Below are 72,089 nucleotides of genomic sequence, written 5' to 3'. Positions count from 1 at the left end.
CACTGGGCTGGAACAGCAGATTTCAGCTGCTTATATGAACAAATTCTTTATTTTTTCTTTTAGCGTGAAAGTATTACATATTCTTTCACTTGTATGTACAGAGAGGTTTTCCTGAATATTTATTTTAAGGGTTAAATCACTTTTGCTTGTGTTTATTACTGCTTGAAGTTGAGCCTTTTTGAGTATTTACAAGAAAACAAACTGTACTCTCCCAAGGAAAATATTGCCATCATTTGTAGACCATGTAACCTTCAAGTATGTGCTATATTTTTGTCCCTGTATCTAATCAAATCAGGAACTGTACTTTTTTGAAGAGTTTGCTTTTGAAACTTGAAGTCTTGGAAAACAGTGTGATGCAATTACTGCTGTTCTAGCCCCCAAAGAGTTTCTGTTCAAAATCTTAATCAATAAAGATGGAAGGGAGAACTTGGAATGTTAAACTGCAGCCTTGAGAACTTTACTTTAGTCACAGCACAACAATTAAAACTCATTTCACTATGTGTTGTCTTCACATGTCTTGTAATATATTGTGTTTTAATTAGCAAAACATATTTCTTAGTCTATGAAAGGGTAGGAGTTTTAGTTACATTGTTTAAAAAAAAAAAGTTTACTGGGGAAAGTGCATTTTCAGCCAAACAGCTTTAGACTAGAGAGTGAAGTTTGTTGAAAAAAGGATAGGAAGTTGCTATATTATAAACAAAAAGCATGTGGAAGTGCACTTAAAATGAAGTTTTATTATTAATTGCCTATTACGTTGACATTTTAAATAGACAATCCAAAGTCTTCCCTACATGTTATGTCATCATCCTTATTTAATGAACTGTTGTTCCTTTATCAAGGCACATGATCAGTGTTGCAACATAATCAAAAGGGATGGCTACTGTACGTTATCTTTTTCATCTGACAATAGACAACAATTGAAAATGATTAAAACAAACTTTTAAGGCTTACTTTATATTGTTTATTCCCAACTATTAAATATACTGTTAGAAAGGAAAAATATTAAGGTTACTTTCATCTGCTACATAAAATATACAATAGGTTTTGAATTTAAATCTACAAATCATATCAGAAGTAAATCCTTTACCTTTCGTAGTCTGTATATGTAATGTTAACTTCTCCTGTTGCAATATAAAATAAAGGGATTATGCATTTTTAACTAAGAGGACATAATTGGCATATCTCGTTTTACTGCAAGCAACAGCTGATGTGCAGAGCTGAGCTTGTGCCTTGACAATTGCTATAACTGACTACTACAGATCAAATCCATTTGATGATTTGTGTGAAATTGGCATTAAAAGGCAGAGTTTTGAAATCATTGGAGGGAGAAAAGATGTCTTTTCAGGATTATTTTAATAAATTCTTTCTAGTAATAGAAACAGACAAATGTTATGTAACTATAATGCTGAATAAAACAGTGACGTTTTTCACCATGGTTCAGTGAAAAAGAAGACAGTGATTTCCTTACTTTCATAAGTTAACATGGGACATCATTAAACTATTTATTTTGAAACCTTTAAAGTATATTATATGCTGAGGATGAGACAAACATTAAGCTCTCCAGAAATGACATAACGCAGCGTTGCCAACCCTAAGTGTTCAAAAATCATGAGTCAGGCCCCAAACCATCAAGATTGCCTTAAAAATTGAGATTTTTTTTAAAATGAGACTTGAAAAAATTGATTCTTTTTATCTGGTTTTGAGCCTTTAGGGTGTACTTAGAATACAGTTTCAAGGTTTTCTCCACCACCATGTGGGCTAGAAACTGTTTTTGTTTAAATGAAAGCTGAGATTCTCACCTAATCACATCTGCAGGAGCCAGGGCTTTAAGAAAAAACATCAACTATTGCAAATCTCTCACTACAACACTGCCTTACTGAGTTATTTGGGCACCTTGCCATCTTCCTGTGCTTTAGATGGTGAGCATAGATGCTGTTCATTATTGCCTTGCGGCAGTCCGTAAGTATGAAAAGTTCTTGATACCACATGTTTATTCTAGAGCTGTTCAAACCATATGTGGTTTGCCCAGGAAATGTTCTGACTGATATTTATGTCAAGTTCTCTCGGTGTAAGATTTGTGGTGATGGTTATTTTTATATAGCTCCAAAAGTGCTAGGCATTTCAGTCAGGTAAAAATACATGGTTCTTGCTCTGGATTGATTACATTCTAAATGGATGAGAGCTTTATACAACAGAAGAAAAAGTAACATTAAAATAATGTATAATTGTACTAGCTTTCAAAAAGCATGAATTGCTTTTGAGAGGGCATTACCAGATACATAAGAACTTTGTAGAATTACTAGACTTCTCATTTAAAGATACCATGTTAAAGATATAACCTATACTAGATCCTTAGGCCTGAGTTTTATCTCCTTAGCACAGCACTGATGGAATTCTGTAGACATAAAGGCTTTTTCAGCCTTGAGGGGTAGAAGTAGCAGTAGTAAGCCAGAACCCTTACTGGCAGCTGTCCACTGTAAATACTGCCCTAAAATGTTCCAGTCAGTTTCATTTACTGACCCTATCAAGAAGAAAGCATTTCCCTCAAAGGACTGGCTTTTCTGTCTTCAGCTATTCAGGATTCCAGGAACACTGACTGAATATCCTTCACCATTACTTAACTCCCAGGCTGGTCTGGTACAGTCGAAGCCCTACAAAATTTAGCTTGGGAACTTGGGTACACCTGTGCAGCATTTTGATGCCTGTTCCTAGGCATTTTGGCACACACCACTTCCCCCTCCCCCGGGTGAAGGTGCGGGGGGAGGACGTTTTGGAATCTCTTCTTTTTTTGCCAGCACTTTGGTGTTTTTACTAGGTTCACAGAGCTCTACCATTGCCGTTGTCCTCGGCACACTGACACCATAATATCATAGGCACCTGAACACCTTACAGTGAGACACCTATCCTGGTTCAGTGCCTTGTTTGGTGCTCATCAATTATTTGGTTCAACATCCAGCACTTCCCTCAGTGCCCAGGTATCTATGGTCTGTTTATTTCAGGCATGGCATTGAGGGAGGAAAGAAGGTTGCTCAGGTGCTTCAAACATTTGCCAAGTGGGCACCCTAACTGTGACGGGTTTTTACCAGCACACACACAGGTAGGGACACACCCAGCTGCAGTTACATGCGGATGCTGTGATCAGCTGTGGATGGGAAGGCTTCACCTAAGGCACTTCCCAGCTGCTCAGGTACACACACCTTTCTGGGTTTATATTGTGCTGCACAGCATAAGCTCATGAAGTTCACCCCCCTCCCTCAATGTGGAGAGAAAATATACAACAGCTTTCTGCCCTGAGTTATGACTCCCACACACTTTTTTTGAACAAAGCAAAAACAAGTTTATTAACTACAAAAGATCGATTTTAAGGGATTATAGGGGATAGCAAACAGATCAGAGCAGATTACCTAGCAAATAAAGAAAGAACACAAACTAAGCTTAATATACTAAAGAGGTTGGATATGAATAGCAAATTCTCACCCTAAATTATTATAAAGCAGGCTCCAGGCTCTTAAGGGGCAAGCTGCGCAGGCTTGCAGCTTAGAAACCCCAGTTCCATTCACAGGCTAAAAATCCCTTTAGCCTGGATCCAGCACTTCTCTTCCCCACCCCCCAGTTCAATCTTTGTTCCTCAGGTGTTTCCAGGAGTCTTCTTGGGTGGGGAGTCAGTGAAGAACCATGAGGAGGTCATTCCCCTGCCTTATATAGCTTTTGTATATGACAGGAACCCTTTGTCTCAAAGCTTGGTTCCCACACCAGTCAATGGAAAAACACTGGTATTCCAAGATGGAGTCCAGCACCAGGTGACCTGGTCACATGTCCCTGTAGTGTTACAGCAGACATGAGTCGGAGCCTGTTTGTAGCATCCTCAAGAAGGCCCCCAGGTGGGAAATAAACTGCTTCTATGGGCTATTGTTCTCCCTAATGGTTCATTAATTTGAATGGGACTTTCCTAGCCAGCCATCTAGACTGTGAGACTTTTGTCTAGTGGGTGTTCCCCATATGTAAACACAGTTGTAACAGATACACAGTCAATATTCACAACTTCAGATACAAAAATGATACATGCATACAAATAGGATAATCATATTCATTAAATCATACCCTTTCCAATGACACCTCACATGGCGTGTATTGCATAAAATACATTGATTATGTCTTCATATAATAAAATCTCTGAAGAATATGGGGGCAGTGTCACACTGACCTCTACCTCATCACATACACAGAAGGCAGGCACCAAGAGGGCTGGCAGCTCCCTGAGGTACTCCTGACTCAAAGCAGCTTGTATTGAGGTTTCCTGACTGCTTCAAAGCAGTGAATACAAAGGAGGAGAGATATGATATCCGTTCCCAGTATCACTCTATAGTAAGTGACATGCAGTCATTCTTAGTCCTCTGCAACGATGCCATGAAGCCCTTAGTGTCAACTTTGAGTCACTCGTCTTCCATGAGGTCAGCAGGGCTATGATCTCAGTGCAGCAAGTTTACACATTCTGAGTCAGCGCTTCCAACACAAGAAAAGCTTTGGCTTCACCACCAGTGTCTCTAGTACTCAGGCCTCTGACACCGCTAATGTTGGTACTTGCAAATATAGAGTATTTGGGGATTCCATAGCTTCGCCAGCTTGCCATTACCAGTGCCCTGCCTGCTGGAGGCAGACCTGGGGGACCTTTTAAAAACGGCAGTGGCAGCTGGTCTCCTCAAACACAGCTCCTGAGTATTCTTCAAGGTGGACAGCAGGGTACAAGATCAAAAGGTTGCCCCACTCATGAAAATGCTCCCATGTTTCTCAGTAACAAACAGATGCTGCAGGCAATTCACTCCCTTCTGGCACAGAAAGTCATCAAGCCTGTCTTACCAGACAAGATGAAGTCTCATTCCAGAAATGAATGAATATCTAATCAAAGAAAAGCTCAAGATAGTCACACTGAGCCATCATGCTGCTTGCTTGCTTGCTTGCGTTATTTATTTAAAGAGGAAGGCCATATGTATCCCTAGGTGGACACCTTCATGCACCTGGGGGTGCTCCTCAAATACTGGAAGATTTGCTGTACTGGTTTCATATGTTACATTTGAGGATACCATTGGTGCCAAATGTTTTCACTAAATGGCTGAAGAGGTAGTTGTGTCCTACATGCACAGCCTGGCAGTATATGTGTTCCCCTACTTGTAACATTGGCTGATTGCACCACTCTGAAATGTGTCAAAAGCTCAGTCCCTGTTGTGGGATGTTGAAGCTGGAATATGGAAGTCACTAAGGTTCATGATAAATTACCCAGAGATCCGATTTGTACCTAGCAGACAATTGGAATACAGATAGGTTAAAAGTTTCAGAAGTGCCTAAGACTTGGTCTACAGTTCACTTAGGCACTTCCGAAAATTTTACCGTTAGACATTACTCAGCTCAGACTTCTTTGCCTTGGACAGGATCCACAATATCACCATTCTGTCAGAAAGGGGTAAACCATATGCTACAAAGATGTTTTGGACTATGCTACAAATGTTGGGTCTCGTAGCCTAGCAGTGAGCCCTCTTCACATGAAACAATCTCATTGGACTTCATGGCACCAATGGCAACAAGCATCATAGACTCCCACATCATATCTGGGCAACAACTGAGCTCTGGACTTCTCTGCCCTGCTGACATTCCAGGGACAAACTCCAGTCTAAACACTATCTGGTCAAATACTAGTGACCATAGACCCACCTAGCATTGAATGGAAAGACCACACAGGGATTCAAAGTTCCATGGGAGTGGTCTCTCCAAGAGCAGCAACTGTGCAGATGTTTTGCAAATAAGGATGGATCTGTATGTTCTAATAACCTTTAGAGACCAGGTATCCCAAAAAGGGTGTCCTGATTGGCATGGTGAATCAGGCCACCGTGTTCTACATTAACAAGGAATGAGGCACAAGTCACACCGCCGTTGGCAGGAAAGCCTTACAGATGAGGGGGCTGACTTCTGTCTCAAGATATTCCTACATGCTATGTACCTAGCACGGAAGAAGAATGTTGCTGCAGGTAGGCAATCAGTTTGATAGAGCCCCCTGAGTGAGGAAGCAACAAACCAGCTCTTCCTCCAGGAGAGGGGGGATATACTGATCCGGGAGACTTCATTTGCTGTTAAAAGGTTTTGGAAGTTCTCTTAAAAACCCAACTTTTTTCCAGTTGATACATTTGACAGGCATTGCTGTTACCTAAAGAACCACATGAGATGATTTAGAGGATCTGTCTGTGCAATTTATGAATTCTGTTTGATAGTTATGAAGTAGCTCTGTCATGGAATACCTCTAGGTCTATGTCAACACCAGGGCTTACAAGCCTGAAAGCACACCGTTACTAAATCAGGGACAACACCTGATGATTAAAGACTATCAGTACCTGAATAGGTCTTATGTGCAGAAAACAAGAGTAACTGCATCCTAAGGGAATCCAGATCTCTCCACCTTCCCTCTGCTGGGGGCTGGTGATGGGTAGAAGACTGGAAAATTCCCAAAGAGACAGACAAGACAAAGCAGGGGTGTAAAAAGAAAACACATGAGGAGAAAGAACAGAGGAAGTGTGGGAGGAGCTGGGAAGGAGATGGATACCCAAGGTCACAGAAGGCATGCTGAGGAAAGAAAGCTCCATGTTTCAGAACACAAACCATGCACTGGAGCAGGACTCTGGATGGGCCAACTGACTCTGACCACAGCCCAAGGAATACTCTGGAGTGCTGAGGAAATGGAAGCAGGGAAATGAGTGTAGGGTTTATTATTTTTGTATAGATCTATGTATTTCTCATGCTTTTGAAGAGCTATGCTGTGTTTGTCTCCTGTGCAAAGTCTGTATGTGTTACATGCTATGCCTACCACGTGGCCCCTTGAAGAGGTAAACCAGAAGGCCCACACATTTGGGTAGAGTTCTGAGTCATAAGAAATGTTGTCAGATCTGTAGTACACATGTTTAGTTTACAGAAGGAGAATTTTTTTGCAAGTAGATTCCTAGTCAATCAGTAAAAGTACTTCTTGACTACAGAGATGTTATGAACTGCTTTAAAAATACCACGCCAACATCCTATTGTGGCTCACAACACCATTGCAGTATATCTCCGGCCCCAAGCTTGCATCTCATAAATGCAAAGTTCTATAGTTCCTGAGACTGCATTATAGAAGAAAGCTCTGCTTCTAAATCTTAGAGAACAGACCAATTTGTGGCTGATAGGAACCATGACGGAAGGGCCAACAGGTGTGTCATTTCCAGGTTTACAGTAACCGGGATCCATTACATTTGGTTGGCTGGTTGTAGCTTTGATTTCACATGAAGGGTTATCATAGGCCGGGTCTACACTACAAAGTTAGGTTGACATATGCCGCGTTAGGCTGAGTTAATAATGTGTGTGTCTACACTACTGAGTGCCTTCTGCCGCCCTAAAGGGCTTGTAAAGTCAACTTCTGTACTCCACCTCCACAAGAAGCATAGCGCTTCAGTTGACATCTACATATCGACATGGGGATAGTGTAGACACTGCACTATGTAATTCGAATGAATTGGCCTCCAGGACTCCCACAGTGCTCCGCTGTGACCACTCTGGAGAGCACTTTCAACTCCACTGCATTTCAGCCAGGTACACAAGAAACACCCGCCTCCCCTCCCCCCCACGTTAAAGCCCTGGGAACTTTGGATTTTCATTTCTTGTTTGATCGACATGGAGAGCTCGTCAGCACAGCTGACAATGGATGCTCAAGGTCGCAAACAGGTTCCAGCATGGAGCACAGAGGAGGTAGTGGATCTTATTGCTGTGTGGGGAGAAGAGTCTGTGCAGGCAGAGCTCCGAACCAGCAGAAGAAACACTAACATCTATGCCAAAATCGCACAAGGCATGGAGGAGAAGGACTACACCAGGGACACAGCAGTGCTGCGTGAAAATAAAGGAGCTTCGACAAGCGTACCAGAAGACAAGGGAGGTGAACAGTCACTCTGGTTCAGAGCCACAGACATGCCACTTCTCTGAGGAGCTGCATGCGATTCTAGGGGGCGACCCTACCATTACCCCAAAATGCTGCATGGAGACCTCCCAGGAGCCCCGGGCGACCTCAGGCAACAACGAGGAAGACGTTGACAAGGAAGAGGAGGAGGAGGAGAATGTGAGGCAGGCAAGTGGAGGATCCATTCTCCCTGACAGCCAAGAATTTTTTTTAACTCTGGAGCCCATCCCTTCACAGGATCAATTGTCGGTGGAGCATGATGCTGGGGAAGGCACCTCTGGTGAGTACACACAGGGGTTATATGCTATTATTTTTAATTTAGAATCTGAATAAAAAAATTGAGATAGACATTATCCGCAGCCACTCCAGAGCATGCTCTCTGAAAAAGACTGTTTATGTGACAGGGGGTGGCCCGGGAATCCTCCCTTGATATCTCTAGGAAGCTTTCATGCAGGTACTCTGCAATCCCTTGCAGAAGGTTTCTGGGAAGGGCTGCCTTATTTCATCCACCACGGTAGGACACTTTCCCGCGCCGCTCCAGTATGAACTCTTCTGGCATCATTGCGGCACACAGCATTGCAGCATAAGGACCAGTTCTGTACCCAGATGCTTGCGGCATCTGCTCCCTTCCCGCCTCTGTTACCCTCGGGAGAGTGATATCGCATATGGTCACCTAGGGGACAAGGAGGAAGTTTTCAGTGGTAGCCTTTAAACTGCAAACAATTCAACAAGTAATCCGCCCCGTTTGGTGAAATCTGGGTCACACAACCACAGTTTCCTGAGCGTGCCCTGGTTGTGGTTGGAAGGGATTGCCATGTATTGCAACCAGCATTTAAAAAGAGGGGCGACACTTCCTGTTTGTCTCCCTTCCACCCCAAACTGGTGCCGTTTTTGTAACAATCAAACTGTTTGCTGGGCTTAGCACCATCCCGGTTGCTATGGAACAGGGGGCTGTGCTGAGGTTACAACCATTGATCCCAAAGATGTCTTCACAAAAGCTGCAGCACAAGACCTCTCGCCCATGCCTCGTGGCTTTACTCACAATGGCTGGAGCAGCAAACTGACTCTTGCAATAGCCAGCACTTCTGCTTATGTTGTGGCTTGCAGGGAAGTGCATTGAGGGGTATTGCTTTTATAAAAAGAATTAACCTTGCACCAAAAACAATGTATGCACTGTCAATGCTACCCTTGTGTTTTGTATTCTTTGCAGCTGAAACCTTGTCCGTAGGCACATCCTCCACAGTGGGACAGAGACTTTCCCAGATTAGAAGGGGAAGACATGTTCAATGAGTTAATGCGGCCGCCGAGAGTGACAAGATGGAGCTCAGCGCATGGAGGACTGCACTGTCCGACAGCCTGCACAATGACCACAAGGACAGGAGAGCATGAGGGAACATGAGCGTGACACGCAGGGCAAGATGGTGTGGATTATGAGGGAGCCAACAGACATGTTGAGGCATCTGGTTGAGTTTCAAGAAAGGCAGCTGGACACTAGAGTCCCGCTGCAGTCTATGCTGAACCTGCTGCCATCGTCATCAAGTTCCACATCCTCCTCTCCCAGACGTCCTAGGATGCGGGAGGGGAGGGAAGTCCAGTATCCCTTGCACTCAACTCCAGGGGAGGGTACAAGGACCAGAAGGTGTCTGTTCCCACATCTTTGATTGTTATTGCAATGCAATTGTAAGGAAGCTGTCCTTGTTTCTCTCTCTCCCACGCCCAGTGTTATCAGCCCTTTTGCCCCAGGTTATCTTACTTTTCTTTGCTGTCTCTGTGTTTATGTGCAAAATAATAACGGATTGAGGAGAAAAGGCTCTTTATTCATTCAGTGCACTGTGGTTAGTGGGGGTGTAGTTTATAGGGGAGTATGTGCAATGAAGGGGACAGCAAGGTAAGGAACAACACACATAAGTGTCATATTACTGTGGGTCATTGATTAAACTAGTTTTCAAAGCCTCACGGAGACGCAAAGCCCCTCAATATGCTCTTCTTATTGCCCTGGTGGCTGGCTGCTCAAAATTGGCTGCCAGGCAATCCGCCACCACCACCCCACCCCGCTGGAAACTTTTCTCCCTTTGTTTCACAGATATTCTGGAGCACACAGCAACAACAATGGGGAAATTGCTTTCACTGAGGTCTAACTTAGTAACAGCGCCAGTGACCTTTTAAACATCCAAAGGCACATTCCCCCACCATTCTGCACTTGCTCAGCCTATGGTTGAACCGCTTCTTACTGCTGTCGAGGCTGCCTGTGTACAGCTTCATGAGCCATGGAAGCAAGGAGTAGACTGGGTCTCCCAAGATCACAATTGGCATTTCAACATCACCAACGGTTGTTTTGCAGTCGGGAAAGAAAGTTCATGCTTGCAGCTTTCTGAACAGACCCGAGTTCCTAAAGATGCGCACGTCATGCACCTTTCCCGACCGTCCCACGTTGATGTCGGTGAAATGCCCCTGTGATCCACCAGCACTTGCAACACCATTGAGAAGTATCCCTTTTGATTTTATGTGCTCTTTGGCAAGGTGGTCTGGTGCCAAGATAGGAATATGCATTCCGTCTATCATCCCACTGAAGTTAGGGAACCCCATCGCAGCAAAAACCATCCATTATGTCCTGCATGTTTCTCAGAGTCACTACCCTTCTTAGCAGAAGTCTATTGATTGTCCTGGCAACTTGGATCACTGCAGACCCCACGGTAGATTTACCCACTCTGAATTGATTCCTCACTGACCGGTAGCAGTCTGGAGTTGCAAGCTTCCACAGAGCTATCGCCAGTCACTTCTCAACTGTCAGAGTAGCTCTCATTTTAGTATCGCTGCGTTTCAGGGCTGGGGAAAGCTCTTTGCACAGTTCCATGAAAGTGGCCTTGTGCATTCAAAAGTTCTGCAGCCACTGCTCGTCATCCCATAGCTGCATAATGATGGGGTCCCACCAGTCAGTGCTTGTTTCCCTGGACCAGAAGGTGATGCGTGACTGTTGCCAGTAGCGGCAATTCTGCGGCGGGTCCTTCACTCGCTCCGGGACCCGCCGCCAAAGTGCCCCGAAGACCGGGAGGGTGGAAGGACCCCCCGCCGCAGAATTGCTGACGACGACCGGGAGCGCGGAAGGACCCCCGCCTAGGGCGCCAAAAACCATGGCGCCGCTCCTGCTTGCGTGGCATCATATTGTTCCGCGGGGCAGCATCTGCTTCGACTGAGCAAATACTGCAGGATAAGTCATGTGTGATATGAGCCTTGAGTGAGTCTAAGTTGCTGACATCTCTTTTTTTGAGCCACTTGATACCTGTGAGCTCAAGTTTGTTATCATTATCCTGGTGGCAGTGAATTCATCTTGTACAATGAGTGAGCTTCAGACTCCTCTGATTGAGCCATACGTCTTCAAAGATAAGTTAGTGCTACAAACACATCCTAAATTCCAGCCACAGGAGGTGAAAGTTTCATCTTGATCTCACCAATATGCACTTTCACAGGGGCCCTTCCCAGTGAAACCCTTCTCCACAAACTCGATATGAGAAAGTTAGCTTGAAGGTTTTAAAAAATCCACCCACATTCTTGTTTTATTTGGTACTTTACACACTCTGTCATCTTCACATAGTGTCCAAATGGCTGGCTGAATGGCTCACCAATACTGTTGGCCAGCCTGAGACTTATTTTAGGATCAAAGGGACCTCCTGGCACTTTGAGTTCAGTCCTTTGCTATAGCAGGCAACTCTCTCCTAATCCTGTTCATATACATGTACATAATGCAATAAATGTACTTGGGTACAGGCAACGTCTATTATGTGACTGGCAAGTCTGTGAGCAGGTAGCCTTCAGTCTGCAGCTGTACAGGGAATTAACAAAGCACACACTGAGCATCCCTGCACCATTGCTGTAGTTTAGATTTGACCTCCAGCAAGGAAGCCAGATTTGGCCTATCGTTGTTTATGTCTATTTCCAAGCCTAAGGCCACCAAACTCATTTGACTCTGCAAGTTTTATTTTAAGATTTTGCTATTTTGAGGATGCCATTTTGTCATATATATTTTAATATGTTGCTGCTTCACGTTGTTCTGTCACATGTTACTGGTTTCTTTTTCTTTGTGTGATGCCCCAGGAAATGTTGCATTCTTTACATGAGAATCCCTTGGGAGGTAGTTTTAGAGACATTATTTAACTGATATTCATAAATCATAATGATTTTCTACTCACTTTCACTTCTCTCTACAGACTGATGAGAAATTCTGTACAGTTCAATTTTTTTATAACACCCCCTGAATCATTAACTTTTCCCATCAGGCATTATCCTTGTTTCTGTTGTCTTAGAGAACACTGCCCATGATCCAGATACATTAACATTGTTTCCGCTTATTGCTTTTGCCTTTAAAGATGCGTGAGCATGCTGCGTTTCTCTCTCTGCCTTCATTTCCTCTCCTCCAGCTCATCCCTTGGTCCACTCAAATCTGGCTTCCACCTTCGCAGATCCCTTGAAAGCACCTTTAATTAAGGCATTAATTCCCTGGGTGTACGTACGTATGTGTGTACACACACACACACACACACCCCTCCACCCCTGTGTACCTGCCTTCTACTGGGATTTGGAGAGAGTGACAAAACTGACTTGATGAACTAAAGGGTAAAAAATTGATGAAATGAGGAGTCTAGAACTGATACACTGGAAGGAAGTTGAGAACTGAAGGAGGGAGGGAACAAACCTGAAACTGAGGGCATTGGGCACAAATGATGACTTGAGGAGGAGAGAACTGATAAACTTATGAGCAAGAGCAGGTGGACTAGAGGCTAATAGACTGGGTGACACCAGAGAATGAACTTTTTTTGGAAAAGTGGGAGGACAAGCAAACAAAAGAATGGATTCTGCCAGGCAAAAAAGTGGAGACGAAAAAGGAGGGGAAATAGATTGGGGTGAGATGGTGGATAGAGCAGACAGCAGCTTTGGGGTCAGTAAATGGACTGTATGATTAGACAGAGAAGGGAGAGACTGGGGCGGGGGGGGTGAAGGAAGGAGGGTGAGATTTTGAGTTGGGAAGGAGAGAAAGTGAGAGGAGAGAGTTGGAAGGCAAGCTTGAGACCACAGAGGAAGAGAAAACAAGGGGAAGGGTTAGAAGAGTGGTTTTATATAGATAGCTAGATGTGTCTAGGAAATAAACAAGGGCAGTTGGAGCCTTTCTTTGGTGTGCAATATTTGCTGGTAATTTACTAGAACATAATTTGCCACTCTGTCTTTTTGGTAAAAGAGTCAAGGCAGCTTGCTTTTATAGGTGTCCACTGCTTATTTCGAAATACTTTAACACAGACTTTATGGTTTAAAGGACCAGGCAGTGCACAATTGGGGGGCTCCAGAAAAATGGGTGCCTTGTGTCCCGACCCCCTCCCCAGCAGGGTGGCAGGGGAAGCCGCAGCACCCGGACCCCAGCTGTGGCCCCGGGACTGGAGGAGCTCTCGCTCCCTGCCATGGCCTCAGGGCTGGGGGAGCTCTCACTCTCCACCACTGCCCTGGGGCTGTGGCAGGTTGAGGGGCACAAAGCTTCTCTGGTCTGGGGGGGCCATAGTCGGGGGGCAGAAAAGGAGAAAACCGGTTGCAGGGCCACAGGGGGGGGCAGAACGGGGATGAGTCCACAGGCGGAAGGGATGGGGGGGTCCCCTCACTTGCTCTGGCCAGGGACCCACAAAACCTTAATCCACCTCTGGAACCAGGCTAACGGAGATGTAGGTCGAAGGCAAGAATTATTGCTACATTTTAAAAAGTGGAAAACTATAAAATGGCATTAGAAAATGCTGCATTGTAACTGATCAGGAGTCCTTATTTGAGGAAGCACATGGATGGTTTTGTGAACCAGTTTAGTAAATGCAAATGAAACCACCTTTGAATGTTGGACCAATATATCACGATACTGGATCAGAATGCAGGATTTCCTCTTTTACAATAGCTGTCGTTGACTGAAGAAGGAGGGATGTTTGGGTGGAGCATGGAGCCTAATGAAATTGTCCGGACACACATTGTGTACAGTAATACTTCTAGTATCAGAGGGGTAGCCGTGTTAGTCTGAGTCTGTAAAAAGCAACAGAGAGTCCTGTGGCACCTTTAAGACTAACAGAAGTATTGGGAGCATAAGCTTTCATGGGTAAGAACCTCACTTCTTCAGATGCAAGTAATACTTCTAGAAAAGTTGTCCATTAATGTTGCACAGTGTAACAGCGCCAGTGAAGCTATGAAGAACACTTCGTGGATTAGAAGGCTTATGATTGAGAACTACTGTCTGATATATCTTTCATGCTTTTATCAGAGGCCCTCTTGTGTGCCTCTGTATTGTGCCAATCAACATTTCTTTACAGTCAAAATCTAGTAGTGCTACATTCTTCTTGAGTGCAGTATTTTTCCCCATGCTCCTTTACACCTTTCCTGTTTCCAAACCGGATACCATTACAATGTAACATACACACAAAAATAACGGATATAAAAGGAAGTTATTACATAGATATTCATACTATAATCTTGGAGAGGTGCAGTTCTTTGCATTACTCAAGTCAGACCTCCTGGAAAGGCTGAATGATTCAGTGATGTCAACACTCTCATCAAGAACAGATCTTTTACATATCAAAGGAAGTGATCTAATGTGATACAATTGAGGTATTTTCATAATTCCTAAAATAATTGACTAACCTTAGTATTTTACAATTAAATTTGGAAATTCAAAATTGAAATCAACTTCCTTACCCAAATTTTGGCTTTCCTTTATTAGGTGTGAGCACTAGTTCATTACTGTAGGGTTACTTTTAGTCAGTGGGCTACTAGTTTTGATATTTAATAAGTAAGAGCATTGAAGCTTAATAAACACATAAGAAGAATCATGTGACATTTTAAAAGTAGATACATCACCCAAAAAAGTAGGTCACGTTTTGGACTTACCAGCTCAACAAGATCCTGTTGAAACAAAAGCCAAAGACTTCTGTGCGATCGTGTGATAAGGATTGTTGTTTGGCCAGTTTCTCTCAAATTGGTTCTCTTTGGTGAGTATCTCATTGTAGTATTCCCAAATCAAAAGCTCTGCAGGGAAATCCTTTCTGATAAAATTCCTATCCAGCTTCTTGACAGTAATACTTCGATGGTTGGGTTCTGCACCAACCAGGGTCCATTTCCTCTGCTCCTGCTGCGTGTCCAGTAGTAAGCCCTGGTTGGCATGGTGCTTCCTCTCTAACTTGTCCAGCAGTCGTTCCGAATAATAATCTTTTAAAAGAGAGCCCTGCTGCTGACTCAGAGCTTTGAGTTTTTGAACAAAAAGTTTGACTTTGTCATTAAAACCAGCCTCTACACTGGCCATGACCTGTGCCTTGACAAAGGCGGGCATTTCCACTGGTGTTTCATGCAACCCTAAAAAAGGATTCCTGGACTCATAGACTTCAAGGTCAGAAGGGACCAATATGGTCATCCAGTCTGACCCCCCGACTGAGCTAGGTCTCAGTGCGTGGTTCCCTCTGCTACTGCCGCCACTGTTATATGGGTGTCTTAGGAACTCTCCTTTCAGTCTTCTGCCCTCTGTTCTTCCTTCGGGGGACACTGGCGCACTCAGCTCAGTGTTGTTGGCTTCTGGGTCCTGGTGCTGTGTGGTGATTAACACAGAAGACATGCCTAGTGTATAGTCACGTGCAAACTGCTTTCCGTCAGATTTCTCATCTTTAGTAGTGTGGGGTCGTGGGTGATCAAAATGGACTTGCTTGTCAGTTCCCCACCACTTTCTAGAGGCTGGGAAGCTTTTAGTACTTGTATTACACTCTTTTTCACAGTTCTTCTTTAGATCTCCCATGACTAGCTTTATTTCATTCTCTGAGACCCTTGGCCATTTGACGGATATATCCTTATTCTCTCCTTCCTCATCTTGATAGTCGCCACCACTTTTCTGCCCAGCAGATGAGATGGGAGCCCCTTGAGATTGGAGTCTACATGGAGCAGAAGTCACTCTGATGCGCTGTCCCTGCTGTAAAATGGCTCTCACGGCATTCTCACTATTGTCAGTCACGGTGGTGTGGAAAGTGGAAAATGCACTCTGGGTGAGCTGTTTGACGAGGGCCCGGTTGCCATGCAGCTTGGCATGAGCCAGTTCTGACCTCCTCAGCTTGGTGGTGAATCGATTGTACAAGATTTTCTGATCAAGCGTTAGGGAGTTTGCTGCCTGTCTTTTCATGGACTCCAGGATGCTGAGTTTCCTCTTTAATAGGGTCTCTTCTTTGCAGTTGAAAGACAAAGCTAAGTGGGACGTTGCTCCTTTGAACTGAATTTTCTCCCCCATTATGAAAGAGCAGTTTAAAACTGCTACTAGCAAGTGCCTCGGTTTTCCTGCTATCTTTCCTTTCCACACTCGCTCATGTTTAGTTTTCTGTACTCACTGCTGCTGGAGTTAAGTATTAGCATAAAGGCTTTTAAATCTGTCAGTCCTGAAATTCTACACCAGGGACCCTGAGTTTGTTGACATGACTTGGTCCATTATATGTTGTCAAGGAAAGATAGAAGCCTTTTATTCAAAGGGCGGAGAGAGGAGGGGTGTGCTGTACCTTTAAATGACAGGTTTAATGCTTTGGGTAGCCCCAGGAACAGGCCTACCTCCAGCTGAGTAAATGTATTTTGCAGCAGGGAGCCGCACAATGTCTACAAACAGTGCATTGGGAAACAAGCAGAAAGAAGAAGGTGAAAAGTAAATGCACCTTGTTGTCAGCAACCATCTTAATGGAAATCCTAGGGCACTTTATGTAGCAGTTTGTTTTCAAACTATTTAATCCTCACACATACACCCGGTCAGGCAACTAAACTAGTAGTAAGAGACAGGGTGCAGATTGTGAGGATTTTAAATATAGTCAAGAGACATTTTTAAGGGATGGTGTCCCTAGCCTCTGTTTGCCAGAAGCTGGGAATGGGCGACAGGGGGTGGATCACTTGATGATTACCTGTTCTGTTCATTCCCTCTGGGGCACCTGGCATTGGCCACTGTCGGAAGACAGGATACTGGGCTAGATGGACCTTTGATCTGACCCAGTATGGCCTTATTATTCTTATGTTCTACAGGCTCTTTTCCTTTATTTAGCTTGTGGGAGTGCCTAAGGGTGTTAACTGTAATTGAGGCCCCATTGTGCTAGGCACTGTCCAAATACCCCAAACCACATGGGCCCTGCTCTGTAAGAGCTTGCTTTGTATGGGCCCAAGCCTGCAAATAATTTGCACCTATGAGAGTCCCATTGAAGTTAATGAGATGACCATGGTGGTCCCTTCTGGCTCTAAAGTCTTTGAGTCTAAGACAATACTCATCTGTGTCATTATTCACATGCATACACGTTTCCAGACCTGGACCTTAATTTACGCTGGATTAAAAAACACTGAATACTAAAATGTTGAGAGCCTGGCTGTGAGTTTCCACATAATAAATGCATGATTTTGCAGCACACTCTCTCCTTATTCATCAGCCCTACTGTTTGCAGCCAGTGTCAGGGAAACCCCTCTGCATCTGTCTGAGTTAGGTTTTTTTCAGGCTTTTTCATGCAGCCTAATGCCTTGTTTCCACTTATCACTACCTAAAAGGGGCTTAATTGCTTCTTCCACTGGCTTTATAGATTCCAAGGCCAGAAGGAACCACTTTTGTAGCCTGACCTCCTATATAATACAGGCCATAGAATTATGTGGCTAGCACAGCCATTAGCTTTAACAAGGTCTGTGATTGCCAGTAGCTCAGAGACCTGCTTGGTGGCCACTATTAACGCATTCCAGCATTAAAAGGCTTTGTTTCACTATTCAGTTTCCTATCCACAGCCAATAAACGATCAGTTTAAACACAGTATAAACTACAGTATAAACACAGCCTAGCTGCTCGAACTGACTGGCGTGATCCTAACTACTGTGAGCGAAAACTGGGATTAGGCCTGATGATAAAAGAATGTGTGGCTGGACACTGTATCCACTGGCAAGGCTTTCTACAATCGTCCTGCTGCTGAAAAATAACGTCCGTGCACAAACTGCTTCCACCAGCCTCGGGGTGTGCATTAGGATGCAGCTACATACCCCCTTTGTCTCATTAAAGCTTGGCAGTTTGAGCAGAATGAGCCACTTTAACTTGCCGTCCCACATGGTTGGACAAGTTGCACCCTGGAGCCTTCTAGCAGATGCCTGTGTCTTCCCCCTTCTCCAGTCGTCCAATGGCCATTTATTTTGTCTTCTTCCCCAGGTGCTTTTCATTAGAAGCTTGGATTGTGAAATCAAGATGCTTGAAGTCATTAACTTAATACCATATGTCTTCTAGAAGAGATGTTCTCATTCAATCGGAAGTTCTGGGCTTGGTGCAGAAATTACTGGGTGAGGGTCTATGGCATGTGTTATGCAGGAGATCAGACTAGACTAGCCTTTCTGTCTATTAACTCCACCCTTTGCCATGTTCAAGGGAATTTCAGTCTGTTTAGCTGGTTAAAATATTAAAACTGAGAGCTACTGGTAGGAGCAAAGCATCTCATGCCGCAGGCGAGGCAGGAGCCCTGCGATTATTGATTGCTGCACTGGCAGTTACAAGAATCCATGTCTGGATTTGTGAACTGAGTACATTTGCTATAGATGCAAGTGCAAAGTCGTAACTACAGAACCAAACCAGATCATTTTTAGGTACTAGCCACACTTGTCCTTTAGGGCTCACACCTGCTCCCATCCCCTACCCCTACCCCCTTTATTTATTTACTTACCTAAGTCTCTCGCAGTTCTGCTTGTGTAAAGCAGAATGGAAGGGGAAGTGTTACAAGCACCCTCAATTATGGAGTCAGCCCGGGGGATTTTTCCCTCCATTCCAGCAATGCAGCACGATATTCCAGGACAGGCTAGCAAGAGAGACCTCAATGGACCCCCTCTCTCTTCTCAGTGAATTAAAACTGCTCACTGGCCTCAAGAAGGCTGGAATAGCTGAAATGTCTGTGGTTTAACTTACCATGGCAGAGCTAGGAGAAGGAGTCAGTTTTCCATTTAGTGAGTGATTCTTATTACTCACAGGCCTGGCCTGCACTTAGCTCAGGCGCTCAGGGACATGAAAAATTCACCTCCCTGAGTGCCACAGTTAAGCCAACCTAACCCCCAATGTAGATGTGGTTAGGTCGATGGAAAAATGCTTCTGTTACCCTAACCACCACTGCCTGGGGAGGTGGATTACCTACGGCAATGGAAAACCCTTCCATCAATGTTGGAAACATCCACGCTAGGACGCTACAGCGGGATCGCTACAGCACATAACTCTGTCACTGTAGCTGCCGTACTGTAAAGGTAGCCAAAGGCGTACATAAGTGTTCCTATGAATGCTGAGTTATACAGGCACTGACACCTTTAAAGGGCTAGAGTCCTTTTGTCTGTGTCAAGATGGAACCACTAAGAGCATAGGCAGCACAGTTGCATTAGGGATGATTTTGATCCGCTCAAGAAAAAAATACAAATTTCTGTCCCATTACTCAACTGAACATATTCGGGCGTGGAAGGGTTAGATTTTTCTCAGGAAATATCAGTTTGGGGACATATTAAAGTTTGATTTAAAGATAAATGTGAGGTCGTCAGTTTGTGTTTTAACTGCTATAAAGCTTTAACTTTTTGACTCTCAATGTCTCCTGTCATTAACTAACTATTGTCTGACCCCCGCCCCCCTATAGTTACCTACTACGGTGAACATTGAAATTGATAACAATAAAAATGAGCATTATCTGTCGAAATTCTAAAAAAAAATCAAACTCAATCGCTGCTAAGCCTAAACGCAGTGGGATGAGGCAGACCCCCCCAGCTGGGCCACTCCCAGAGCATGGCCGCCCATGGCAAACTGAATGTGATGGGGCTGACGCAGCCTGTTGTCACTCTGACCACGAACAATAAAATGATACAATTTTCCAAACGCTGCAACAGCCAGACAAGCTCAGAAAAAGCAGATAGACTTTCTTTTGGTGGGGGGTGGGAGGGAGGAAGGGAGGGAATGTTATATAAAGCAAAGGCATTGCTCCTCCTAGAATAATGAATGGCTGGTATTCACAAAACCTGACTTACAGCACACCTCCAAGGAAAAGAACTGGGCTGAAGGCATGTTGGGTGTTTTCTCCTTAAGGCTTGCTTTTGCTGCAACAAGTACACAACATATCAGGCAACTAACAAAAACTCACCCTCTTCACAACATGATGGTGTGCCCTAGCGCTTGTGAGCAATCCCATAAGTAAGTCCCTACCAAAATCATGGCCGTGAAAAATGTATCATGGACCATGAAATCAGACCTCTCCTGTAAAATCTAGCCATGGGAGGGGAGGGACAGGGCTGGGGGTGCCCCAGCTGTGGGCGCCTATCATTCCCCTGGCGCCAGCGTCTAGTTCCTTCCAGGCTGGGGAGGGTCAGGACTTACTCTTCCCCTGCACAATTGCTCTTGGGGGAGATCAGACCCACCTCCAGGTACCTACCCTGGCTGTAGGAATTGTCAGGGCTGGGCAGTAGCCCCAGAGCTTCCTGCAGCTGCGGGAAGTTTGCATAGGTGGAGGTGGGTCTGCTATCCGCCCGTGCTGCTGGGAGCGCCCCAGCTGGGGCTCCTGGCTGTTAGTCCTGGCTGGGCTGGGGAGGGACAGGACCTCCTCTTCCCCTGCACAGCTGTGCTTGAGGGAAGATCAGACCCACCTCTGGGTACCTACGCGCAGGTGGTTGCTGGAGGTAGAGTGCTGAAGTGAGGGCAGCAATCCCACAACCCCCCTACAACGGCTTTGCAATCCCTCCATGACCATCTTTTGGGTCAGAACCCTCTGGGTTACAACACTGAAATTTCAGATGTAAACATCTGAATACATGAAATGGACTAAGTTTCAAATCCTGCAGCTGTGAAATTGTCCAGACTGGACCTTGAATTGGGTAGGGCTCTACCCATAAGCATCCATCTGTCCACACACTGCTCCCTACTCTCTTGTTATTCCCCCTTATTAGGTCTAATTTATTTTGTAAGCCTCTCTAGGGTGCGCTCAGGTCTATCTCCGTCAGGTGCCGACAGAAATTGTGATACTGCCAGTGTGACTCATAGCAACGTGAACTAACATTTCTTCCTGACACGCGAGGCCAGCTCGGGAAGCCATTTGGGTAACACCAAAAGGAGGGAAAGAGAATGTTTTGTTGCTATGTAGCAGCACGGACAGCTGGCAGGGGAGGGGCAGTTCCTCTTCCATACAGTGCTCACCCCACAGTACTCAGTGAGGCGTGGTTCCCAAGCGAGCCTGGCACAGCGCTGCCTGCTGTTACTGAGGGAAACATAAAAACACAGCAACGTGCCTCCCGGGATGGTGCATGCAGCACAGCCACAAAGAGAGCGGGTTTGTAGTTAAGGCTGTAAAGGTTTGGGATGAACAGCACTATCACCCCGGGGCCTATTTGCTTAATCACAATTGTCTTTCATGTGGCTGGCTTAAAAGCAAGGGCTAGTGCTATGAAATGCCTGCGGTAGAAGCAGAAATCCGACTCCTTGCATCACTGGCCCCTCTGTAATAAAAAAGTATTTGCTTATTTTAATAGCTTGGTCATGTAGAAACACACTGAGGCCTTAACACAGCAGCAGCATAGGCATGAAGATGTAACACAACATTGGAGACAAAATGATTTAGTTGCAAGAGGGAAACTCTTAGCTGTGTGACAGCACAGATGGGCACCACAACGGCCTCAGAACAAGGCTGTTTTAAAGCAATCTGTTTCCTCTCTAATCTGGGCGTAAACCCGGGACCAAGGGCCTTACCAGCTAAAATGGCCCACAGGCTCTGTACCTTTTGATGAGTGCTGCTGTAAGTGGTGTTTGAGGGGGAGGGATGGGGTGGGGGTGGGGCTAGGGGGAGCTCACATATCATGAGATTATCAAAGAAGGGGGGGGGGGACGTTTCAACCTGCGACTAATTCAGTGTTGCGTAGCCATCCCATGCATCTTTGAGTTATACACACACACACACCCCACACACACACACACCTCCATTTATAGCTCACTACCGTTGTTCTGCACTTGGTAATTTATTGCTTTGGCTCATCAGGCACAAAGAAATTGCTCCCTGGTTGCCCCTGCCCAGTGTGCTAGAGCATTAACAGAACTAGCCCAGTCCACAGTCTGCCCGCTGTTTAGGTTGCCAACTTTCTACTTGCACAAAACCGAACATACTTGCCTTGCCCACTGCCCCGCCACTCCTATGAGGCCCTGCCCCTGCCCCTTCTCTGAGCCCCCGCCCCCCCGCTCACTCCATTCCCCCCCCTCTGTCGCTCGCTCTCCCCACCCTCACTCTCTCATTGTCAACGGGCTGGCTCAGGGGGGTTGGGGTGTGGGAGGGGGTGAGGGCTCCGGCTGGGGTGGGGGTGTGGGCTCTGCGGTGAGGCCAGAAATAAGAGTTTCAGGGTGCGGGAGGGGTTTCCAGGCTGGGGCAAGGGGGTTGAGGTGCAGGTGGGGGGTGGGGGGTTGAGGGCTCCGGCTGGGGTTGCGGGCTCTGGTGTGGGGCAGGGGATGAGGGATTTGGGAGGCGGGCTGGGGCTCAGGTGTTCAGAGTGTGGGAAGGGGCTCCGAGGTGTGTGTGAGGGCTCCGACTGGGGGGGGGGGGGCAGACTCTGGAGTAGGGCTGGAGATGAGGGGTTTGGGTGTAAGAGGGTGCTTCGGGCTGGGACTGAGGGGTTCAGAGGGCGGGAGGGAGAATCAGGGCTGGGTCAGGGGGTTGGGGCGTGGAGGGGTTCAGGGGTGCAGGATCTGGGTGGTGCTTACCTCAAGCAGCTCCTGGAAGCAGCAGCATGCCCCCCCCCCCACAGCTCTATGCGGAGGCGCAGCCAGGTGGCTCTGCACACTGTCCTGTCCACAGACACCACCCCCCCAAAGCTCTCATTGGCAGTGGTTCCCAGCCAATGGGTGCTGCGGAGCCAGCACTTGGGGCAGGGGCAGTGTGTGGAGCCGGCGGGAGGACATGCTACTGCTTCCGGGAGCCACACGGAGCCACGGAAGGCAGGGAGCCTGCCTTAGCCCCACTACACTGCTGACTGGACTTTTAATCTCCTGGTCAGCAGTGCTGACCGGAGCCACCAGGGTCCCTTTTTGACTGGGCATTCCGGACTAAAACCAGATGCCTGGCAACCCTACCTCTGTTATACCAGTTCGAGCCAGGACTCCTGTTAGGGTGGCTGCCTAGAGTTCCTAATTTTTAGGAGTGGCGCCTACAGATGTGCTGATTTCCTGGCCCCCCTCCAAAAGACAGCTTCAGGTGGAGAGTCTCTACCCTCTGCAGCTAGGAGTTGTTGGAAGGCATGTCCTGGTCATAGCCCTTGTCCAATATGCCACGAGCAATCTGCCTGTAGGTACTGATGTTCCTACAGCTGGTGCGGAGCTGGGACTGCCCAGCCTCCTCTCCCCACTGTGCCAGCAGATCCAGCAACTCTGGTGTGCTCCAAGCGGGAACGCGTTTGCTATGTGGGGCCGCCATGGTCAGCTGGGAAGAGGTGATGTGAGCTGTCCACGCCGAGCAAACAGAAAGTGGAATTTCAAAAATTCCCAGGCCTTTAAAGTGACATAACCAAGTACAATGTCTACACTGATACTTTGGTGATATAACTTTGCTGCAAAAAGCTCTACGCCTCTTGTCTTTTAGTTTTATTTTGTCAGTGGTAGAAAGACCATTGCAGTGTGTACAGCTCCACTGTTTTGGCAAGAAAAGCTGCCTTTTGTCAACATAACTCTGTAGTGTAGACACGACCATAGAGAACAGCCTGCTTTCTCTTGCTCTGGTTTTAGTTGCAATGTGGTAGAATTCTGGTGTCTAAGAAATAAAGTAGGTAACATTTGAACCTTCCAGAAAGAATATTTTATGTTTTTAATCTACCGTCTCTGTGCATATGCCATGAATGCAGCACACACTCTGCTAGAAGCCACTCTACCAGTATAGATCTGGTCCAGTCACACCTACTGTCCCATTAGTCAGGACAGCTTGGCAGCAGGGGGATAGGAAAGGGAATGAGTGCTTGGAAGGGCCTGGTGGTCATTTTTTACCATTAATAAAGGGTCACACGCTCTGTTGCTTTTGTAGGCCAATCTCATTGCACACACTGGGGGTCCTTGAATCTCTCTAGTGTTAGCCGACATTGTTGTTGTTTTGTTCTATAGACGATTGCAGACAGAGCTGGTTGAATTTGATGGATCTGCTAACCAGGTACTGGGGCAGGGGTGGGGGCTTCTGATTTTCCACCAACATCAATAGGGTTCTGCCCACTGATGTCTAGAACATTTCTTGGAATATTGGAATTGATCAGGGTGATGCTGTATGATGGAAATATGACCATTTATAGCATTAATATTTCCACTGTTAGACAATTGTAACAAAACGTGTACAAAGTATATCAGGTAAGGTGTCAATGGAAAAGTTATGATTTGCTAAAGATGATTATCCATGTATCACCACTGTACCTGAAGTTATGACTAGTGGCTATATATCTGTATCCCAAATGCATTTGTTCCTGGGAGTAACATGCACCTGGTAAAATCCACATTGAAGTCAGACAGCTTTGTGTTGATGGCCCCCCCACAAAGACAATTATCTCTCACGGTGGGCCATAGAAGAAACGTCCCGCCCAGCATGTCTTCCTGTGGACACTTTAGCCTCCAAGTGGCTAGTGGCTGCCACTGTTAGCCAGCAAGCAATGTAAGGGTATGTGGCCTGCTAATATGACACGCTCATGTGACCCTGGATTCCATCTTGTGCCTGTACTTTTCCATGAACTGTGCTGTGGGTTTGTTTGGGACAGTAAAATTCCATCCACATGGCACAGGATATAAAAGATCCTTGTATCATTTCTATGGTGCTTCTTTCCTGCTCTGATTCTCTGGACTATGGACTTACAACTCTAAGGGCTGGTCTACACTAGGGGGGGGATCGATCTAAGATACACAACTTCAGCTACGCTATTCGCGTAGCTGAAGTCAAAGTATCTTAGATTGAATTACCTGGGGTCCACATGGCGCGGGATCGACGGCCGCGGCTCCCCCGTCGACTGCGCTACTGCCGCTCGCTCTGGTGGAGTTCCAGAGTCGACGGTGAGCGCGTTCGGGGATCGATATATCGCGTCTTAACGAGACGCGATATATCTATCCCGGATAAATCGATTGCTACCCGCCGATATGGCGGGTAGTGAAGACGTACCCTAAGGAGCATTCTGAGGACCTTCCAATCTTTTGGCAGTTCCCAGAGACTTTACAAGCCAGCAGACTGTAACATCACTGCTACGAGCACTTTGCAATAATTGTATGTATATGCAAAAAGAACAGGAGTACTTGTGGCACCTTAGAGACTAACAAATGTATTTGAGCATAAGCTTTTGTGGGCTACAGCCCACTTCATCACATGCTGTAGCCCACGAAAGCTTATGCTCAAATACATTTGTTAGAAGAAGAGAGTTAAAAATGGTTAATATATCATATACATACAGGTTTCAGAGTAGCAGCCGTGTTAGTCTGTATCCGCAAAAAGAACAGGAGTACTTGTGGCACCTTAGAGACTTTTTTCTTATAAATAAACCTTTAGCTTTAGTTACTAAAGGATTGGCAGCAGTGTGACTATTGGGTAAGATCTGAGTTGACCTGGCTCTGTGGCTGATCTCTTGAGATCAGAAGAACCCTTTGTTTGATGACACTGGTTTTCAGTAACCACTCGTCATAAAGTCTAGTGCCTGGGGTGAAATAAGGGCTGGGATGCATAAGGAGACTGCATTTTTGACTTCTTGATAACCGGTGAGGTGAGACAGAAGTTTACGTTTGTTACTGGCTTGGTATAGTCTAATGATAGAATAACCACCAGTCTGGGGGTGTCTGCCCTATTTCTCAGCAGTTTGTCTGGCATCCTCTGCTGTGACCCACTGAGACATGATGACAATCAGATGCAGCTTTCAAAAGTTATCACCTTTCATCCAAACAGGGAAATGCCATGAAGTTGTATATTAATACACTTGGCCACTTGGCCAATTAAAGTGACTAATTTATCATTAAATGCTGGGATGTTGGAAATTAAACAACAGTAACAATAATAATACTTTGTACCCATAGGGGGTTTTTTTCTATTCAAAAGTGCTTTACAGACGTTATCTGAGCTTCACACCATTGGTCAGTAGTTAATAACTAGAGCTCATCATGAATTTTTTGTCGGAATGACTTTCCAATGAAAAACACCCTTTTTGTGAACATTTTCAGTGGGAAAATTTCAGTTTTGAAAAATAAAAAGGATTTTTCCATCCAGAAAAAAGCAAAGTGTCAGCTCCCCTGTTACCCATCTGGAAGGCTCGTCACTTTCATGTTCTCCCTGCAAGGACAGCGCTCTGGGGTGTCTTACCACACAGAGAAGGGTTGAAGAGGACCAGCTATATTGGCTATGCAGGCATGTTTGGGGTGCAGGGGGCAGGGCAGGTATGGCCTATGCTGTAAAAAAGTGTCTAGTTAAGGGAAGACAGCCATGTGCCACCACACTACAGTAGGGGCAAAACACTGCTAACTGCCCTGCTTCCTGACTATTAACCACTCGGTGTTTGCACACAAACCATATTTACAGGCAGCCATGCCACCAACTGGCTAATTTGACTAAAATTGGTAGTGCTGGCAGGGCCTAATGCTAGTAAAACATCAGGTGAAACTACAGCCAGGGTTGAGCTACAGTCTTTGTCTTATTAGCCATGAAAATGCCCTTAGGGCTGAATCCTATTACATACTAAATCAGGAGCATTTTGGGGTCCTGCTCCTGTTACTGGACTTACACAGGCTCACTAGTCTGCTCACATGCATCCAACTGCAGGACCGGGCCTTGGTGGTTACAACTTTTTTTTAAAAAAGGAGTGCAAACTAAAATTAGCACTGCATCAGTTTCATTGTGTTTTCCTATTGCTTTAAAGCCTTTCTAAAAGTGAAAGTTTGCTGGGTCTTATCCCATAATACAGACTTCATATATTTTTTTTAATTTAAAATGGCAACTGTATTAACAATAGGAAATATGCTGAGATGCATGAACATTACTCAGAATATTTTCACACACATACTGTATCCATACTACGGAGGAACACAGAGCTAGCTATGGATTTGCAATGAAAGACCACAAAGGATGCAATACCCATCACACCAAAAATTATGCATTTAAAAGTGCATGACATCAGTAGAGTATCAAACACAGTTCTTGTGGTTCCAAACAAGTAATAGACTATATCGGGGAGAGGAAGGGGGGAAGCAATAGCCAATTACCTGACAGATAAAGCTGTTCCGGTCTATCAGGTAAATAATAGGCATTCTTTTGAAAACAGTATACATGAATTATATAAATAATAAATACATACACTTTCCAAAACTGGACAAATCCATATTTACTCACTAGTCCAGAACAGAGGAAGGGTTTGGGTAAATAATTGAATATTTTCAAACTTCTGTGACTGACTTAAAACATACACAGACACTAAGGCCCAGATTCGCAAAGGCATTTAGGCACCTAATGCCCACTGATTTCAATGGACCTCAGTGATGCAAATGGGTGTTAGGCACCTTAATACCTTTGAGGATCTGGGCCTAAATACAAACGGCCCAGTGCATGAGCTGTTTAAACAAGCCGCCAAAAGCAGGGAAATCCGGCATTCAGACTGTCACCCTTCAGCCACACTCTTCTTCATCTTTCTCTTTTTGGAACAGAACAGCAGCTATTAGGGACATAGCGTCTGCCTTCATTTTGAATTGCTCAGCTTTGTTGTTGTTTGTGTCACAAGTTTGATAGCATCTGAAAACAGTATCTATATATTGATAAATGAATACCATGTGAACATCAAACTCAGTGCCGTCCTACTCGCTCCCCACCCCCCACCCCCGCCCACCCCCACTTGACTGTACAGGTTTCTTTATGGAGGATAGCTGTAGTCTGAAACCCACTGAACCCTATAACACATACTAGTGCGGTAACAGTTACATTACTATGAGCCACACCTTGTTTATTTCAAGGAACACACCTGTGGGAAAAGACTGGCTGACTCTAGGAAGTTTCACAGGCCCTTGTTTTTTCCCAGCCTTGCACTTAGTGTAGTCATTTACACGTGGACAAAGTAGGCGTAAAGCACTGTCAACTCCGAGCTGTAGCCTGTTACATCCACTTTGTCCACGTGTAAATGACTACACAGTGTAGTCGTTTACGCAGTGTGCCAGGCGCTGAAGAATCTGACTGTCTCTGTCTAGTTTGGTCTGGGCAAGCTCCACCCCAGTTCAGGGTCAGCTAAAGCAATTGTACTGTTGGCACAGGTCTGCTGGGAACGTTGACACCCCACATGGGCACTGAGAAGCTTAGATCACTCATCCTCAAGGGTAATGAAGTTGCTTCTAATTTGCAAAAAGATGTAGAGTTATAAAATGTGTTTCCAGAAATAAAGCAAGCCTCTTACGGCAGTAGAACCTCAACGTTATGTTTGGCCAGCTTCATTAAGGTGACACTGAATGAGTTCACGAGAGGCAATGTGTGTGATGTTTCTCCTAGAGCCCCATAAAATTCATGGGGCGAAAGAAAGGAAAGAGTAACAGCTTCTTAATATGATTTCAGAGGCCACATTTGTTCCACATTTGATTTTATCACCACGATGTATTAAAGAGTCAAACTTTTATGGGCCACATCTGTGCATGTCAGAGAGAGAAAGCATTAATGGAACAGTAACACAGAGATAGACAAGATTGAAGCTGAAAGCACTTTCATGCCACAGCTATTAAAATAAGTAGAGAATAATACAGGCTAAATGTAATGTCTCAACTGAAGAGCTGAGGAAGAGGAAGCCCTGAACAATTACGAGCATCAGATAGTGAATTTATGTTTCTGTTGCTGCAGTGGCAATGCTCAAGGTGCCCTGCTTATCTGTCAGGGAATCTGTTTTGCCTGGCAGAAGGGAAACTTTCCACTTCTCTGAATGATGATCATTACATGTTTCCTAGGGCAAGTCTACACTACAGCACTACATCGGTGCTGTAATTACTCCACCTCGGCGAGAAGCGTAAGCTACATTGGCGGGAGAGCATCTCACACCCCGAGCGATGTAGGTTAGATTGACTTAAGCGGTAGTGTAGACCTGCCTAGTCTCCCCTGAAACAACTTATGGAGAATGACAACACAGATAGGCATCTCACTGAGCACAGAATCTATCTTGTCAGCTGCTTTTATTTGAAATTTAATAGATCTGAGACATAATGGCAAAACCATAATGGGTCGTCTAATCAATGGGATTTAGAGCTGAGAGGAAGCTGGGGAGTAAATAAACTGCATGTTAATAAAATTGTCGATAGCACTAAAGATGAAATCCTGTGCTCGATAAAGAACTTTTGCCATTAACTTCAATGGGGAAAAGTTTTCACACTATATTTGGAGGGGCTGCAAATGCCAGTGAGAACAGAGAAATAGTACAGGAAAACGAGAGCTGTTCAGGACATGAGCAGAAAATACAAAAATGAGCCTAAAGGGAGAAAAGCAAACTAATGCATTTGGGGGGAATAATCCAAAACACACCCAATGGGAGAGACAGAAATCTGAGAAGTAGGAATGCTAAAAGAAGCGCCAGAGGAGGAACACTGTGTAGGGCGGTAGCCATGAGCTTGCAGTGTGATCTGTAGGGCCCTACTAAATTCATGGCTCATTTTGGTCAATTTCACGGTCACAGGATTTTTTAAATAGTCAATTTAACAGTTTCAGATATTTACATCTGAAAGTTCAGTGTTGTAACCATGGGGGTCCCGACCCAAAAGAGGGTCACAGGATTGCTACCCTTTACTTCTGCGCTCCAGAGCTGGGCAGCTGGAGAGCGGTGGCTGCTAGCTGGGCGCCCAGCTCTACAGCCAGTGCTGGTGCCAGCAGCAGAACAAAAGTGAGAGTCACAGGGTCTGGAGGGGCCATCACTTGGGGGGGGAAGGGGCAGCCTTACAGCTGGGCAACCGCCCAGCTCCGCATGGTTGGGGGGGGCACCATGGTCCTCCCACCCCAGCCATCCCAAGGCCCCTTTAGCCCCCAGTGCTGGGCCCTGAGCTGGGGAGGGGCAGGACAGGGCAGGGCAGTGGGTGCCCCAGCTGGGGGCTCGTACGTCGGGCTCCAGCTGCTAGTTCCAACAGGGCTGGGACTTCCTCTTCCTATGCAGGGACTGCTCCTAGAGCCGGGTTAGACCCACCTCCCCTGGCAGAGCTGGATTAAGGTTTCTTGGGGACCTGGACTAGAGCAAGTCAGGGCCCCTCCCCACCCCTTCTGCCTGTGACCCCACCCCCGTTCCGCCCCTTCCACCTGCGGTCCCACCCACAGCCCCACCCCTTTGTGCCCATTCCCTGGGGGTGCCCATTCCACCCAGGGTCCCCCCCCCATTCTGCCCTCCCCACAGCAGCCCTGCAACCTGTTTGCTCCTTTCTGCTCCCTGCCCCACTGTGGCTCCAAGACCGGAGAAGCTCTGTCCACGCCATGGCCCGGGGCTGCAGCAAGGAGTGAGAGCTCCTCCAGTCCCAGGGCTGCAGAGGGGTTTCTGGTGCTAGGGCTTTCCCCGCCACCCCCGTGCTTCTGTGGGGGACCAGGGTGGGGGTGCTGGGGCTCCTCCCACCCCACCCACCCGGCGCTTCTGCTGGAAAGCGGGGTCAGGCGCGGGGGCTTCACCTGCCACCCCACGGCTTCTGCCAGGGATGGGGTCGGGGGCCACTGGGCTCAGTTCCCTCTACGCTGTGTGTCTGGGATTAAGCACTGTACAGGCGCTTAGGGCTGCAGTGGGGAGAGATGGCCCCGACCCAGCCCCAGCCCAGTCCCGGACCTGCTGCAGCGGGGAAAGGCACTGCCCCCCTTTCACCTCCCAACCCAGGTGTTGCTGCAGGGAGAGAGAGCTGGGGGGGGGGAGTCCTCTGTCCCCACCATAGCCCAGGGAGCCCCACTGCACCCCCAAACCCCTCATCTCCAGCTCCACCCCTGAGCCTGCACCCCCAGCCAGAGCCCTCACCCCCCTGCACCCCAACCCTCTACCCCAGCCGAGCCTCCTCCCACACTCCGAATCCTTTGGCCCCACCCCCACCACATGAATTTTGTGCATCGATAAGGAGGTGATGTGTCACACATCACCTCCATGTTGGTGCTCAAAACAAAATTCATTCTGCACATGAGTGGGAAAAATTAGAGGGAACACAGTCATCGTGGGGGCTTCCACCATCCTGCAGCTTCTGCTGGGGATGGGATTGGGGACTGTTGGGGTGGAGGAGGCTTACCCCATCCTACAGTTTCTGACGGGATCGAGGGCCGCTGTGGGGGCCTTCCACCGCCCTGCCCGCCCCTGGCGCTGCTGCCACAGACTGGGGTTGGTGCATGAGGGCTTCCCCTGCTCGGCATCCAGGGCTCCGGGCTTCCAAAGCCTGGCCTCAGATTTTTTCTGGGGCCCCGCAGTTGTCCGGGGCCTGTCCCCAGCTGCAGGAAGCTCCATGGCTGCACTGCCTTCAGAGCTGGGCTTCCAGCCAGGAGCCACAGAGCTTCCTGCAGCCAGCGAATGTTCCTGGAGGTGGGTCTGATCTGGCCCCGAAAGCAGCCCCTGCAGGGGAAGAGGAAGTCCCATCCCTCCCCAGCCCCACTGGCATTAGCAGCTGGAGGTCAGCGCATGGTAGGAGCTCCCTATCACTACAATAGCCAGATTTCATGGTAGGGCCCTAGTGATGTGGCAGTAAAAATATAATTTTGCCTGCCAGTGTGATTGCACCTGGGATGCTGCATTCAATTCAGGGCAGAAATTTACCGGAAAGATAAGTGACAACCTGCAGCAAGTTCAGAGAAGAGCAACCAGAATGGTTAGGGGCCTGAAGGGGCTGTCTTGAGGAAAATTAAGAGTAAATTTTGTCTAGCTTAGCTCAGTAATGCTGACGTGGTGCCATGGTAACAGATATCTGAAAGCCGTAAATTCCAAGAAGGGAGAGGAATTCTTTAGGCTGACATGGGGGGGTTATAACAGGAGTAATAAAATAAAATGAAGAGAAGGAAACCTTAGGCTTAATATCAGGAAAGGCCTTCTAACAGGAGCCAGGATCTTCCTCCCCTGCAGAATTACTTGCAGATGGAGATCTGGGTGGAGGATCAGAGCAGAAAAATCTGCTCCCCTCTCACACAATTTCCCTCAAATGATTCAATAGGGGTTGCCCCCATGCATTACAGTCATCAGTTCTGCCCCAAAAGCCAGATGAAACCCTAGGGGATGGAGAACAGGCCTTCTATATAAAAGCAGAAGGCTTTGGGGATGTGTACTGTCTCTTCTCAGCTTTAATGGAGCCACGTTGCCAGGACTGACAATCCCTTAGGGGTTTCCTTCATGCAAGGATTATCCCAGCATGGAAAGGGCTAGGAAAGAGTTAATGCAGTCCAGTTAATATAACAGTTGCAGAGTGGAGAAACCATAGTAGAACTGCACTGAGAGCAAATTAAGCGCCATTGGTTGCTCTATAAGGACTTTCCAATGACCACAGCATAGCACAGTAGAAAGGTGTCATTTCGAGATCTGTGGCATTCAAGTACCTGGGTATTTCATATCATGTAACAGATTATATAGCCAAGACAGGCCTTTCCTATAGGTTCCTTAACATTGCTGTGAAAGAATATAGATTTTGGGTAGTCTGGATTTACTACATGTATTTAGTAGGTTACTAGGCTACCAAGGTAGAGGGTGTGGACATAGCATAGTTAATTATTAATACAGATCTGTCTCCTCTTTCTGGAAGAGTCCATTACGTTACACATGATTCCTTCAACAAGAGCATGGAAAGAGATAAACAACAATTAAATGTGTCAAGATCTATACATACCACATTAAAGATAATCTGAGCATGACTCATAAGAAACATGTCATCAGTACAAAAAAAGACCCAAATGACAATCCAAAATCTCCTCCTAAAAACAAGATAAAAATAACAATTTCCTATTTACAAGAAAATATTGCTTTAGTTAAAAACTCTAAAAACCATTCTCTTGGAGTCCATATAAAAATAACCGTGTGTGTGTGTGTGTGTGAGTGTTTTCACATATATAATATGTTTATATATATATATATATATTTATGGCTTTACATGCTGAAATATTCTAGATTGAATGAGGAAATATAAATGAACTATTAATTCTTTTTCTCCACTTCCTCAGTTTTTACAGACTCTTCCCCTCCATCAGATAAGAAGCCACTTCCATATTTCTTCATTTTGTTTTCCACTTTGGTGAGTCTCTGCTTTACTTTGAGTTGGGTTGAGTTGTATTCTGCCATGAGCCTAGCAAACCTAGTCTGTAGATTGTCCAGAGTGCTTTCAAGTCTTTCCACTTTTTCTTCCAAGTCTTTAGGGTCAGCTCCTGCTTTTGCCGCCTCTTCATCTATTAAATTGTCTTTCATCAGAATTTGCCGCCCTTTCTCTTCCAATGCCTTTTTGGCATCAGGATATTCAGTGAGGGCTTCCATCAAATCATCTTTGGATAAACAGAATAGATCGGAATAACCAATGCTCCTGATGTTGGCTGTCCGTCTGTTACCAGATTTGCTACCTTTGATGTTTAAGATGCTGATTTCTCCAAAGTAGCTGCCATCGCTTAGGACAACAAACTGTGTTATGCCATCATCTGCCACCACAGCCAACTTCCCCTCCTTAATGATGTACATTTCTCTCCCAATATCCCCCTTTTTGCAGATGTAATCTCCAGGACTAAAGACTGTAGGTCTCAGCTTCAGCACCAGCTCAATAAGAAGCCCAGCTTCACAATCCTGGAAAATACGCACTTTCTTTAGCGTGTCCAGATGGACATTGATAGCAATTTCAGCCTTAAGTTTGTCAGGCAGGTTTTTAAGAACTTCCTGCTCATCTACTGTTTTCTTGTTGGTCCAGAGGTAATCAAACCATTTAATGATCCTGGCCTCCAAATCCTTTGTCACCTTTCGGAAATGCATATACTGTTTTATGGAATCAATTTTGGCCTGGAAATCTGCCCTGGAGGCATTCATGTTGGAAATCATAGAGCCTACGTTACCGACAATGGTAGCGAAGATCAGCACACCCACCAAGAAGTCAATGACCACAAAGAGATACTCTTCATCTTTCACCGGAGGCGGAGTTTCTCCAATTGTCGTCAGTGTCAGTGTTGACCAATACAAACAGTAAATATACTTTCTGGACAGACGTCCATATTCTGGATGGGACACATTGGGATAGACCCAGGAGTCAGTTCCAAACCCAATAAGCTTTGAAATTGCAAAATATATACATGCATTCCAGTGGATGATGATAAGAATGTACAAGACAAGATTTCCAATCCGAAACATATTTGGATAGTTTGTCCTGGTTTCTGTGCGGTCAAAAAACTCAAATAGCCTGGCAAACCTCAGCAAGCGGTTAAACCGTAGTTCAGGGTAGTTCAACCCAAGTTTTAAATATGCCAGGTCTGTTGGTAAAAGAGAGAGCATATCCAATCTGAATTGTACGGTAGTAGTGTAATGTTGTCTTAGTTTCTTTTCATCTTGGACTAGTAAGCCTTGTTCAAGGAAGCCTTAAAAGAATAAAAAAATAACAGTTTTTTGTTAGAATACATTAGAAGATGGGCCACAAACCTATAATTAGTCAGAAAGAGGCTGCAGCTTATGCCTGAAGGATTCTTATTTGCTTGCAAATACTGAAGACATTATTGCATTTGAAACTTATCATAATATATATGGACATTAATGTACTTTCCATAGGTTTCTGGTATATTTCATAAAAAGATATTGTATAAGCTTTATATTTAGTAGTAGCAGTAGAATTACAATAGCACATACAGATCTCAACCAAGACTGGGGGTCCATTGTGATAAACATTCGCTATACACTAAGAGACAGCACATGCCCCAACAAGCTTACAGTATAAAGGCCCCAAACTCACAAAGACAATTATTTGGACCACTGAAACATGAAGTCCTAATGAAGTCAGTATAGCTCCATGTGGGTGTTGGTTCTATCTGTGCAGATCTCATTGCAGGATCAGGGTCCAAATAGATAAGCCACACCATGAATGGGAGCATTATTACACACACACCCCTCCCCCGACGTTAACAGAGATTAAGGGCCGGATTCTGATACTCTTCCTCATGCTGAGTAGCACTTTATTCCATGATTAGTCCCACTGAAGTCTATGGATTAAGATGCTCTTCAGTGTAAGGATAGCAAAATCAGTCTCTAAACGTATGTCTATACTACAATTAAACATCCACGGCTGGCCTATGCCAGCTGACTCGGACTTGCAGGGCTCATGCTAAGGTGCTGTTTAATTGCAGTGTAAACATTAGGGCTTGGGCTGGAGCCCAAGTTCTGGGACCCTCACCCCTCGCAGGACCCTATAGCCCATGATCCAGCCTGATCTTGAACATCTACACTGCAATTAAACAGCCCCACGAGGACAAGCCCCATGAGCCTGAGTCAGCTGGCATAGGCCAGCTGCGGGTTTTTAATAGCAGTGTGGACATACCCTAAGTGACCTGCTCCAGGTCACACAGCAAGTCTGTGGCAGAACTGGGAACTGCTCTCTAGAAAGTTGCAATCTAGTGCTAGCCTTAACCACAAGACCAATACTCCTCTCCCAATTTAAGTGAATAACTCGGGCTTAGTGATGCAGACAAATATGTGACACAATATGAAAAAATAATCTATATTTTAAATATATTTATAGTATTTAAATATACAATATGAAGTAGCTGATCAAATTCTGCTCCTTGGATACACAAAGGCCTCCCTTATTGACTTCAGCGGGAGCTTCCCACTTGTTTTCAATACTAAATGTACAAAGTTACATCAATACTAAGGTATGGCTGCATAGTTAAAAATCACAAAAAGCCAGACAAGCATTATGTTCCACCGGAAGCATTACTTCAGACATGTTAAAAGAACAGGAGTACTTGTGGCACCTTAGAAACTAACAAATTTATTAGAGCATAAGCTTTCTTGGGCTACAACCCACTTCTTCGGATGCATATGCTTATGCTCTAATAAATTTGTTAGTCTCTAAGGTGCCACAAGTACTCCTGTTCTTTTTGCAGATACAGACTAACACGGCTGCTACTCTGAATTCAGACATGTTGTACATCCAGTTTGTTTTATGGTATACAACATAAACAATAAGATTTAAGCTAAACATGTAAGCAGGAAAAGCAGAAACTAGACAATACTATGTATGTGTAACATGGCTGAGCTCACATTGCTCTGGTAAGCTTAGCTTTTGTATTTTCTGACTTCTTATGTTCTTAACTGTTCTAACTGAATGTGGCCTGAATGTAGTTTCTGCATTTAATTTTCACAGTTTTGTTTGAAGAGAAGAAAGAGAAAGACATTGCTCACATTTTAATCAACCTCAGTTAGTTTCTGAAGCTCACAATAATTCAGGTGAAGAGGCATAGTAGGGGGTTAACCCTGTTATTGTTGGGCAGTTTTCTGCATGGCTGGGTTACAGAGCAGCAGCCTGTCTCCTTTATGTTGTGATGGCTGTATCTTTGCAATAAGAAAGGATAGAAACTTAGGACCTGATCCTGCAAACACATGCTTCACTTTATTCCTGTGACTAATTCCACTGACTTCAGTGGAACTACTCACATGTGTAATTGTCTGTAGGATCAGGGCTTTAATGTTTTCAAATGAAATCTTAGAATAAGCAGCATATAGTAGAATGCAACAAATGTTCAGTGAGACGCTAACATAACAGGATAGATTTTTTTTTTAGCTATCCGTGATTTTCTTCTTGTACCGAAGATTAAGCTGGGGTGGTGTTTTTTCTTTTGGGGAGATGACTCTTTTTTGTTTGTGTTTCAGTGAGACATTTACAATCTCTCAAAAAATTATGAGTGAAAAAAAGCGCCAGTCATGGAAACTATTGGGTTGACATTTGGCCCATTAAAGTATTTGGGAGATAGTCTTGATGTTGGTAAAATAAAAAGCTTTATGTAACTTTTTAAATGAAATCTTAATTAAAAGCAATTAATTAATGCTCTAACCGGTCAGGGAAGAAGGTTTATTTATTTCCTAGACAGAGCACTGGTCTGGGATTCAGGAGACCTGGGTTTTATTCCTGGCTCTGCCACTGACCTGCTGGGTGACCTCAGGTAGGTCACTTTGTCTTTCATTGCCTCAGTTTCCCATCTGTAAAATGGAGATAAATGATACTGACCTTTGTAAGGTTCTTTGAGATCTACTGATGAAAAGCATTATATAAGAGCTAAGTATTATTATTACTCTCTGAACAACCAGTGCCAACTAGACTATTACAATGATGCATTGAGCATTTTCTACCAAAAATAAACACTCACTCATAGATACATAGAGTCTAAGGCCAGAAGGGACCATTGTGATCATTTAATCTGACCCCCTGTCTAACACAGGCCATAGAACTTCCTCACAATAATTCCCACAGCAGATCTTTTAGAAAAATAGCCAACCCTGATTTAAGAATAGTCAGTGATGGAGAATCCATCATGACACTTGGTAAATTTTTCCAATGATTAATTACTCTTACTGTTAAAAATTTACACCTTATTTCCAGTCTGAATTTGACTATCTCCAATATTCAGCCATTGGATTGTGTTATACCTTTCTCTGCTTGATTGAACAGCCCATTATTAAATATTTGGTCCCCAAGTAGATACTTATTGACTATAATCAAGTCGCCCCTTAACCATCTCTTTGTTAAGCTAAATAGACTGAGCTAAAGTATATCACTAGAAGGAGCCTTTCTAATCCTTCAGTCATCCTCATGGCTCTCCTCTGAACCTTCTCAAATTTACCAACATCCTTCTTCAACTGTGAGCACCAGAACTGGACACACTATTCCAGCAGCAGTCACACCAAAAGAGCCTGAGCTGTCAGCCGAAGATCTGCAGAGGGTGGCTGAAATCCCAGATTCCAAAAGGAAATAAAATCTTCAGAGCCGACTTTTTCTCTCTAGGGAGATACTTCACTATTCAGAATCATTTTGGTCCTGCGAGATGGCCACCAGAATTTCTAATATGCATCTTGATTTTGTGAAAAAAATTAGTTTTTAAAAATAAAAAATATGAATACATGATTTAAGGTGCCCACTAAAGAACATCCCATTACAATTGTTTAACACAGGTTTTTAATATTGTGTCTTTCATTATTTGGTTTTGTCCACACAATTCATTTACAGAATGGTGATATTGACATGGTGTGTAAGGGCCTGCTTTAAAGCTGATGGAAGTCAATGAAAAGAATGAGTTTTGGATGGGGCCCTAATAGAATCGACCCTATCATGGGACTTCTGGGTGTGTAAATGTGATTGAGATGTGGGTTTAAACAGTTATTATATCCCCCTTCCTCCAAATACCCAACCAGTCAATCAGAAGTCAGGCCCAGATCATCAAAGGTATGTAGGTGCCTAACTCCCAAACAATAGGAGGTAGGTGCCTAAATACCTTTGGTGATCTGGGCCTCAGTGTTTAGACACAATCAGTGGCCATGCTATACGGTACCTTAAGTTAATTCTCTTACTTTATTCATTTTCTTCATGCAAAACCTGTATTTTGCTGCTACTAATAAATATCTGACAAGACTGAACCCTTGTAATATTCCCCTTTATTGGCTTCTTGCTCTTGAGTCATCTTTTGATCAGATCGTTGATATATACACATGCTGATTTTTCTTTATACCAAAGATTACAGCAAAAGTTACATTTTAAGAAATGAGAAAATGTAAGTTTTGGGCCAGTAACCAACTTTGAAATCAGTGCGGTTGTGTACTGGGAAATGGGAGAACCTGAAAAGCCAACTCTACTCTTACAATAATAGGATTCCTGAGCAGTACAGCTGCAGTGCTATTTGCCACTTCTGAAAGACCTAGATTGCAACAGTGTTCCAAGGGGAACTGCATACAATCATAACCTATGAAACACAGTTGAGTAGTGCTTACTGAAGATGCAAAGAGAATACACATCCAGATGATTCTCTACTAGCCCCTGCAGGGGAAAAATTCCATTGATAGTACAGCAACACCTTTTGTGTATAGCAGCTTTTGGAAGTTTTTTAGAAATGTACAAATGAAGAAATCTTCACAGCAAAGAGGATCACTTGCGAGGATCAGGATCCCTCTTCTACTGCATTGCACAATTGGCTACATGCATTATGAATGATCAGACCGGGTGCAGTGAGAGACAGGAGTACGTGGGCCAGTGATCTGATGAGAACTGACAGGCCTATACACCTAATAAAAGTATTGCTTGAGTCCCCTTACAGTAAATTAGTGGTGCACACAACAACATTTTCATATAAAAGGGTAATTCCTGTCTGTTAGGAATCTGCCACTACAGTGATCTGTAAAGCAGCAGCTGTAGCATTTGTTATTGTTAGTACTATTTATATTCCAAACACGGGGACTGGGTTGAGGGATGGGGAGTCTGTCTATCCATTCTAATCACCACAAAGTAACATATTAAGTCTGAGTAGGTCAGTTTCAATAGGCTGGAAGTCAAAATTATTTTAATAATATGTATCTCTTATATAGTACTGTCAAAGAACTGTATAGATGTTGACTGACTAATACTCCCAACACCCATGTGAGGTAAGTGGTTAAGCATTATTTCCCTTATCTCACAGACGGTTGAAATAAGGCAGAGAGATGAATGACTTGCCCAAGGCCACACAGCAAGTCAGTGGCAGACCCAGGATTAGAATTCAGTACGTCCTGGCTTCTAGTCTCACATTGATTCCTTCAGATCACCCTATTGTCCTCTCCTTTTCAGCTGCACTTTGAATTAACCACTCCAGTGCTCTCTAAAGTAAGTTCCTCCTTCCATGGCCCTGTGCTCCTAGAATGGCCTCTTTGAATGACATCACTTAAAAGAACACTTCCACATTCCACCACTTCACAGAAACCACTGCAGATGCCTGCATTGAAGTGACTAAATGACTCACAATAGCATTTCTGCAACCCCAACCCAGGACTGTTGAGTCAGCATTTTAGCAGTGCTTTGACAGATTTACAATCCTAATCAGAATAGTCCCATGCAAAGTCTAGGACTGCATTTGTATCCTTTGTGCAGTACCAATGAACTCCCCTCTTCTTCTCGATTGTTAGAAATCCCCCTTGTAGTACACTGCAGAAGGAATCTTTTTGGGTATGGTTGGCCTCATGTGGAAATAAGGTGAAGCCAAATGAATCTAAGGCCTGGTCTACACTTACCCCCCAATTCGAACTAAGGTACGCAACTTCAGCTACGTGAATAACGTAGCTGAAGTCGACATACCTTAGTTCGAACTTACCGCGGTTCAGACGCGGTCCACACGCGGCAGGCAGGCTCCCCCGTCGACTCCGCGGTACTCCTCTCGTTGAGCTGGAGTACCGCAGTCGACGGCGAGCACTTCCTGGTTCGATTTATCGCGTCCAGACCAAACGCGATAAATCGAACCCGGAACTTCAATTGCCAGCTGTCGAACTACCGCGGTAGTGTAGACCTGGCCTAAGTCTTAAGGCCTCAGATATCTATCTGAGATATACTGATTTGTTAAACAAGTTACTTGCTAAATTTAAATGATAAGGAGGCTGAGTTTACTTTCTGCTGTGAATTGTTCAAATGTCTCCCAAGGCAATAGCAGATGTTACCTCCCTCCTGCAACTGTGGTCACCATTGTACTGATGTCATTTGCTTGGTTGCACACAACATAGTATTAAAGTTCTGGTTCAAATCCACTGCAAGAGAAAAGTTCTTAGCAGAGGCTGTCACAGCACTCTTGCAGGCAAACTGGCTCCGTCGCCTCATGGCATACTTTTTTTTTTTTTACACAGAGAATAAACAGCCTGTAGAATTCATTGCCACAAACTATCATTAACGCCAAGACATTAGCAGGATTAAAAAACAGTACTCAACATTTATATGAATTAAAAAAAATCCACCATCATAGTATATAGGGTTGTTTTGTTTTTGTTTTTAAATTTGGAAGGGATATAAGACAGGGAATATACCAATCTCTAATTGAGGGGCGTTAGGAAAAGCTTTCCCTAAACACAGGTTATTCCATAATTTCCCACCTCAGAGTTTCCTGTGTTTTCTTCAGAAGCATCTAGTTTTATATGCTGTTGGAGACAGGATACTGAACTATATGGGCCACCGGCATACTGATCCAGTAGGGCATAACCCATGTTATGTCTGAAAACAATGTAAAATCCTAAGAGGACTCACCTGTCCTGAATCTGACGAATGTGTCCAGTATGTAGATGATATCTGAGCTATAGTCCAAGACCACCCATAATATAATATGTTTAGTTTGTAGCTCATCAAAACAGGCTCTAAAAAAAACCACAAAGACACGGAAGATTTCATTCCTCTTGTATAAGCAGGCGCAGAGAGTACTATATGTGTATTCTAAAAGCATTTTAGCAACTGTTGCTGGCACTGCACAGGCTGTGGGCATTATGTCTGCACTGGAGTATTTGCTGTGAATTTAAATGTAATGACTTAACATAATGAGATATTTCTGAAACCAAAGGTCTTACATAGCAGGGGCAAATTTCACATATAGACACACATCCCACACACGTTACTCTGCGTCAGTTCTCTCAGCTCAGATCCTCAAGATCTCACATTACAGCATCAGAGCTACAAGCAGAGGAGGACTGTACAGAATTCATTCAGATCCCATCAAGTTAATTCCTGGATCAACTGGAAGAAGGTTTGCTCCTGCATGACACAGGGCACACCATCTCCCATGACTCCCAGAGACTAAGTGATCTGCCTCCATAGCACGCCCACATGACTCTGATACACTGAGTCCGATTGTCCATTTCACGTACTCCAGTAATATCTTCCTGCCATTGGAGGAAAAGCCATGTCAAAATTCCTCATACTAATTTTAAATGACTCTTCTCTGCCTACTCCCCGATCTTGCTTGCCATCCACCAGCTTATCTATCCCTGACCACCACAAGTTTCTCCATAAATGGTAACAGTGCCTAGAGAAATACATTGGCCTAGTTTCACTTTGTACTGTAGCCACTAGATGGCACACAGATGCCATTACAGGCACAGATTTGGGAATGCTTGCTGCCAGTCAAAGACTTTTTAGGCAGACAGACAGAAGTTGGTTCAATAAAGGATAATACTTTTCCACCTTGTCTCTCTAATATCCTGGGACCGGCACGGCTATAACTACACTGCATAATGAAGAAACAGCTTTTAACAAGAGTGCTATGTTTTTTGTACAAAATGAAAGAGAAAAAAAGAAAATGCATGATGGTGTGGTGTGATATTAAGGTTTTAACAGCATGAGTTTAGCAGTAAGTTCTGCAGGTAATTCAAAATGAATGCTGAGAAAATCTTGATAGTGCTCCATCCAGTGTGTGTGGAGGGGCACATTTTTTACCGAAAAACTATTTTAAGAAAACATCTTAAATGTTATTGCTAATATGTTCAGCTCCCTCTGCCTGGAACAATAGGCTTCATTAGGATCATGAGTCCAAATATACAGACTTGGAGGGAGAAGAACACTCTTTAAAATCACCTAAAATAGCGTTTTTATACAGAATATCAGGATTTTAAGGCCCAGGGAATTTGGGGCCTTTTAGGCTAAAGGCATAGAAAGAATTTCCATCTTTCTGGAATTTCCTCTCATCAACAGGAGAAAGCTCCTGTTTATATCCATGATTGGTGGCAAGATTCTCCTAGCATAACCCTATCACTGATGCAGTACTCACTTGTCCTACACCTCGAGATCTGGGGTAGAACTTTTATCTGGCTTGTTGGGCTACTTGTGGGAGATGGAGAGTAATGGCAGCTGTTTTAATCTGTTCGGGGGAGACGGATTAGTGAGCAGAGTGTAGGGAGTCCAAAGAACATGATATATGTACGGGACTCTTAATTTTATCTCACAGATATCGTTTCCACATATGTGGTGTGCATATGTAGGTGTGTATGTATATTATATACACGCATTTTAGAAGAACAGAAACCAGAATAAAGGATTTGGAACAGGTGTCTGACACATAATCCTAAACCAGGGATCGGCAACCTTTGGCATGCGGCTCGCCAGGGTAAGCACTGTGGCGGGCCGGGCAGGTTTGTTTACCTGCTGCGTCCACAGGTTCGGCCGATCGCGGCTCACACTGGCCATGGTTCACCGTCCCAGGCCAATGGGGGCGGCGGGAAGCAGCGCAGGCCGAGGGATGTGCTGGGGCCACTTCCGCAGCCCCCATTGGCCTGGAGCAGCGAACCGCAGCCAGTGGGAACCGCGATCGGCCGAACCTGTGGACACGGCAGGTAAACAAATCGGCCTGGTCCGCCAGGGGGCTTACCCTGGTGGGCCGCGTGCCAAAGGTTGCCGATCCCTGTCCTAAATCTTAAAAAAAAAAAAGGCATATCCTCAAGAAAACTAATTAGTGAATGAGCAATGCAGCAGTAGTAATGGGGAAGAAAAAGTCTGGGCACTATATTAAAATAAAAGAATCAGGTGGGCTTTTCCAGTTGCAGACAAACCAGGCACTCCTTCTGCAGCCTAAAATAAACATTAAATATAAATCCATACCTGCACACTAGCAAACACCAGTTATAGAATACTGGGGTCGCGATTATGGTCAGCCACCTATAGTACAGGTTGCTTGAAGGATCAATCACAAAGATCTCCTTTTTCTTCCTGAAAAGTAAAACATGCAGAGGTACACTGGTGGAAATTATTTCCAAAAGGAGGTCATGTTTTTGATCTCCAAGGCTGAACACCCTTCTAGTAGATTGTAATGGTTGCAGCTCAGTTAATGACAAAGGCATAGCACCAAAGGGTGTGCCATCCCTGCCGACATCCCAGATATTACTCAGTACAGCAGCTGAAGCTTTTCTCATTTGACTCAGTCTATTCCTACATGCCCAAAATCCATGAAAATCAAAAGGAACTAGAAAAATTTACATAGATGTAAAAATAACATTGAAATATGTGCTATCATTAAAAACCCCAATTCTGAACATTCATGGTATAGGCGCCCTTCTTTTAAAACTGAAAACAAACCTATTTACCTTTCCCACCAGCCAAGAATTTTTACCAATTTCTTCTAAAAACCGCAACAAAATTGTGATAACCCTGTTCCTGGAGTCAAAGAGGTCATTGCCTACTTTGCACTCTCAAAAGAATAACCCTTTCTCATATAAGTCAATCCCATTCTTTTCTCTTCTGGTTTGTTTCAATGAACCTTAGACTTGTGTGAAAGGACAAACCCCACTGCACACTGTGGGAGGTTGACAGAGCTTCCTCTAGAACAAAGCTTTGGTAAAGAGAGAAGAATCTATGTCCTGGGATCAGAAAGAATCCATCCAGAAGTGGCATTCTTAACTAGGGATACTACAGCAATACGGTACCTACAGCACACTCTACACACATCTGTGATGTATTCATTATAACACACCCCTCAGAAACAGCGTTCATTCTGCACATATAACACTCATTCTCTTTCCATCTTTTCTTCTTTACATGGCACTGAACTAAAGCCAACCCTAATCAATGGGAACGGAGTTTATAAATAGCTAATTAGGGAACAATTGTCTATTTACATAACACTAAGGGCCAAATGCACTGCTTGATGTAAGAAATCACAACCACATTGAAGTCAATAGAGTTGCTCCTGCTCACAGTAGGGTAAATAATGGAAAATATAACTAAAGATGTTGAATTGGTCAGTATTTGTATAAGTATATTTTTTTGTTCTGTGCCCCACCTTGACTCTACAGATATTCTGAACCATGACCAAGCCTGTACAGACTTGCAAAGGAGATTGCTGTTAACTAATAGGGCCTGATAGAGAAGGCAATTTCTTGCCTTCTCAGGTGATCAGAGATCACTTGAATTCCCTTTACTGCTCAGTCTGAAGCAGGGGTGCCAGAACAGGTGGCGGGGGGGGGCAGAGGGCCATGGCCCCATCACTTTACCGGCTCTAAGGACGAGCGACGGGGTGAAGAGGAGCGAGCAGGGGGTGGGGTTTTGGGGGAAGAGGCATGGTGGGGGCATGGCCTTGGGGAGAAGAGGTGGCACAAGGGCGGGGACTTGGGCAAAAGGGGTGGTATGGAGGCGGGGCCATGGTTCAGGCACCGGTGGCCTCCTCCCCCTTTTAGGGAGCTTCCGCTACTCCTGGTCTGAAGTTAGTGCAACAAATCACTGGGAAGGTGCCAAGGACAGACCTGTATGCTTGGGAAGATGCTGCAGGTTCCTTGAGCAGTTGCCGTTTCAAATTTGAAAATTTATTATAGCTTTGACAGGAGAACACCCCTGCAGCTTGGGAAAATGCTGACTGTAGCAGGAGCCTTGCTCTGAAGACTTAACTACTCCATGTAAGGCTCTATGGTGCAGGAGGTGTGTTACAACCATACATTCACTAGTAATACTTACTCCTCTTTTTTTTTATCATCTTTTTTGTCGTCTTTTTTCTCCTCTTTCTTTTCCTCCTTTTTTTCTTCTTTTTTCTCCTCCTTTGCCTCGTTCTTTTCTTTATTCTTGCTGTGTAACATAGTGTAACATTTAGCAATGTTCCCAATTTACCAGGCTAGGCTAGGCTAGGCAAAGCGAGGCTAGAGGATGGAAGTTGATGTGGGATAAAGGAGGCTATAGAGCTGGGTTTTGCTCCTACAGAAGGGGAGAGGGCAGGGCTTTGCAAGTAGGCGATCCACCCATTTGGTATAAATGGGACCTGTATTACATGATCTATGCTCCAGAATTAACATTAGCATGGTACTAAATCATGCTGGCTGATTTTGTGAGAGATTAACCCATTCTTTATCGGGCAAGTAAATACAACAGCGTTTGCTTTGTTTATAGTGAAATGTTTCCTATTTGCTTGACTCTTTAAAATTCAGGCAATCAAAAACATCTATTTCATGGCATTAGAACTTGAAATGCTTTGACAGTCTCAAGATTTGCTTGGTCCTTTGACATACTCTAACCGCAACAGCAGCGACTGTCTGTTTAAAGCTGTGGTAGTGATTAAGTAAAAAGGGTCGGATCCTCCTCTCACACTTGTTTTGCTCCTGGCTAACTCCATTAAAATTACCCCTGACTTACACCAGTGCAAGAGGAGAACCATAGCCAATGTTTGAACAAAGCCAACCAAAATGTGGAAACAAGCTTTTGCTGTCTATTCAGCACAGCAGTGTTATTCAAAATTTGAGCATGAAAGGTGACATTCTGACCCTCTAGAAGTCAATAAGAACTTTGTCATTGACTTCAATGGGCCAGGTTTTCACCTCACGTTTATTAATTGTTCCGGAGACAATAAACGTAAATAAACCAATGGCGTTCTACTACTGTCTCTCTTCACATTGTTATTTCCTGACATTCAACAGCATAAGAGGTAGACCCAAGCTGCAAGGTTCTGGTCCAGATACAAACTCTTCTAGAGTTCATATCTGGGGTTCTGCTTCAGCCCAGTATAGAGGAAGCAGTCCTCTATTTGATTTGAACTTCCCCAAAGTTTGGGGTTGCTCAAATCCAGTTGTGGTGGTATGTCTCCAATTACCATATAGACAAAGAAATCTTTTTCAGATTGGATGGAAATTATTTGCTAGAATTTTGCCACTACTTGATCGATCTTTAAATTTTGGGCCAAATTCTTTTTGTGTAAATGGTGAAACTCCATTGAAGTTAATGGAACTGTATCAATTTATACCAACAAAGAATTTGCCCCCAAAATTTCCACATACAATGTTTGTATTTAAGATTTTTGTTCCCGAAGTAGACAGTGTCCCCATGCTTCAGTTAGGAAAGCATCAATATCCCTGACAGTTTAATGTAAATGGGCCACTTGCAAGTCTAAAACTCTACGTACAAGCTGTGGCTTGGTGGTAGACAAGGCATTTTCCTCCCAGGGCGGCTGTTTGTTCCACTCTGATCTGCACACACTAGGGGCTAGTCTACATTGGCAGCACTGCTGCAGCAGCGCTTTTACATGGCTTGTGTAGTCACATCAGAGCACTGGGAGAGAGCTCTCCCAGCGCTCTAAAAAAACCACCTCCACGAGGGGCGTAGCTACCACCGCTGGGAGCATGGCTCCCAGACACCCCCGCCCCCACCGAAACTTGCTGCGCTCGGGGGGGGAGGGGGTCACACCCCTGAGCGAGAAAGTTGCAGTGCTGTAAATTGCCAGTGTAGACAAACCCGAGGTCTGATTCTGCTCTCACATCAGTGTAAATCAGGAGTAAATTTATTCAAGTGAACTGAATCACTCCAGTGTGAAGCTAGAGTATACAAGAGCAGAATCACCTACCAGAGAGGCATGTAGAAAAATCCTATTGCAGGATCTTAGCCAATGGGCACAGCAGGGAAAAATGCCATGAGCTCACATCACGTGTGTTCACCACATGTTCTTGCACATGCCTCTCACAGGAGAGAAAACTTATGCTGCGGTTTGTAGAGTTACCTAAGAACATGCCAATTTTAACGAGAGTACAGTATTTTAAGGGACAGGAGGACAGTGTGAAAATATATTCACTAATTTTAAGATAAGTGCAATTGGCTTGGAAATATCCCTTACCCAATGGTAATAAACATGAGCCCTGATACTGCTACCACCACACTCCCATTGTGATGCAGTAGGGCATGGTTATTTGAAAGACCCCTGCCTTACTTTGCTGGGAGGATTCAAAATCCTAAAACCATCCCTGTTTGCATTCTCCAAGAGGTTATTTAAATGTTCACCAAACCAGGCTTGACCACAGTCAACACATACAGTGAAACTTCACTGATGCCCATGAAAATCCAGGGAGCACAACTGTAGGGCAAAACTAGTCTTTGTGTTGATTGTCTAATTGAAAGAGCTCCTAAAGTCCTACCTACACATAAGGTCAATCAAATAAGTTTTTGCACATCAACCCACCTTAGCAGGGCTAGCACAACAGCAGAGGGTGCTATTCACAAGTTCATTTTCTTTACCATTAGCCTTCTGATCTTGTGTGATTGCATTTTAAAGTCAAATATTGCGGATCCCACAAAGCTCTATGCCATTCAGAAACACTCTTGGGTATCACATTATCCATTCTGACAGCAAGCTACTATGCTTTTGTGTATGACATGAACCCCATTCATAACCACTATTCTTATCAATGCACTGGTCCACAATACTCAAAGTGTTTGGCTCCCAAGGGTGGTTGTATCACTAGGGCATAATGTTTCTTTTAAAAAGAGCTGTGCTGCTGCACATTTATAAGCCTGATTACACAAGGAAGATTCATTTGACATGGCTAAGCAATAAAATGTATCAGTGCCATTGAACCATGGAAGGGATGTTTTGACAAAAATCAGTAGTTAACCCACTCATCAGTAGATGGCTGTTTTTATTGTGTTTGGGGATGGAATTTCCCCTGACCCTCTGCATTTACTACAGGTATTCACTGGGGGCTGGATTCACTCGTCTCTTTGTTCATACACTGCTCTATCCATCTCCCTGATCTAAAACACAGTAGCTATTGGTACGGCAATGTTAGTACAATGCAAAAGCACTCTAAAGACTCGCCACTGGAGTCAAAGGAAAGGACGGGCCCCTCCTTTCCTCTACCCTGAGAGCAAGCACAGCCCCTGCATGACATCTGCAGACTTGAAGGCCTCGTCTCCACTGCCCCAAGAGTGGGCACTCTGCTGCCCCTTCCATCTTGACAAACATGGAGCTTTACCAAAACTGCAGTTTATTTCCTCCGAAGTATTATTGAGTAAGCAGCATTCAAGTAATTGTTTGAAAGGATATTCATGTCTATTCCCTTTGACTAAAGGAAATGGAAAAGACTTTTGTCCAGTTTCTCCTGAGAATGGGGGAGGAGATGTCCCTGTAGGCTGGGAAAGACTTGCCTGCCTATACCATTATAATCATATTAGTATAGTATTTAATAAAATGTAGTACTTACATAATGTTTTTCACCTTTAAACTGCTCTACATATCAACTAACTATGCCTCACAACACCCCCGTAAGATAAGTAAGTATTGTCTCCATTTGGGGAAACTGTAGCACCAATAGTTAAGTGACAGGCGCAAGGTCACAGCATGAGTCACGGCCAGAAATGGGATTAGAATTCAGTATTTATGTCTCTCAGTCCTGTGTCCTGACCATTAAACCAGGCTTTGCACTTTTAGTTCTACTATTATTGTTCTACAGTAATAGCCCCAAATCCTGAGTATTGGGTCACTGTTGTAGCACATGACACTTATTTTTAAATCAAGCACATGGAAACAAAAACAAAAAAAAATCACTTAAAGAGAAGTAAGAATTTCTCCCAAGTGTAAGTATGGGGTTTTGAAATGGAAAGAAGTTTTCAGAGAATTTATCATTTTAAATTCACAGTGTATTGCTCAACAATTTATTGTTTGGGGGAACAGGAGCAATTTCCTATGTTTCTAATATGGCCTAAAATGATCAAAAGAATTTCCTTTTGGTTCTGGGGATTTTTTATTTTTGTTTTTACCCAGGGGAGAAATTAAAAACTAGACTAGCATCATGGCAGGAACAAAGCTGCTGCTGACTGCTGTGCCATTCCCAGAGCTAGAGGGCAAGAGCCATTATCAACAGTAGTGTGGAGTGATTTCAGATTACACATTTTCTAGAGTTCTTCCTTTGAAGGAATTAAATAGCCTCAGAAATCTAAAATGTTATTATTCCCTATCACTTCCACAGATCACAAGGCCAGAAGGAAATGTTATGATCATTTCTGTAAGACCTTCTGTATGACACAGGCCATATAATTTCACCAAGCAATTCCTGCACCTACCCAACAACTTTTGGTTTAGCTAAAGCCGGGGTTCTCAAACTGGGGGTTGGGACCCCTCAGGGGGTCGCGAGGTTTTACATGGGGGGTCGCGAGCCGTCAGCCTCCACACCAAAGCCCGCTTTGCCCCCAGCATTTATAAAGGTGTTAAATATATAAAAAGGTGTTTTTAATGTATAAGGGGGGTCGCACTCAGAGGCTTGCTGTGTGAAAGGGGTCACCAGTACAAAAGTCTGAGAACCCCTGAGTTAAAGCATATCTTTTAAAAAGACATCCAATCCTGATTTACACAGAGTGCATCCAGAACTTCCTCCACATAACCTGCTCAATATCAACTTTTAACCACAGATGACAACCTGAAGGTATTTGAACATTTGATTTGGAAGCAAAGCCCTGTGTGTCAATAAAAAAGAGAACACTGTTAAAAAAGAATATAGAGCTCTCTCATTCATAAGTTTAAATGTTAACAAACCCATTAGCAAAGCTGCAAAATCAGCCAGCCTGAATTTGAGAAGGTGGGAGCTAAGTATCTGTTTACTCAGACTGGGTGGTGGAAAAGAAGAGAAGCTGCCCTTCAAGTTAGGACACTAAGAATTCTCCTGGAAACACAGGGATATTTCCATGACCTACAAAACTAGATCTTTCTCTACAATAAAGCCATATATCAGGAAGGTGCTTGGAAAAAGATAAGCAGGAGTCTATAGCTACAATTGTCACTAACATGTTTTCAACAGGGAAGAGGATAAGGAGCTGGTACATCACAGGCAGGTAGGTGCTATAAAGCAAGCAGTGATGTACTTACTCTTCATTGGTGTTGTTGCTGTTGTTGACATTAAATCTGGCCAGGGACCAGTGACTGTAGCAAGTTAAACAGAACACAGTAAAGGAACAATATGAAAGCCTTGGACATTTTGTGCACGTTTACCAACATGATAGACCGAACTGCTGGTCCTACACATACTCTGAAAAGATTAAAAGAGGGTCAACTTTGACCGCCGCTGTAAGCCCCTTTGCATAACTATTCAGGGCACCAATTGCCCTTGATCATGTGCAGAACATACACGTTTGTGACCATGTCAGATGTCTGAAGCACTTTAGCCTGCTCTCAGGCGTATTAATGCTTGACAGCATGAATCTTGCTATTTATAGCAGCGTTCCCATTTGGCTGCTCTTATAAGTGTTTCTCAAGCCTTTCAAGTCTTCTTCACAGAAGCAGTGCCAAGAATCCTGGACAGATAGCAGAAATGCCTACTGTTGCTGCAAAATTAACTCTCCATAATGGCACAACAATTTGGAGCTGCTGTCACATGGCAACAGCATCCTAATCTGAGATGGGGAGACTGGGTATCTCAGAATTTGGTTATCTAAAGAAATGACATTGTTGGCACATGACCTGTTTTGTCCACTCTATTGGCTTTGAACCAGAAACACTAATGGGCTCCTAATGCAGAAATCAGAAAATCTCTTGGCTGTTGACTTGAGTGACTAGAAGATAGTAGCATGACTAATCAGACAAAATATATTAGACATGCAAAGAAATACACGGTTTCCAAGCTTGAATTATTAAGAAGCAGTTTCAGTAAAGATGGAACTGTATCGATCTGCTGCAAATCTGTGTGATGTTCACTATAATATGAATTATCAGCTGCAAATTCAAACCAAATCCTTACCCATCTCAGACTGTGCCACAAACTATGTGAGCCTGAGCTTCAAAGTAAGAGCCTGCCAAAAAGTTACAAGTTACATCAAAAACCCATCACTGTGTTTTAACAAACTGCAACATTTTTTTTTAGCCAGCTGTGTGGGGTTAATTTAAGCCACTAAGGCCTGGTCTACACTACAGAGTTAAGTCAATGCAAGGCAGCTTACATTGACCAATATAAGTTTCTACACTAAAATTTCGTTCCTGTCGATGTAACTGCCCCACTACACTGACTTAATAACTCCACCCCCACAAGAGGCATAGTCAATGTTGATGTAGTTAGGTCAATGCAGTGTCAGTGTAGACCAGTGGTTCTCAACTAGGGGTACACGTACCCTGGGGGTACACAGAGGTCTTCCAAGGGGTACATCAACTCATCTAGATATTTGCCTAATTTTACAACAGGCTACATAAAAAGCACTAGCAAAGTCAGTACAAACTAAAATTTCATACAGACAATGACTTGTTTATACTGCTCTACCTACTATACACTGAAATGTAGGTACAATATTTATATTCCAATTGATTTATTTTATAATTATAAGGTAAAAATGAGAAAGTAAGCAATTATTCAGTAATAGTGTGCTGTGACATTTTTATATTTTTATATCTGATTTTGTCAGCAAGTAGTTTTTAAGTGAGGTGAAACTTGGGGGTACGCAAGACAAATCAGACTCCTGAAAGGGGTATAGGAGTCTGGAAAGGTTGAGAGCCATGGTTGTAGATGCTGTATTGGTTACATCGACTGCTACTGGCTTTCAGAAGCCATCCCACAATGCCCCACTCTGACAGTACAATCGGTGCAAGTGCTCCTGGTGAGGACGCACACCACCGACACAAGGAGTAAAGTGTAGATGCACACAACCGATGTAATTACTGCAGTGACTGTATGCTGACATTAGTTAGGTCGCCTTAATTTTGTAGTGTAGACATGCACCAAGTCATGTATTATGTTCATTTGCAAAATAGAAAGCCTGGAAACACATGAAGGGCTCGCTTGAAGGCATTAGTTCATTTATTTAAAAAAAGATTTTAGACAAGACTAAACCTGCTTGTGGCACTGATGAGTGAACATCTTCTAATGACTCAACTCAGCCAAAAAAAATTCTGATTTCTGGACCAGAAGCCTATCAGTGATTTGATGGAGGATATTTGAGTGGGTACGATTAAGTGTTACTGCATTTTGCACAAATACTTGTGGTGGAGTTTCCAAGCACTAGAGACTAACGTCCAGATTCTAAATGTCTTTACACTGGGAACTGCTTTCATCCCCAGTATAGAGCAGCAGAGTGAGAGCAGGTAAGCTGACCATATGTCAATGTGCTCTTTTGGGAAGTATTTTCCTCCCAAACAGTAAAAAATCAAGTCCAGGTGTAAGGGACTGTTATGTCATAAGCAATGTAAGCTAAAAACGTCACCTCTGAAACCCTTGCCAACATGCTTTTGAGGAAGAAAACATTTTAAGGAAACAGTATTCATTATCATCATTCATGTGAGGCTCAGAGAATTGGTTTGTTCAGTGCTTGAATAGGATTGCGTGGTATAGGTGTTTACACTACAACCTGTTTCTCACTGCAGAGTGAGAAAAAGTGAGGAAACTGGGGCATACCAGTAGTTTAGGGGGACAAAGCATTTATTTTCTCCATTCAGGAACTGGGTTTGTTACTCTTACCTGATGAACAAATAGAGAAATAGCATTTCTAAGCTGTGGTTGCACATTTGCTAGCAAGCACAATGACTGCCAACAAAAGCAGCAGGAATGCATTAGTTGTAGCAGAAGTATCACCATCATCTGCATGTTGCACCCCTATGTAAGAATTTCTTATGTTATATCAGCTGATGGGAAAATGTATTATTTACCTAAGTGCTTCTGCAAGCTACCTGCAACTGAGGGCTTGTGCCTCCATCTGTGAGGCCAAAGACCACAGAGCTGCAATTTCAAACTGAACCATGCCTTCCTCCACTGCTTATCCAGGGAGATCTGCCAAAGCAATGGTTACCTTCTGCTAATTATGTATAAAAACCCTGGCATGATGATCCCTAGAGAAATTAAATTTATTAAGCAGCTCTATCTTATTTCTGTTCCATTGCTGGCTAAGCTCTACTCTATTGAAACTCATGTAATTGGATATGCTGACTTCTGGAGAATTAGGGAAGGTTCAGCTTGGACTATACTCACTATTGCTTTCTCCAGTTTTCTTGGAAGTTGGAGGACTTAAATTACTTTCAGGAAAGTTTCTGGAGAATATTAGCTACCCTACTCATTTGCTATCCTCAAATAAAACCCAGCATGCTCACATCCCATTCACAGAAAGAACATGATTACCCCAAGACCACTCTTCTCCCACTAAAGTACAATCAGATCAACTTACTTTTTCACTTTGCCTGGCTGCTCATTGTTGCTCAAATTGGAGTGAGTGTTACTTTCCCTACTGGATACCTCTTTGAGCTCTGGCCCTCGGATACGCTCAAGGAAAGAATCTGGCCTTTGGTCTTCATGATGCAAATGTCGTGTTGCCCATGATCTCATTGATAAGATGAAACGGGATAACCTGCAAGGAAGAGACACACAATGTTGTCTGAAGAGACAAGAATCCCAGATGGCTCAAGGCTTCCCCCAGGGCTAGAGCCACGCCCAGCAGCAGCTAGAATTTCTGCATCAATGGGGCTTGGGTGGAGAGTATCCGAAATGGGGTTTTCACAACCTCTGGACCCCTGCCACATCACTGGAGCATGACATTTTTCTGTATAATACAACAACTTCCACATCATGGGCTCCCCATCCTCTGACATGGTAAAGGAACCAGGAAGATACCTTATTCACCAGTCCTCAGTGTCCCCCATCAGCACCACATGGGACAGGAGCCAGAGAGACATCACTAGCTGTATGGTCAGCAGGCAGCTTGCCAAGGGGGGAGGGACTGGAAATCATCTAGAGCTCTAGAAGCTTCTGACATTAGGAGTAATGTAAAGAGGTGAGAGATCCTGTGCTGAGGGAAGGGGGGAGATGTTGAATCCTCATGTGATGACATACCCAAAGGTTGCCATGTGAAGTAAAGACAAAGGGTGATTGGATGGTGAAGGAGGATGGGTTGTGAAGAGATTGCTGGAAAGTGATGGAGGCTGGAGTTTCAGATTAAGGGGACACTTTCCCTTTAAGGATATTTTAGTGGGTTGAGAATGTGGATGAATTTTATCAGTAACTGTGCAACCTCATTCTGTAAATCTCATCTGTGACACTGGCAAACCAGGTACCAGCTCTTCCCAAGACTGCAGGCATTAGCTAAGAACTGAGAAACTCACAGCTGGAGACCAGACAGTTCACCTGTGTGCTGGATTTGCTCAAAATAGGTATCAGTCTTATAAGAATGTTTTGTGTTTAAACTCTATGAAATGCATGTAAGTTGCTGTGTGTATGAATCTCACTTGTAATGTCTGTATTCCGTGCTATCAGAAACTATGTACGTTTTGCTTTATAACTTTGAAAATGTTTGCTCTGAACTTGTGAACCCAGGCACAGGAATCCTCCCTTCCCTCTCCCCACCCCTCCAGGAGAACCATCAAAATTTAAGAGGTCCATTACAAGACAAAAGCTTTGTTAATTGCCTCATCCACCCCTGGGGAAGCACATGCAGAAGACCTCGTCCCATCGCTCTGAATGCTAGAAGAGGGAAATAAAAATAGTTGATGTGAGGATTTTTCATCTCTGTGCTGTTTGATTTCTCTCAGGGTCAGAGAAACCAAACTGAAGCCAGAGATCCCCAAGGGTTACTTCCAGTGTTCCTTCTAATTTTCTACGTCCATGTGCAGAATGAATTTGCACCAATATGGAGGTGATGTACATCACCTCCATATTGGTGCACATAACAAAATTCATGTGGTGCGGGGGCGAGGGTTTCGGAGTGTGGGAGGGGGCTCAGGGCTGGGGCAGAGGCTTGGGTGCAGGGGTTGAGGGCTCTGGGGTGGGGCCCGGGATGAGGGGTTTGGGGTGCAGGCTGCCCCAGGGCTGCAGTGAGAGAGGACTCCCCCAGCCCTCTCTCACCGCAGCAGCTTGGGGCCAGGGAAAAGGTGCCTCTCCCCAGCCATGGCAGCTCCAGCGGGCCTGGGCCAGGCCAGGAGAGGGGTTCCTCTCCCCGGCAGCTCCGGCAGGCCTGTGCCGGGCCGGGCCAAGAGAGGGGCTCCTCTCCCCTGGCTGCAGCAAGTCGGGGGCAGGTCTGTGCTGGGGAGGGGTGCCTCTCCCTGCCGCTGCAGGTCCGTGGTGAGGGAGAGGCGCCTCTCCCCACCGCAGCCCTGAGCCCCTGCATGGGCCTTAATAGACACCTGCATGGCCGTGTGGCCACGCAGCTTAGAGGAAACGTGGTTTATTTCCTTGGTCCACCCTAAAAGACATTTTGAATTGACAGATCTCTCTACAGCTCTGTCACTTTTAGGATTTAGATGGTAACTCATTTGTGTGTACAGGTATAGGTTTGCTTGCTTTAACCTGTAAATAACTCTCTTTTTTCCCCTAGTTAATAACCCTTTACATAGTTTATTACAGGATTGGCTGCAGGCCTTGTCTTAGGTGTAAGATCTATGGAACCCATTGATCTGAGATAAGTGACTGGTCTCTTGAGACTGGAAGCAACCTGAATGTGGTTTGAAATTTAGTGTACATGACCATTTATCACTAAGTTTGTCTGAATGGCGATAGGCTGGAGAATCTAAGAGGACTGTCTGTGACTCTGTGTTAAGACTGTTACAGTGATCCCTGGTAAAATCTATTTATAGAACATACCACCAGTTTGGGGTGTCTGCCCTGTTTTTCCCAGTCTGCCCAGAGGTAGGCACCCATGGTTGTGAGCCACTCCAGACAGCGTGACATCATCTAACTACCTTCCTATTTCACTTCCTACTGTTTGTAGCTTTTGCCTGTTGTGTCATGTCAATTATTAGATTGTAAACACTTCAGAGCAGACAATATATCTATCTGTATGTTCTCTAAGGTGTAGCATACTGTGTGCATTATGAATAACTAATTATGATAACAGGACTAGCCCCTAATATGAAAGCCACTAATTGCCTGTTGCATGTAAACTAGCATTTCCTCATCCTAAAATCCTAATGGAGCACTAGAATAACATAAACAAACACTCTTGACACCCGTATAAGTTTTATCACTGCTGCATGGTTTCTCTTTGTGTTCTTCCCACCCCAAGTTAAAGGACAATAGTCATTCTTTGTAAAAGGAGTAAAGTGAGTCTTTTGCATCTAAAATGTGTCCAAATGACAATATTTGAGACTGAAATCCCCAGCAGTGATAACAGTTTATCAATACAATATTCCACAGAGGAGACTATTTTCCTCTAATGGCAGCCCAGTTGGGACAGGTGCTGTGTACTTGCATGCTTCCTAGACCTGCCCTGAGCAAACAACATGGTGAAATGCTGAACAGAGCAGAACTTCTTTGATAGGCCTAGCAATATTCAAGGAAAGTTCTTTAGACTTCTCCAGATAAGCTAGCATTACATCTGTCCAGAATCTACAAGTTGGATGACACAGTGATGAAAACACTAGTGCTTTAGCAATTTAAATGCTACTGTACAGTACATATGCCACTTGATTGCATATTCTCAAGGGCCTAAGACAATAGTTTCTGACAGACTTTCCTCGGAATATCTTACCCTTGAGTTGCAAAGGATAAAAAAGGAAGGAACACAGAAATCAGAGGACAGTTTTTCACATTCCTGTTCCTTTATTAGTTTCCACATCGGGTCAGTATCATACATATAGTCTAAAGCCTACATTAAATTAAGGGATAGAATATAATTCTAAGACTACAAAACAAAAACCTCACCAAGGCCACAGAATAAATGATATAGCCTTCACCTCATTGACAAAAACCTTCACATATGAAATTAAGGTCCAGTATCTTTGTGCCTGTCTGGTAAACCACAGTTTGTGGTTTGCAAAGATAATGAAAATGATTAAATTGGTTTGTCTTAACTACACTAGAAAGCAGAACATTTTAAAGGGGCATAGTCACCTCTTTTAGGCACCAGTTTTACAAACCTAAGATCAGTCAAGAAGTTCCTAATATATATTTTGATTCCACTGAAAACCATTCACCAGCAGAATTTGCACCCCACACATTGCAGCACTGTGTTATTGCATGAGAACCTGAAAGTAAAAGTAACTAGAAGCACAAAGGGAACTGAGTAGTTTATTTTCCATTGTCCAAGATGAGAGAAATGGAGAATAATAAACTACATTTGTAAAATGACTTCAGTTTTAATAATCATTGTTTGCTTTAAATATGTAACATTTAACTTGAAAGTGTCCTCACATAATTAATGACTATATCAGAAGACAAACAGAGCTCTGAATTCAGTTGAAATTCTTTAGGTCAGGCACAGAGGCCCCTATTTAGGAATGCACTTAAATCCAGGTGTGACGGGTTGGATCACAGAAACCCCCTGGGAGCTGCTACCTGATGTACCAAGACGACCTCTGTTCCTGTTTTCCCTGCCAGCTCAGGACTCCAGCACCCTGTCTTGCTGAGCCAGACACTCCCGTCTGCTCCAACAAAGACCCAGGGTCTGAATTACTTGCCCCAAAGCTGCAGGTTTACCTGAAAACAGCTCACAGAAGTGTGCTTGTCTTTAGCACTCAGATGCCCAACTCCCAATGGGGTCTAAACCCAAATAAATCCGTTTTACCCTGTATAAAGCTTATGCAGGGCAAACTCATAAATTGTTCGCCCTCTATAACACTGATAGAGAGATATGCACAGTTGTTTGCTCCCCCAGGTATTAATACATACTTGGAGTTAATTAATAAGTAAAAAGTGATTTTATTAAATACAGAAAGTAGGATTTAAGTGGTTCCAAGTAGTAACAGACAGAACAAAGTAAGTCACCAAGCAAAATAAAATAAAATGCGCAAATCTATGTCTAATCAAACTGAATACAGATAATCTCACCCTCAGAGATGCTTCAGTAAGTTTTTTCCTCAGACTGGACACCTTCCAGGCCTGGGCACAATTCTTTCCCCTGGTACAGCTCTTGTTCCAGCTCAGGTGGTAGCTAGGGGATTCTTCATGATGGCTCTCTCCCCTTGTTCTGTTCCACCCCTTTATATATCTTTTGCATAAGGCGGGAATCCTTTGTCTCTCTCTGGGTTTCCACCCCCCTTCACTGGAAAAGCACCAGGTTAAAGATGGATTCCAGTTCATGTGACATGATCACGTCACTGTAAGACCCCAAGCCTTCATTCCTCCCATCCTGACTCACAGGAAGGCTTGCTTGCAAACAGAGCCCCAGTCAATTGTCCTGGTTGATGGGAGCCATTAAGATTCCAAACCACCATTAATGGCCCACACTTTGCATAATTACAATAGGCCCTCAGAGTTATATTTCATATTTTCAGTCCCAGATACAAGAGTGGTACATTTATACAAATAGGATGATCATACTCAGTAGATTATAAGCTTTGTAATGATACCTTACAAGAGACCTTTTGCATGAAGCATATTCCAGTTACATTATATTCACTCATTACCATATTTTTATAAAACCATATAGACTGCACAATGTCACACCAGGCTCCACTTCAGATACACGCTTAATTCCCAATGAACTAAATGGGACTTAAGCAAATTCCTGAAGATAAGCATGTGCTTAAGTGCTGTCCTGGAGAGGTGTGTTTTCCTAAACCTGGGCCAAAGTCAGCACCTCCAACCTTTGTTGACTGAGGCTCCAAGTGCATCACAGACATAATTTAATCCTAAAAATACTCAGCAATCCCTGTATTCTCAACATCTACTGTCTGCTTTCTTGTCAGGGCCACCCACCATCAAGACTGGGTGGGAGGGAATAGTTATTACACTCTTATTACATAAGATTATATCCAGTTAACAGTCTGAAAAGAAACTTATTTATCCCTTCCCTTATTGTCTGACTTTACTACATTTTCCCCCTCCATATTCAATTTATTTTCAGCAGTGATTAAACCTTTTTCCTATTTGAACTACAATGTGCTTTTCTGTCTGAGCCCACTCGCCAACTCCAGCACACTAAAAATTGAGCTATAAGGTACAAAATTAAGGTCGAAGCATCTTTTGTTCCATTTTATGTTCATTATAGGCTTTTTGTGTTTTCAGATGGACTGAACTCATTTTCTAGCAAATCTATGATGACCACCCCGTCCTCCCACATTCAACAACCTTTTGCAGACATGCTATCCTTTAATATTCAAAATTAAGCTTGTTAGCCAGTTACCTAGCCATTGCTCCAGTGCCTGTGAACGAGCTCCTGCGGGATTCAGACAGGCCTCTTGTCTCCATGGAAATGACTCTCTGCAATTCTGAAGAAGTGTCCTCACACAGGGAATGGGTCCTGCAAAATCAAATTTAAAAAAGAAGGCTTTTATTCAGCCTGCAATGCATTTGCCACTCATTCAATTCTTCCACTCACCTAATAAGGGGGCGGGGGGAGCAATACTCTTCTCTCCATCACAAAGGCTGCTGCAGCCAGGTGCTTAATTTTTGGAATTGCTCTTTTAAAATCTAGCAAAAGCCTAAGTTCCAAATGTATTTTTTCCTTTTTGTTTTTAATAAAATTTACCTTTTTTAAGAACAGGATTGGATTATTGGTGTCCTAAGAGATTTGTGCATATTGTTTGATTAGCTAGTAGCCACAGCTAATTTCCTTTGTTTCTTTCTCAGTTCTTCCCCGGAGAGGGGGTGAAAGGGCTTGAGGGTACCCCACAGGGAGGAATTACCAAGTGCTCCTTCCTGGGTTAAAAGGGGTTTTTTTGCATTTGGGTGGTGGCAGCGTTTACCAAGAAAAGAAGACTGAGGGGACACCTGATAACAGTCTTCAGGTATGTTAAGGGCTGTTATAAAGAGGACGGTGATCTGTTGTTCTCCATGTCCACTGAAGGTAGGACAAGAAGAAATTGACTTAATCTGCAGCAAAAGAGCTATTAGGGAAAAAGTTCTATCACAATAGTTAAGCTCTGGAACAGGCTTCTAAGGGAGGCTGTGGAATCCCCATCACTGGAGGTTTTTAAGAACAAGTAAGACAAACACCTATTGGTTTAGGTATTCTTGGTCCTGCCTCAGTGCAGAGGGCTGGACTAGATAACCTTTCGAGGTTCCTTCCAGCCCTACATTTCTATGATTTCTATGATTTCTATGAAAACTCTCTAACCCAGCTTCCTGTGTTTTGGTGCCAGCACAGCTATATCTTAATTAGGGCTGTCAATAAATCACAGGTAACTCACGCGATTAACACAAAAAAATCAATTGCTATTAAAAAAATTAATCGCAATTAATCGCAGTTTTAAATACACTGTTAAACAATAGAATGCCAATTGAAATTTATTAAATATTTTTGGATGTTTTTCTACATTTTCAAATATATTGATTTCAATTACAACACAGGATACAAAGTGTACAGTGCTCACTTTATATTATTATTTTTATTACAAATATTTGCACTGTAAAAAGGATAAACAAAAGAAATAGTATTTTTCAATTAACCTCACACCAGTACTGTAGTGCAATCTCTTTATCGTGAAAGTGCAATTTAAAAATATAGATTTTTTTTTGTTACATAGCTGCAATCCAAAACAAAACAATGTAAAACTTTAGAGCCTACAAATCCACTCAGTTCTATTTCTTATTCAGCCAATCGCTAAGACAAACAAGTTTGTTTACATTTACAGGAGATAATGCTGCCTGCTTCTTATTTACAATGTCACCTGAAAGTGAGTACAGGCATTCGCATGGCACTTTTGTTGCCGGCATTGCAAGGTATTTACATGCCAGATATGCTACACATTCATATGCCCCTTCATGCTTTGGCCACCATTCCAGAGGACATGCTTCCATGCTGATGACGCTCGTTACAAAAATAATGTGTTAATTACATTTGTGACTGAACTCCTTGGGGGAGAATTGTAGATCCCCTGCTCTGTTTTACCCGCATTCTGCCATATATTTCATGTTATAGCAGTCTCGGACAATGACCCAGCACATATTGTTCGTTTTAAGAACACCTTCACCGCAGATTTGACAAAATGCAAAGAAGGTACCAATGTGAGATTTCTAAAGATAGCTACAGCACTCAACCTAAGGTTTAAGAATCTGAAGTGCCTTCCAAAATCTGAGAGGGATGAGGTGTGGAGCATGCTTTCAGAAGTCTTAAAAGAGCAACACTCTGATGTGGAAACTATAGAACCCGAACAACCAAAAAAGAAAATCAACCTTCTGCTGGTAGCATCTGACTGAGATGATGAAAATGAACATGCGTCGGTCCGCACTGCTTTGGATCATTATCGAGCAGAATCCGTCATCAGCATGGACGCATGTCCTCTGGAACGGTGGTTGAAGCATCAAGCAACATACGAATCTTTAGAGCATCTGGCACGTAAATATCTTGTGACATCGGCTACAATGGTGCTACGTGAATGCCTGTTCTCACTCTCAGGTGACACTGTAGACAAGAAGCAGGCAACATTATCTCCTCCAAATGTAAACTAACTTGTTTGTCTGAGCGATTGGCTGAACAAGAAGTAGGACTGAGTAGTTTCGTAGGCTCTAAAGTTTTCCATTGTTTTACTTTTGAATGTGGGGGGGGGGTTTGTACATAATTTTACATTTGTACGTTCAACTTTCATGATAAAGAGATTGCACTACAGTACACCTCTACCCCAATATAATGCTGTCCTCGGGAGCCAAAAAATCTTACCGCGTTATAGGTGAAACTTATATCGAACTTACTTTGATCCGCCGGAGTGCGCAGCCCCGCCCCCCCGGAGCACTGCTTTATCGCGTTATAGCCGAATTTATGTTATATCGGGTAGCGTTATATCGGGGTAGAGGTGTACTTGTATTAAGTGAATTGAAAAATACTATTTCTTTTGTTTTTTACAGTGCAAATATTTGTAATCAAAATAAATATAAAGTGAGCCTTGTACACTTTGTATTCTGTGTTGTAACTGAAATCAATATATTTGAAAATGTAGAAAACATCCAAAAATATTTAAATAAATGGTATTCTATTATTGTTTAAGAGCGCGAGTAATCGCATGATTAATCATGATTCATTTTTTAATCACTTGACAGCCCTAAACTTAATACTTGCTGGTGCTAGATAAGGAGTTAAGCAAGCAGCTGACAAAGTCCCACTCTGTAAGACATATATCTATTGTGAGAAGGCTTCTGGTCCATGGTTGCCTCTTCAGTACACTGTAGCCCACTCAGAAACGCAAAATCTGGAGTCTATTGTCCCCCTCCCCTCACGTGCTTGAAATGGCTTAAACATGTCTAATATAATCACACTTTGCACTTCAATGGAGCCCTTGAGACTCTGAAGATTCAGCTGGGGAGCATGCAACTACCCATCTAGTTGCTAGTGTTAGCTACAGGGAACATATTAACCAGCTCTTCATCAGCTGCATGGGCTTTGTATTTAAGTCTGGGTGTTGATTTTGATCTATAAAGCTATACAGTTTGAGTCCTGGCTATTTGAATGATCAGCTTTCAACCTAGTTGAGATCAGCGGGCACACTCAAGCTAACAGTCACCAGATTTAATCACCTAGAATCCAACCCAGTGCTCACTGAAATCAATGAAAAGACTTCCATTGACTCAGGAGACATTGGATTAGCTCTCTCTCCCCCCCCCCCCCCCCCCCCCCGCTCTCTCCATGACCTGGTATTTTTAGTGTAGGGTCCTTGACTCCAGAATTTACTTCCTCAGCTGCTCCATCAGAGCCAGAATCTGCTTAACTTCAGGAAAAGGAACAAGGCCCAGCTCTTTCCTCAGGCTTTGGCTAAGGGACTGGTGCTGGATGGGTCAATGGCTGTGTCATTGTATTTTGGGAGGTCTCGTGTTTTGTTCTTGGTGCTTGACTTTTGTTTTAAAAAGGTCATTTACCGTATTAAGCTGTGTACACATGCCCTGAGACTTTTTGCAGTTGAGCTTATTTTATCAATAAATATATGCTCTGTAGGCGTGTTGTCACGTTATTGATTTGAACTGGGACCATATAGAACATGGTTGCAACCAAAGTCCTGTAGTGGCACTAAATCTTGTATAAAGGGGGTCAAATGAGGTGTCTAAGACAAGGTTATGGTTTGCTGGTTATGATTATGCTGTCTATATGTGTGTAACAATTTTGTAGTTGAAGTTATAAATATTGGCTCTATACTGTCTGTATTTCAAACTTATGCAATGCTTCTGGGAAACATTCCAGACAAGTTGGTGTTAGCTCTGCCTAGCCTGCTTGATGGCCCATTAAGGACCATCAGCTATACAACTGACCCATTGAGAGAAGGCAAATACGCCTTGCAACTCAGCAAAGTATGCAGGGACTGGCCCATGTGACTCCAGACTCCATTTTGCTGTAATTTTCCACAGTAAGGACAAAGAGGTGTTCTTACACCTGGAAAAGACTATAAAAAGGCTGATGCCTCATCTCCATTTTGTCTTCAATCCTGCTTCTTATCTCTGGAGGGACTTTGCTACAAATGGAAGCTCTACACAAAGGACTGAATGACCCATCCCAGCTGGGGATGTACTCCAGAGACTTGATTTGAACCTGCAGTTTCTTCTATCACTGCTACAAGCCTGAACCAAGAACTTTGCCATTACTGTATGTAATTGATTCCATTTAACCAATTCTAGCTCTCATCTATCTTTTTCCTTCTATGAATAAACCTTTAGATTTTAGATTCTAAAGGATTGGCAACAGCGTGATTTGTGGGTAAGATCTGATTTGTATATTGACCTGGGTCTGGGGCTTGGTCCTTTGGGATCGAGAGAACCTTTTTTCTTTTCATGGGGTATTGGTTTTCATAACCATTTGTCCCCATAACGAGTGGCACTGGTGGTGATACTGGGAAACTGGAGTGTCTAAGGGAATTGCTTACGTGACTTGTGGTTAGCCAGTGGGGTGAGACCAAAGTCCTCTTAGTCTGGTTGGTTGGGTTTGCCTTAGAGGTGGAAAAACCCCAGCCTAGGGCTGTAACTGCCCTATTTTAAGCGATTTGTCCTGAATTGGCACTCTCAGTTGGGTCCCGCCAGAACCGCATTGTTACACATGGATAATGTGGATTTGTAGCTTAGGAAAAACAGAACCCTGGTGAGAAGACTGTACTGAAGTGATGACATTCCACATTCACAGAAATGGGTTCTATACATTTGCAACTGGATTAAAAAAAAATCTTACAGATTTATCAGATATCTTTGTTTCTGAAAGTGTCATTCCAACATCACAGAGAAGTATTTGAAAAGAAATTAAACCTGATTCCACTCACTTATAAAAGTGTAAATCAAGAGTAAATCTAAAATGAACTCCATTGCCTATACAATCACAAAGATGTAAATAAACTAGTATTTTCCTGGTTTTCTCTCCCATGCTCTTTGCATGCGGCTTGTCCTGCAACTGGCTTTATCCAGGCACAAAGGTCAGCTTACAGGAGCCAGTCGCAGGATCGGTATTTTAGTTGCAAACTCTTTAGTGCAAGAACTGTGTCTTTTTTTTGGTTTTACACAGTGCCAGGCACAATCCTGATAAGGGCCTCCAGTTGCCACTGTAATATTAAGATATTAATTATTATTATTGTTAATGTTGAGCCAATGGGTTACACTGGTGTAAAATCAATATCAGAGGAGACTGTGGAGTCATTGAACAAAAGATAATAGGTTAAAAAACAAAAACTCCTATTAGCTCAATTGTGCCTTTTAGGCCCAAACCATGTTAGGCATGGTGAAGAGCCATACTACCACAGTGGGAACTACAGCACTGTGCCTCAGGGTATGTCTATACTACGGAGACTATGTGTTGGCATAACTATGCTGGCATAGCCCCTTAGCGCAGAAGCGAATACAGAAGGGGTTTTTCTGTCAGTGTAGGAACACCACCTCCCTGAACAAAGTTAGCTGTGTTGATGGACACCCTCTTCCATCAGCGTAGACCAGGCCATTGAGAGAATCAGTGGTAAATGCAGCTGCTGCTCCACCCTTCAGGGAGTGAAGTCTGCAAGCTCATCTGCAGTTGTCCATATCTAGCTCCAACCTCCTCCCATCCCTTCTGGGTATCTGGCAGAGCTAGCCCTGCACAATGCTTACCCTGGTCCATGCATAGGAGGTGCAGGTGTGGAGGCTTCACCTTGCACTCTTTATGCATCCATGGAAGGCCTACCCCTAATCTGGCCCTAAATTTGCTTTTGCACTTATTTGGCCTTTGAGCAAAATGAAACAAAATCACTTTCACCTGCAAAAGACAGTTTGATTTAATGGAAACACTTCAAGGTTCTGACCCAATTTTTAATGTCCCCTTTTGAGCGACTGATGCCATTTAGACATCTAACTACCCGATTGTGCCTCCATATCAGCTAGTTTGATATCCCTGTTATGTCAACCACATCCATACATTAGGGGAGGCTGGATTTAAAAAATCAGAGCAAGAGTTTTTTGGTACAGTGGTCTAGGTTGGTAGCACACTTTCGCTCTCAATCACACCCATGAGAAAAAAGAGAGAAAAAGCTGCCACTGTACATTGTGTGGGGCAGAGACTACCTCTCTTGCCAGTATTGATAATTCTCACTACATTTGATGTTTAATTTAAAGCCCTAGCTCTTGGAGACCTGTTATTACATGAAAATCTCAGTTTTCAATTTCTTAAAAAGTATTCTTTTAGTCCTGTTAGTCCTCCATCTCCCCAGTATGCTTTAGGGATTCTAATTCCCCTCCGATCTCCTCAAACTGCAGAATCAGAGACATAGGGGAACCGGAGATGTCGATTTCCACTTATCTATGATAATGACTCACGGTTTATAACAAAAGCCTTAATGTGGGTTTGGGGATAAGAACCACCTTTTGCGATTTGTGAAAGACAACATATGAAACAATGCATTACAACACACACGAACTCTTGAAGTACTCCATTCACCTACTCTCTTTGTAAAAAATTTCAGGAAGTTTGGAATTGTGGCAAACACATAGGTTATAAGCTTATTTCCTGTTTTCACTTCAATCACACTGGTAACATTTTTGCAAAAAATTGCATGAGCTTCATGGAGTGCTTCAGTATTATCAAAAAATTCACAAGTTTGTCTCATTGTTGCTTAGAATTACATTCTTACTCACAGCCTGACTAAGCCAAACTACGTTGTCTCTTGATAAATACCAGTATATCTCACTGAGTGTATATCATTTCAGGCTGCTGATTGATGTTACAAGGGCATTTTATATTTTCTAGCAATCATCTTACAACTCTTCTCTCTCTATCTTTCACACACACACACAAGAATATCTAATCCAATTACCTTTAATATGTCATCTCTTTTAAAGGGATCTTTTTTACTCATCTGTAATTCTTGTAATTAATATTGGCCACAGCAAACAGAATGTTTGAAACAAATGCTTTTCCAGGATTACCCTCATGTTGAGAGAGTGTAATTCATGTGGTAGACATGTATATTTAAGCCCCATTAGCTGTCATAATTAAGTCTTTACCTCAGATATTGTCACTGAATACAGTGACTCGGTTTTACATTTAAACCTTTAGAAAAATGCACTCACAACTGCATCAGTAATTTTGTTCTGCAAACTGTCAATCACTGCTATCCTTTAGTAAAAGGACATAGAGGAAAGAAGAAAAGACTGACCCTTGCTTTCAGCCACATTTTCTCTCTTTTCCAGCGGTGTCACTGTGCACAGATGCAAACCCGTGCTAAGATCCACAGTCATGGTGGCTGCATATCTCCCCAAGTGAGGACATTGTGCAGTATCTCTAGGTCAAACAGGCCATTCTGAATGGAATAAAGGCAACTCCACCTTCATTATGCAGCTATGAACAGTCATATATAGCCCATGTGCAGGAAGAAGGTGCCCACTCTATACAGAAGGAAAAGTCAGTGGACCCAAAAGGGGGAAGTGGGTGTTTCCAGGCTCTCTACTGGTTACTCAACACCCCACACCCATTATTCACACAACCAAATCCAATCAAGCTAATATGTTTCTCCAGTCTTAGAGCACAAATAATAAACAACCCACAGTAGTTGCCCCTAAAAAGAGGCAAGCTTGACTGAGACGCTGTGCATCCTCAAGAACAAACCGAGCCATATTTTCGCTGCTGTAAATGCACTGCAGAACATTCAGGGTAAATCCTTCTCTCCCTCCCCTCCCTACAGGCATGGGGCTCATCTAAATTGGGGAAATGAGTGGTGTTGTATAACACATTAACTCATTTGCTTATACGTTATATACACCACGCACTCTCCGAGTCTACCCATGCCACAGAGAGCCCTGAGTGCAAAGGTAGCTGGTACAATTCCACTGTATGGGAGGAAGATATGAGGAGGCTGCAAAGCAACACACCACTCCTATGAGCCCACAGTCCTGTAAGGGGCTCCTTTTGCCCCAGACTGCAGGGAGGATTGAGAGATGACCTATAATTAGAGCCAGTGAGTTTGCAACTATGCAGATTCAACAGCCATTCCCCCTGGGGAAGCAGTAGCTTGGCATAGAGAGAGGATCCTTTCTCCTCTAACCCCTCCAACTCATCCCAGTACCGAACCCAAAAATGTGAGGAGTATTCTGTGAATGGGATTTGGTTTTCCTTGAGCACTTATACCGTTCCCACTGAAGTGAATAGTGTTGTTACCCAAAGCATGCAGGATTTAGCTCCAGAAGCAGAAGTGATAGTAGCTTTCCTATTGTTGTGCCTTTTGCTCATCACAGCTACTAACAGTTGAAACTCAGTTAACTTCACTGGGTCAAAGACTGTGTGGGCAAGCACTCCCATAATGCATAGCACTACGGGCATGCCTCAACGTATGCAGTAATTTCTGTCTTCTTGACTGTGAAGAAAGGAACATATTACCTGCTAAAGCCATTTTCAATTCTTTCAATTTCTTCATCAGTGGTCCTAACAGACAGCCTGTGCATAGCAGGGTAGGAGTGCTGGGTGTTGATTTTAGCCATTTTGCTTTACATATCAGCATCCAAATGACAGCTAAAACACAAAAATAACATATTGTAAAGACTGCAATAGAGATAAAATGTGTTAAATATTTAAAAAGTGATATATTAAAAAAAGAAAACTCTATTAATAGTTTGTAAAATGGCCAGTGATATTTATAAATGTAATGTGAACATTACTTGGTACATTTAAACTAGACAGGGCAAAACATTAGTGAATGTCAACAGAGAATAATTCTGCATTGGCAGAGAAAAGGACTAGATGATTTAATAGACCTTTCCAGCCTCTAGCTTCTACAAATACTCACTGACAGACATATTTTATATAATAAAAATACATTAAAAATCTTGTTAAAGAAACATTTAGGTTGCAAAATCAAGCAAAATAGTTAGGTAATACCTGAATTAAGGTTACTTGTGCAAACTGAATTTGGCCCCTTTGTTCAATATGACTCAGTCTTTAATTACATGCTCACATACAATTTTTTTCACAGGACACCCATCTCATTCAGTGCACAGAATGGACAGTGCTCACTGATGGGTAGCCAGTCAATATTTCTTTTTATCCTCATCATTAAACATATGGCACTATGCATTATTTACTGTTCACAATCCAAACCCAGCACTGAATGAAAAATTATTCATTTCCTCCTGGGCATTTCCATGGTGCTCTCACTGTAGTGTCTTAGACCCCAATCCTCAAAGGTATTTAGGCAACTAATTCCCATTGAAAATCAATGGGAGTTAGGTGCCTAAATACCTTTGGGGATAGAGGCACACTCTTGGGTGATGGGTTTCATAGATATTTGCTAGACAGCAAAGGAATGTTCAGACTCAGGACCCCTGGGTTCAAGTCAAGATTCTGAATGGGAATATACCATAATGGTTACAGACTCTTCTGCCCCATCCCTCCCTTCCCCTCCTCTCCCATCCCCAACCTCTCTGTATGCCTTTCAGCTCCTATACCTCGCTCCCTCCCCAGCTCCTGCCCGTCTCCTGCTTCTACTCCCTCAACACATGTCCCAGTCTCCTGCCCACCCCACCTCCACACACATAGATGCACACTCCTACCCCATTCCAGGCTCCTGCCCCTGTCCCCAGTGCCTAGTACAATTTCACTACCTCTGTTCCAGATCCTGGCTCCTGCTCCCCTCCTTCCAGTGAGCTCCTGACCCTGTCGCCCAACCTTTCCTCTCCTCCCCTGCCCCATTCACCATCTCTCTGCATTCCGGTCAGATTGCTTCCTCCTTCTCCACCCCACTGTCTGGAAGCACAGGAAGAACAGTCTCCCTGCTCTCAGTACCAGTGCCTGGTGCCAGAATAGCCTCTGGCAGCCAGGAGGAGCAATTGCAGGGAAAGGTGTACTCAACTTCTGCAGCCTTCAGATGAAACATCCTCAGTCACTCTGTGGATATAGCACATGCACAGTCTGGTTGGTTTGTAGGGGTGGTGAGGAGATGAAGCATGCTCACTGCTTGGAGAATTTAGCTGCCAAACTCTCACATCTGCACTGAGCATGTGCAACTAAGATTTTTTGGAGGCCCTATAATTTGGCCAAATTATAACAGGAATGGCAAAAGGCAAATCCCTGACACAATTGCCCCACCGCCCAATTTCAAGCCCTTGCTCCAAAGCATGGAGGCTCTACAGTTTCTCAATGAAACTTGTAATGTTTTTTAATGTGGGCAAAACACTATTTTTCTTGTTCTCAGAAACAGCTGAACCAATTCAGCAGGAACTTCCCCCAAAAAATCAGCCTTACGCAGACACCCAACATGCCCAAATAGTTTGGCAAAGTTATAAGCAAAAGAAAATAGGGTCTTATAATGGATCATGTTAGGCAACTTTAATTACAGGAAGCACTACCTGAGCTGCCTATAATCATGCAACACGTGATGGTGTGGTATAAAGTTTTAATTGGCAGGACTCAAGAATTGCTACATTGTTCACAAGTGGCAAAGTGAATGAGACCTAGTAGGATCTCTATATTACACCTCTCCATAATGTATTACGTATGTGCCACAGATTTTAAAGTATTGCTATTTTACAAAAGAGTTTCAAAAACCATGATTGGGTCTATTTATGTATCCCTCCTCTTGTAAAGCCATATGCCTTAGTTACCCTTAGAAGGAGTCACGCAGAACTTCAAAAATGACCTAACATACCTCTGAATGTAAAACTGCCACATATTTAAATGTTTACATCACAGGCTCTTGCAGGTCTACAAATAACTCCTGTGTGTCCTATTGGAAACCTGGCAATCTCTCCCTCCACTAATGTAAACATCCCATTTCTAGCTCTATCAGGAGTGGCAGAAGTGCCCTAAAAGGGGGGAGGGCACAGTTGCCTGAACCTCTGCCCTGCCCGTTCCCGCCAACACCCTGCCCCCGCACCGCCTCGTCTCCTAAGGCTCCAGTCCCATGTTGCCTCTTCCCCCCAAGACCCCACCCCTGCATGCTCCTCTCTGCCTCCTCTCTCCGGTCGCTTGCCCTTAGGGCCAGTAAAAAGTGGCGGGGCCATGGCCTCCTTGCCATCCCCTCTCCCCCGTTCCAGTATGAATCTTGTACGTCCTGGAACACTTGGCCAATGTAATTTTTGCAGGGAAAAAAATCTGCTGATTGCTTTAAAACACAGAAACAACAATGTGGGGACTGTTTGAATCTACTCAGAGATTTAAAATTTTAGAAGTTCCAATAACAGGGCACGTCTACACTACCTGCCGGATCGGCGGGCAGCGATCGATCCAGCGGGGATCGATTTATCGCGTCTAGTCTAGATCCGATAAATCGACCCCCAAGCCCTCTCCCGTCGACTCCTGTACTCCAGCGCCGTGAGAGGCGCAGGCAGAGTCGACAGGGGAGCGGCTGCAGTCGACTCACCGCGGTGAAGACACCCCGGTAAGTCGATCTAAGTACGTTGTGTGAAGTTGTGTAACTTAGATCGATTCCCCCCCCTTCCTCCAGTGTAGACCAGGGCACAGAGATGAATTCATTCACCGAGTGCAGGTGAGATAGTTTTATGCCAATATACATGTAAACTCTAGTAGAAATTTTAACTGAGAATAAATTATCTGACAAATGTATCCTTTTATCTGTTCACAAACCATTTGTCAACCTGACTTCTATGAATCTATTAGTTATTCATAAACAGTAACCAAATGTTTTGTTCAAAGCATTTCAGACAATCAGTTGCTTACTAATGCTCACCTCAACTGTTCACTTCACTTTATATTATTCCTGATATGTGTTTGGTCACCTAAGTCATACTGTATTGCTTCTGCTTCCTGAAACATTAATCACTAAAGAACAGCAAATAACAAACAAAGCACAACAAATAATGCATTCTCAGTATGACTTTTCAGAAGAAGTTATGCTAAAATTATCAAACCTTCAGGATTCAAACATTTTCATAAATTAACTAGCAAGCTGAATACTCACACAAAAAATATGACCCCATAAATAACTCACCATTATGAAAATATTATAAATCACTTTTTGTATTATTTGCCACTTCTAGCATATATGTACATGCATACACATGCATACATACACAGGCATGCACAGAATCATGGATAGACACATGAAGACACAATTGTGATTTTTGTTTGTTTGTTACATTATTTAATTTGTCTCAACTGCAAGAGTTCTGGGAACAGTCATTTCTCAAAATGTTAATTTGCGGTTAATTTCAGGTGGTGAGAAAATGTCATCCTCTTTAG

The 72,089-nt window shown here is 43.8% G+C and overlaps 2 protein-coding genes across 6 annotated transcripts in view; one reads left to right on the top strand and one right to left on the bottom strand.

The window, feature by feature from the left end:
- Positions 1-948, top strand: part of LOC112116024 (ubiquitin-protein ligase E3A) — a 99,639-nt gene extending 98,691 nt beyond the window's left edge. For all 3 annotated transcript variants that reach the window (XM_026650386.1, XM_026650384.1, XM_026650388.1), the window contains one exon: positions 1-948. This exon is cut by the window's left edge and continues 244 nt beyond it. The gene's annotated coding sequence lies outside the window, so the exon portion shown is untranslated.
- Positions 949-33,085: 32,137 nt separating this feature from the next.
- LOC113406290 (cyclic nucleotide-gated channel cone photoreceptor subunit alpha-like) lies at positions 33,086-68,374 on the bottom strand. Of its 3 annotated transcripts, XM_026650292.1 has the most exons (8): positions 68,274-68,374; positions 59,655-59,771; positions 53,769-53,948; positions 50,497-50,550; positions 45,339-45,446; positions 43,494-43,601; positions 41,157-41,263; positions 33,086-34,497 (listed from the first exon to the last, which is right to left on the bottom strand). In XM_026650292.1, the coding sequence occupies exons 1-8, from the start codon at positions 68,372-68,374 to the stop codon at positions 33,086-33,088; spliced, it is 2,187 nt and encodes a 728-aa protein (XP_026506077.1). The 3 variants fall into 3 exon arrangements, with proteins under 3 accessions (XP_026506077.1, XP_026506089.1, XP_026506081.1); XM_026650304.1 differs by lacking the exons at positions 45,339-45,446; positions 50,497-50,550 and adding an exon at positions 48,480-48,496 and having other exon boundaries at positions 53,777-53,948; XM_026650296.1 differs by lacking the exons at positions 45,339-45,446; positions 50,497-50,550.
- Between the last annotated feature and the right edge of the window lie 3,715 nt (positions 68,375-72,089).

Source organism: Terrapene carolina, unplaced genomic scaffold, assembly GCF_002925995.2.
Source record: "Terrapene carolina triunguis isolate 2854851 unplaced genomic scaffold, T_m_triunguis-2.0 Scaffold25, whole genome shotgun sequence".
Taxonomy (NCBI): Eukaryota; Metazoa; Chordata; order Testudines; family Emydidae; genus Terrapene; species Terrapene triunguis.
The sequence above is the reverse complement of the archived record's forward strand: the minus strand, read 5'-3'. Positions and strand labels throughout refer to the sequence as shown.

What these genes read in the sequence shown, in the direction of transcription:
- LOC113406290 (XM_026650292.1), bottom strand. Translation starts at nt 68,374, where the DNA reads ATGGCTAAAATCAACACCCAGCACTCCTACCCTGCTATGCACAGGCTG. An exon ending in CAGCCAGGCAAAGTGAAAAA is followed by an intron (nt 50,551 to 53,768) that starts GTAAGTTGATCT and finishes AACTTGCTACAG; the next exon opens with TCACTGGTCCCTGGCCAGAT. An exon ending in GATGATAAAAAAAAAGAGGA is followed by an intron (nt 43,602 to 45,338) that starts GTAAGTATTACT and finishes TTTACTTTTCAG; the next exon opens with GAAGAAAAAGGAGATCTTTG.